This window comes from Muntiacus reevesi, chromosome 9, assembly GCF_963930625.1.
Source record: "Muntiacus reevesi chromosome 9, mMunRee1.1, whole genome shotgun sequence".
Lineage (NCBI taxonomy): Eukaryota > Metazoa > Chordata > Mammalia > Artiodactyla > Cervidae > Muntiacus > Muntiacus reevesi.
Genome location: NC_089257.1, coordinates 8901844 through 8973932, shown reverse-complemented (window position 1 = coordinate 8973932; position 72089 = coordinate 8901844). Strand labels below are relative to the sequence as shown.

The following is a 72089-nucleotide window of genomic DNA, read 5'->3' as shown; positions in this document are numbered from 1 at the left end:
TGTCGAACTTTTTTGTGACCCCATGGACTGTAGCCTACCAGACTCTCCTGTCCATGCGATTTTCCAGGTAAGGGTACTGGAATGGGTTGCCATTTCCTTCTCCAGGGGATCTTTTCAACCCAGGGATCAAACCCAGCTCTCCCCCATTGCAGGCAGATGCTTTAGCGTCTGAGCCACCAGAGAAACCAATTCAAGCTTTCATATAACATGAATAAGAGTAGTTAACCACACATATTTCAAAGTGTAGGAAGAGCTTACTCCAATTAAGTTTCCAAGAACCGAATTAAGAAATTCACTCCATTTTCAGGGCACCCTCTCTGCTCCACTACAGACCTTGCTGTTCTGTCTGACCCAGTGTTTCCAGGAAGGAGCTGTGTGAATTATGGCTACATGAAGTGTTCCCTTCTCCATAAACTCTTTACATCCCATCATCACTTGTGATAGAAGGCAATGATAAATCTCAGTGAAGTATAGTTTATGTGTTTTATTCAAGCGTCACATAATTCACCTTCTAAGTAAATGAGAGTTGAAGGTATGAAAAGTACACTCTGTTGGAAGTCATCTGTTTGGTTGTAAGAAAAGAGGTAAGTTTCTCAATCTGTCTGAAATATTTTCTTCTGTGCTGTGCTTAGCCTCTCAGTCGTGTCTGACTCTGTGACCCCATGGACTGTGGACCACCAGGATCCTCTGACCATGGGATTCTCCAGGTAAGAGTATTGGAGTGGGTTGCCATGCCCTCCTCCAGGAGATCTTCCCAACCCAGGTACTGAACCCAGGTCTCCTGCACTGCAGGTGAATTCTTTACCATCTGAGCCCTAAACACTGATCTCTTGGAATCTGTACTCAGTGTATCTTCTAACAAATGCTAGAGCTCCTGGGGAGTGTTTCTCCCAATGAAGAATATGGTGGTTCGGGCTTCCTAGGCCTTCCTGGTCTAAGCACACAGCTGAACTACCTCCCAAAGGCATCTCTGCCCACAGAGGATGCAACACACTGAGTCAAGGCCAGCTTGGCAGAAGTTTCTATCTTGGGGAGCACCTGGCTCAAAGTTTATGGCCAGGGGTGATGTTTCTGGGACAGAGTATGAAATTGGGCTTCACTTTCTACACACCTGGGTTTTCAAGATCCTTGACAATCCTTGCTATGACACACAGCAACAATCTCTCTTTAATTGGGGTAAGTGAAGGCGTGGTTGTTCAGGAAGAAAGAAGCTGAACTGTGGGATGAACGTTCAGATTAAACGACTTTCTCTAAGATGTTTCTCTCCTCCCCGCTCTATGTCTTTCTATATCCCATCCCCGACTCTTCTTTCCCTGGTACCTGCTCACTCCTCTCTCCTGTTCTGACTACATGAGCCTTCTTCTTTCCTCCTCTTCACTGTTATCCAGTTAGATCTTTATTTTCTTTTGCTTTGATATCAGCCTCAGCATGCAGTTTAATGAACTTGGTTTTGGAGCCAGGACAGAAATTTAAGATATCAATTATCATCCTTCTCTCATTACTCATGATTTCTCTTTTCTAAGATGCTATTTACATGATGATTAGGATTTGATATTTTATATGACATGTAGGGTGAATGCTGAGAGAGAGGCTACGTAGTAACATCCCTTTCTAGTTCTAGCCTAACTGCCTTAATTAAAACACTCTGTATCACAGGTCATGCTTTGTAAATAGAAATGGATGAATCACATGGCCAGTTACCTCGCAAAAAAAAAAAAAAAGTGTAGGTCAAATGAAATAACACAAGCAAAAACTTGTTTGAAAGACAAGATTATGGAACAAGAATATTTTATCCTGAATTATCTTATTCAATCAGATATATATATATATATATATATATATATATATATATATATATATATGGAACATAGGAGATAGAGGCAGATGTTTGTTTAATATAGAAAGAATGGAAGAATTTTGGTACCCAATATATTTGAATTAGTTAACATTTGAGTAGGTAAAAGGAACATTTAAGGGTCAAGGAAGTAAAAAGGCCTTCTGTCACCATGATGCCCTCCCAAGTCAAAGAGGCAGGGCAATCCAGAGAAGCTAGGAGGTAATGGCTGAATTCAGTAATGAAGTCCTCAGGGAGTATTGGTTTGGCCTGATGCACACACCTTGTCAATGATGCTTCCTGTTTTTATGTCTCCAAATCTTCTCTTCGCTTACTTAAAATAAAATAGAATTGCTTGAACTGGATTTCATGGTTGTCTGTTACCTACCCAAAACTTATCTCTTAAAACGTTTGGATTTAGTGAGAGTGCAGTTTTTAATGAAGGGGGCATCTGTTTTTCCTGACTTAATGCATGTTCCCGTTCTAAAAGTGTTTAGTCACTCCTCTATGCTAACTGTTCCTCTTTTCACAGCAAAGGGCTCCCTCTTTTTTGTTTTTATCCCCTGCTGGAAACCTAATGTATTAAAAGTAAATGATCATTGATTTACTTTCTTTTTTAAATAGTCATCAGAGAAAATTGAAACACCCAATCAGAGTTTGTAATTATTGTGATATTTCTAATTTCTCACAGTGAACTAATATTGTTTTAGCTCAACTTCAAGGAAAACCTAATTGTATTTAGATGTGTAACTTTACTAGAGTTAAATAGTTTGACTTATTGATATTAATATATTTATCTTACTTAGGAAAACCCTTTATACACTTTTTGAATATTTAGTTTTCAGAGAACCTTGTTGGAAATTGCAATTTAATTCAATTAAAGCCATAATTTCACTTATTCCCCATGTTTAAACCTTTAACGACCAATCAATTTATTTTCTAGGATCTTTCTGATATGGAAAGATCATATCACAGAGTTTTGTGTAGTTTTCAATGATTGAGAATCTTACATAGAGAAATGGTATCCCTCCAACGTCATTGTGAGGAGGTGGAAGACATCTTTTCATGCCCTGTAAATTGACTCCAGATATGATGAGTAGGTTCTCAGTACACATTTGATGACTGAGCTGATGGTGTTACTGAATCACTAGAGAACTGATGACTAATCAGAAAGAGGAAGTACATCAAAATTCACGTTAAAATTTGTTTCATTTGACATTAAATTTTAAAGGCCTGATTGACTAAAATGGAAACAGGAGTGTAAAATTGACAGTTTATTGCAAAATGTTGAAAAAAAGAGCTCAAAACTTAAAGATATAAAAAAATTAGACAAAGTGTACAAAATTCAAAACAAATGAAATAGAAGAAATTAAAATATACAAAAATGTTATACTGTATTGCTAATCAAAATATATATTTCATAATGCTAATTATGTTAACTAAGCAAATATAATAGTGCTTCAAGTTAAATTTTATTTATAATTTGTGTCATATTGTTATAGTTTTAGAAACAATGGAAAATGATCTAATTTGTATATAAAATATTTCACATATATATTTGTGTGTATATACATACATATATATCTGAAAACCCAGCAGAATGTGTAAGGAACTAATTTTTATTTCTGGTTTACGGGCTCCCCTGGTGTCTCAGATGGTAAAAATCATGCCTGCAATGCAAAGACCTGGGTTTGATCCCTGGGTCGGAAAGATACCCTGGAGAAGGGAGGGGCAGCCCACTCCAGTATTCTTGCCTGGAGTATCCCACGGACAAAGGAACCTGGTGGGGTTCATGGGGTCACAAAGACTCTGGCAGGACTAGCGAGTAACACTACCGTAGGATTGGTTAAGTATGAACTTTTGAAGGTTCCTTTTCTCACCCTGTAATACACTGAAAGCTCCAGAAACTTTGTTATGCAGATGTATCCATACACTAATTAAATTTCTAATAAATATTGAATCAACCAAATTGAAAGATTATTTGAGAATAGTGCCAATAATTACGGGCTTCCCTGGTGGCTCAGTGGTAGAATATGCTTGCAATGCAGGAGATGTGGGCTCGATTCCTGGGTCAGAAAGATCCCCTGGAGAAGGAAATGGCCACCCATTCCAGTATTCTTACCTGGAAAATCCCATGGACAAAGGTGCCTCGTGGGCTACAGTCCATGTGATCATAAGAGGTGGACGTTGACTTAAAATAGTGATATTTATATTATGAATCTCCTGGGCATATATTTGATGAAACTATTAAAATAAGCACAAGCTATATGAGAAGAGTTTATTAAGAATATTTTAATTAAATGAAAATTTGGAAAAACAAAGAAAAATTGGTAGAATTTATATTTCAAGATTTTTAAGATTTTGATATGTTAATTTTGGGCCCCCCTGGTGGCTCAGCTGGTAAAGAATCTGCCTGCAATGAAGGAGGCCTGGGCTGATATCTGGGTTGGGAAGATCCCCTGGAGGAAGGAATGGTAAGACACGCCGGTATTCTTGCCTGGAGAACACTATGGACAGAGGAGCCTGGTGGAGTCCACGGTGTTACAAAGAGTCAAGCATGACTGAGTGACTAGCATCATGTTTATTTATAACTGCTAAGTAGATAATTACGCTACAAATACAGTTTAACTACACAGCAAAGGCTTTTAAATTAAAACAGAAAATCAGAAAATATAATAACATGATTGAAATTATATAGATATATGCATATAAGGAAAAGTAAAGGAGAGCAAGGAGGTGTATTTTTATGTTGAATTTCTGAAATACATTTTTAAACTTACATTAAAGTGATAAAAATGGAAAGAATGCAATCTTCTAGATGACATTGGTAGGAGAATCAGATATGAAGGAGGATAGTACGCAGGTTACAGAAAAATAGGAAGTGAAATAACAGGTTGGAGCCACAGAATTTGAAATTTACTAGCATGCATCTAATGAATGTAATGGTTTATATCAAATGTATAGCAATTTCAAAATTATTGCTAGCCTAAATGATTTGTTCAAATATCTCATGTACCCTAACCGGCAATGAAGGTAAAGTTACAGCTGCAATGAACCTAAAGATGGAAAAATAAGTTTTTTCTTAAGTATAACCCAACAAAGATACTGAAGAGATCAGGAACAATGGGTACAAGCTGTTGTTCAAATAAACAAATGTATTCACTCAGGAGAGAATCTCCAAATGTATTATTTCTAAATTATATAAGGATATTATTATCAGTAATTGATGTGCATACATGTTATATGCACATATATGTATCACATGCATATGCTTAATAATGTATCTGTTAGATTCTCTATCATATAAAGAAAGAGCCTTAAGACATTAAAATGATCTTATCAAGATCATAAAGCAAATTCACTAGTTCTCAGACCATGGCAGAGTGCCCTCAACCACTTGAGGGCTTTTTGCCCTACAAATAAATCTTGGCAACCCGTAAGAAGACCTTGAATCAATGCCAATGTTTAAAGCATGTCAACATTAAAAAAAATAATCCTGAGTGAGTATAGTCTATGAAAACTTTGAGAAACACTAAATTATATGTTTGATGAAATTAGAACTCTAAAAGTTGCAATTCTGGATGCAAATAAACTGCTATTGCCAAGTCATCATTTCTCCAACTCTGTTTTTGCCGATGAACCACTTTTCAGCTGTGTCTGTTCTATATTCACCATAACCATGGAGGAGAAGAGCAGTGTGAACGAGTTCATTCTGCTTGGGTTAACACAGGATCTTCTAAAGGAGAAAGTAGTATCTGTTACCTTCTTATTTCTATACCTTGGGACTCTGTTGGCAAACTCCCTAATTGTGATGACCGTATGACATAGCCAGACACTTCAGAGCCCCATGTACTTCTTCCTTTTCTACTTATCCTTTGCTGATGCCTGTCCTTCAACAACCACTGCCCATAGGCTAATTGTAGATTCTGTATCTGAGAAGAAAGCCATCTCCTACAATGAGCGCATGACCCAGATGTTTGCATTTCACTTCTTTGGGTGCATGGGAATCTTGGTACTTGTCCTCATGTCCTTTGATTGCTATGTGGCCATTTGTAAGCCCCTGCGGTTCACAACCATCATGAGCCAGCCTGTCTGTGGCCACTGGTGAGACTGGCCTGGATGGGGTCTTGTACCCATTCTTCAGCACAGGTTCTCTTGGTTTTGAGATTACCCTTCTGTGGCCCCAATGCCACTGATCACTATTTCTGTGATATGCAACCTTTGTTGAAACTTGCCTGTGTGGATACTTAAGTCATCAGCCTACTCATAGTGTTTAACAGTGGGGCCATGTGCATGGTGAGTTTCATATGCTGCTAATCTCCTATGTTTTCATTCTACATTCTCTGAATAACTGTAGCACAGAAGGAAGGAGGAGAGCCCTTTCCACATGTACCTCCCACGTTATTGTTATTGCCTTATTCTTTGTACCATGTATATACATATATGCTCACCCTCTAACTGTATGTCCAGTGGACAAGATGGTGGCTGCATTTTACACTATTTTGATACCTTTACTCAACCCTCTGATTTACACTCTGAGGAATGCAGAAGTCAAACAGGCCATGAGAAAGTTATGGTGCAACAAAGTCTGACTCAAGATGACAAAGAGCAGAAGATGCCAACTGCTAATTCTGTCAGAGTTTAAGTATAATTGGACTAATGGAAAAGGAAAATATTCATTCTATTGTGGACAGTATAAATGTGTTCCAGTGGGACATTTAGGGGAATAGGCAGAATGAGCACCTGGCAAAATCTGTATTATTTTAACCAATGTCTCAGGAGACAACATCAGGTTCCATCATCTTTGTGGGGGCACAAGCCCATTCCTCATGTCTGCTGTCTGCTTTGATGTTTCCGCTTGTGAACCACATCCTGTTCTCTCTGTAGGTTTAGCTTCTGGTTTTGTACACTATTATTTTTTTCTTCTTATCCAAGTTTAATATTTTGCCCCTGATCTCTATCATCCATTTTGTTGGTAAATCAGGTCTGGGAGTACTATGTCTGTATCATATACTTTCTGGCTCAAGAGTCAATAGTATAACATCACTCCTGGAAACCTATGCCCCCCAAGGAGCATAAATATCAACCAGTCAATCCTCTCTATTTGGGGCTTGTCTCCCCTTTGTAAAACTCTGAAAAATTAGCTTTTTCTTTGCCTGTGTATGTATAGGGAAATAATGCATCACTTCCTATTCAAATCAGGTAATTCTATTTATAACAAAGATATTCACTGCATTGATACATAATTTCTCTGTATATACATTAATATGTTTTGTTCATCATGTTGATTATTATTTACATATTTCTTAGCTTTTTATACATATCTGTTTTTGTAGTTTCAGTTCATGGGCACTTTCCTAATCTTTGGTTACTTCTGAATGGATGACCACTTTATAAAGCTGTTAGAGTTATATTATAAAAACTAAGATTTCACAGATGAGATCATACATATGAAAAAGGCAATAATTGACAAATAAAATAGAAATAATGTCATAATGTGTGTGTGCATGCTCAGTCGCTCAGTCGTATCTGACTGTTTTGAGACCCCACAGACTGTACCCTGCCAGGGTCTTCTGTCCTTGTGATTTTCCAGGCAAGAATATTGGAATGAGTTGCCATTTCCTTATTTAGGAGATGCTCTTGACCCAGTGATGAAACCTGCATTTCTTGCATCTCCTGCATTGGCAGGCAGATTCTGTGCCACCTGGGAAGCTCATATTTTTCATGTATCTCACTAAATTTGCATTCTTGTTTGAGTACTGTTAACTAATGAACATCAACAGTAGGAGTCAGCCCACAAGGAAAAAGACATTGAGTCTATCTCTGAGAATAAATATAATCAAGACTATTTTGCTATAGTTGAAACTCCAATACTTGCGACACCTGATGTGAAGAACTAACTCATTGGAAAAGACCTTGATGCTGGGAAAGATTGAAGGCAGGAGATGAAGGGGACAACAAAGGATGAGATGGTTGGGTGGCATCACTGACTCAATGGACATGAATTTGAGCAAGCTCTGGGAGTTGGTGACGGACAGGAAGACTGGCGTGCTGCAATCCATGGGGTCACAAAGAGTCGGATATGACTGAGCGACTGCACTGACTGATTTCTCTATAGATCTGAAAATTGGACTGTAAACTGTGGCAGATGAACTCAGATGATGCCACTTTGAGATGTTTTGCATTAGCGTGTCTCTTTGGGAATCTCAGCACTCATGGACCTTCAGACTCTGACAATCAAAGTGTGGAAGATCTGATTATATTCTCTTCTGTTAACAACTTTTTATGGTTAAAGATAGTAACTGATCTTCTTGCTGTGATCATTTCTAAGGATCTTTGCAAGCCTGTTTTCTGTCTCTCAATTATTCTTCCTCTGGATATATTCATAGCTTATCCCCTCAGTACTTTTGATTTATTATTAAAATGTATCCTCTCAATAATGACTTTTCAGACTACTTCATAAAATTGCAACACCCACCCAGTAACCTTCTGTATCTCCTATTCCTCCATCTCTGCTTAGTTTTTCTCCTTAGCACTTATCATTCTCTAACCTGTCATAGAGTTTATTCATTTTATTTGCTGGTTATTATGGTAGGAATTTGTGTCTTAAAAATAATATTACATCTTCAGTGCCTAGACTAGCACCTGGCATAGTGGAAATGGTCAAATACCTGTTGAGCTAGTAAATAAATAATTGTAGAAACATATATAAACCACCAGAGGCTAGAGAGTGGCATGGAATGGACTGTCTATCTTACTTCAGAAGGAGCCATATTATAATACCAAATAATAAAGAGCAGAAGGATAAATAAAGAATATAATTATGAAGAGAAGACACACAGAAAGCCATAATCTGGTCCTTTGACTAGAAGAACAAAATTAATATTCTCCTGTCATGTGGTGGCATTTACATGAGTGTATATATTTGTCATAAGTTATTTACTGTATGTTTAAAATGGTGCAGTCTATTATATGTAAATCATACTTTAAGAAGTTCATTTAAATATAAAATTATGTAAAAACATTTTTCTTTCCATTTTTCTCTTCTCCCTTCCTTTATCTGGTGACTGATTTCAAAATGCTATAGGGGTTATAGAAATTTAAAGTAGTAGTTTTCATCGTCATTAGTTATGTTTCACTGGTATCGTCAGGATTTATATAATAATTAATATATTTAACAGTTACAGTTTCTAAAATATGAAACTAGGAGAAGTTAAGAAACTTGCTTAAAGCCACAGAAACATAAGTCATGAAGCTAGAATTCTATTAGATCAGATCTATCTGAACCTTTATCTACACTCAGAGCTGCTTCTGTCATTGGGAAAGATTTGACTTAAAGGACAGTCTTTGGTAACTTTTTGCAGTCTATACCTCCATGTGACTTTGAAAGTGTGTTTTTCCCTTGGAGTAGGTACATGAGTGGAGCTCTTGGCAACTGAAATGGAAGGTGTCCCCTTCATTAGGACAGAGTGGGAGGAGAGGAGGGCTCTCTGGGCAGAATCTCCCATTTGACAATCTTGTCTGGGATTAATTAGCCTCATGGTTTGCTTTGATTCTGGATTAACTGAGCTAAATAGCTCATTTAGCAAGTCTTTCAGGGTTGGGTGGGAAGGGTGAAGACATTTTACCTTCAAAGCCTCGGCAAAGAACTTTTCATTAAGTCCTTATAAATATCTGTTGGAGGAAGAGGACATGTTTAATTTACATGCTCTGCCAGGGAATGATTTGGGGTTATTGGATCTGGCTATTTAGAGATAGTTTTATCATAGACTGGTGGGAATATTTCCTGTTTATTCTAGAAATTTATAAGAGCAGAGTAAGCAACTTTCTGCCAGTATTACAGACCCTTCTGAAGAGTCTAACTCAGGCCTTCGAGGAAGGGTTGGTATCTATGGATTATCTTCTCTCCCCATAGGTCCTGGGATGGGAAGCAGAGTGGATCTATTTGGAGTACAATGTACGTGTTGCAAATACTGAGCATGATTCATCTTCATAGCAAATCAGAATTGAAGGAGCAAGAGCTCATAGCTCTATCCTTTTTTTTATTTCCACAAAGGAAAAAGGTAAGTTTTCAAGCCTAACTGAACAATTTCCTTCTTCTTGCCTCCCGTTCAAGACTGGCTTTTAGGTCAGCTGCCTCTACCCAGTTCTGTCTCCTGAGAAACCTCAAGTTCAGGAAACACATTTCTCTTGGAGATGACAGGACTCTGATATTTGGGGGAGCCTCTTCTTTCATTGGTCTCTGCTAATGCAACACTGGCTCAGGCCCAATTCTTATCCAAAAAGGGGGGATACTGAAGGGAGCAGAGGCACAGCATTCTATGCCTACACATTTCTCATTTACAAAGCATAGGGGTAGGAGAAGGATAAGGGCACGGATGAATGATGTGCAGTGGGCATGCAGTGATACAGGTGATGTTGTGATACTTGTTGTCCTAATTATTACACTAACATTTTCTACCCAGGATACACCATCACCCCTACTTACAGCCCCAAATTGCATTCTTCTTCTGGGATTGGAGTAAGGGATAATATGAGGACTGGAGAAGAGAAAGATCAACTCTCTAGTGAAACCCTGGGATAAACTACTTTTTATCCCTAACATGGGTCTTTGCTCACCCTTGTCTAGTGAGATTTGCCCTGTTTCATCCCCTGATTCTTCTTCTTTTTCTGGCTCTTTCCCACAATCAAATTTTCCCCTTTTGCTCTGATTTCTCCCACCATTCTCTGATCTCTCTATCCCTTACTCCTTACTACTATTTTTCAGATATACATCTAAAATGCTGATCGCTTTGCTTGACCCATCTGGAAGTTTGCACTCATTTACTAGTCAGGACATGCACTGAACATGTCAGAGGTTTACTTCTTTACCTGCTTAGGATTTTCTGGCTTTATGCTGGCTCCTCCTGGATGGCTGGAGACTGATATTTTATGTAACTGTGTGGAGCAGAGTGTTAGCAAGAATTGCCATGGAGCACAAATGCTTCAGTTCCAGTCCAGGTTTCTCTCTGACTATTCTCTGCTAAATCCTGCCTCCCAGCTTAACCTGATGTAAACAAAATAGAATAGTGCCTCTGTGGGACCGTCTCTAGGTCCATCCACATCTCTGCAAATGGCACAGTTTTGATCCTTTTATGGCTGAGTAATATTCTACTGTGTATATGTGCCACATCTTATTTATCCATTCCTCTGTCGATGGAGGTTGCTTCCGTGTCCTGACTACGGTAAAAAGTGCCGTAATACACATTGGGGTGCATATATCTTTTGGAACTATGGTCTTCTCATATAGCAGAAAATAATGCAACTTTGTAAACCAAATCTGCTCCAATAAAAATTTTAAAAAATCAACACATGAACTTGCCTTATGAGATGGCAAAATCAAATGAACAAAAAATATTAAAGCAAATCTGAAAGGATTGCATAATTCAGTAAATATGCACACACACACACACATACATGCACACGCAAACATGCCCTTTAAAATGAATAGCCATTAGCAAGCACATGATTTGACAGAGCCAGGCTGGGCTGCTGCATGTAGAAGCAGAAGCACTGAGTTAGAGGACTCTGAGAGCCACAGCGAGTATCTCAGTCATTGTTCTTGAAAACCATAGTAATCACTTTACTGCATTTATGAGGTGTCATGTCTTTAAAATGTTCATGTTTCCTTTTCTTTCTTTTTCCCTTTGGCCTTGTCTAATGGCATGCAGGATCTTAGTTCCCTGACCAGGGACTGAACCTGTGCCTCCTGCACCGGGAGCATGGAGTCTTAACCACTAGATGACCATTTGTTAAACTGATGTTTATGAAATATCAGCCTGACTTAATGGTATGTAGGAGCTAATAATTCTTACAATCAAAACACACAGAGAGATCTCACTCAAAGTGCTCCTTTTCATCCACTAAATTTTTGTGTGAGACATTTTATTTAGAATTGAATGAAAATTAAGTACTCTGTGAAAAGACTTAATATGTTCCATGTTTTAGAAATATAAAAATGATCACGTTTTAGGGCAGTGAACATATTCTCTATAATATTATAGTAATAGATACACATCATCGCACATTTATTCAAATCCATAGAATGTCCACCACCAAGAGTGAGCCCCATGGTAAACATGGACTTCAGGTGACTGCAGTGTGTCCATGTAGCTTCGGCAGTATAACAAACGCACCGCTCTGGTGGGATAGTCGATAATGGGGTGGAGGTTATATATGTGTTGGGGCAGGAACTCTATGGGAAATCTCTGAACCTTTCTCTTAATTTTATTGTGAAACTAAAACTGCTATAAAAAATAAAGCCTTAAAATGATAGCAATGACAGCACACGATCCTGTTAAATACAAAAAGATATATTTAATTTTGTTGTTTTGCATGAGACTAATCAAAAAGGAGCATTTAAGATCCCTCTCTAAGAAGTGAAAGTCACTCAGTCACGTCCGACTCTGTGCAACCCATGGGCTACACAGTCCATGGAATTTTCCAGGCCAGAATACTGGACTGGGTAGCTATTCCCTTCTCCAGGGAAGGAAGTAAGAAATTCAAAGTCACCAACGAATCATATCTGGGGTCACTGAGGGTCCAGACTTTATTTCGTTGGGACCACAGAAGATCAACTTGTATGCCTCCCACTCAGTTTCTTAGTGTAGGGAATAGAAAGACATATCCCCCCTGGAAGCTGCATATCTTCAAGAAGGTAGACATTTCATTGCAGATGAGCTTACACTCCAATTGGATTTTTTTTTTAATGACAATTTTGTTAAACAACTTAGTTATTTCTGTTCTTAGGTAATGAATAAATCATAATAAAAGCTGTTCACATCTTTTTAGGCCTCTACATTTTATATATTCCTAAAAAAACATATTCAAACAATACACTCTTGTTTTCATGACCTTTGGCAAGATAGAAAACCTAGTTTTCGAAGCTTTTCTACTATGACTTTGTTGTTGTTCAGGCGCTATGTCATGTCTGACTCTTTGCCACTCCATGGACTTCAGCATATCAGGCTTCTCTTCCCTCCATGATCTCCTGGACTTTGTTCAAATTCATGTCCATTAAGTCAGTGATACTATCTAACCATCTCGATCTCTGCCACCCTCTTCTCTTTTTGCCTTCAGTATTTCCCAGAATCAGAGTAATCCAACTAAACTAGAAGTTTTGGTTTGATTTTCTTTTTATTTGCTTGATAAAGCATTTGCCTTATCATGTCCATTTGGAGAAGGCAATGGCAACCCACTCCAGTACTCTTGCCTGGAAAATCCCATGGACAGAGGAACCTGGTAGGCTACAGTTCACGGGTCATGAAGAGCTGGACACGACTAAGCAACTTCACTTTCACTTTTCACTTTCAAGTATTGGAGAAGGGAACAGCAGCCCACTCCAGGGTTCTTGCCTGGAGAATCCCAGGGACAGGGGAGCCTGGTGGGCTGCCGTCTATGGGGTCGCACAGAGTCGGACACGACTGAAGCGACTTGGCGGCAGCAGAATCATGTCCACTAAAATATTGCTTTCCTCCTTCCGTCCAAAGCCCTCACTCCTCTGAATTTTATCTCTGGATTCTAGACTTTTTCACATCCAAGGGCCTATGTTCCTTCTACTTTTCTCTTATCAGGGGCCCATATTACTGAATGTGTTGGGTACTTTTGTTTATTTATATTTAAGTACATATTAAAATTTCTGAAAACATCATTCCTAACTTCTGGTCACCATGAGAAAACTGGTGTGATACACAGTGCTGATATGATTTCAGCTACTTAGAAAGGGAACTTACTATTTAAAACAGTTGTGCAGTTGTTTTATAGGTAAATAAAAATTTGGAGTTGGTATCTTTGAAAAATGAAAAATCCCTCTTGGAAAGCTAACACTCATAATCATAGAAGTAACCACTGCACCTGAAGGTACCACATACCTGCATCTTCCATATGTTTTGCACATACTGAATTATCCAACCTTCATAGCAATCTTGAAAGGTAGATTGCTTTATCACATATTTTCACAGCTGGAGAAAATGAAATGCATAGAATCAAGGAATCTGTTAAATATTACACCCTCATAGGCAGCAGGTGGAGTGTGAATCTAGGCAGTGTGACCTTAGATTCTATGCTAACTCAACTCTCAGACCTGATTTAAAACCTGACTTTCTTCAGTTAAAGTTCATCTCTTTAAAAAATCTTGAATTTTTCACTGACCAATGTACTCTTTAGTAATTTGTACTTTTCACTCTGCACATGGTTTCTACTCTTAAAACACCAACGGTATGATGACTTACATAATTAGTGATCTTATCTCCAAGTACCTTAAAACTCATATTAAACTTTTAGGAACAGGGAGGATGTTTTCCACATTCCTCACAATAACTCCAAACAATTGCAATTCAGTATTTAAAGTGAAAGATCATTATGCAATTGTGGAAGGTGAGTGGATACTGCATTACTATTTTAAAGTTTTTTCAAAATATAGACTACATTAAAATGGGAAAATTGACAGCTTGTATTTTATAAAAAGAACAAGGTCTCAGAAGAAGAAAAGAAGCAAAGTCACAAAAGGGCAAGTAGCAGAGACTGAGACTTACATAGTTCTTGCTTAACATGAGCCACGTGCTTCTTCATTTTAACTGTGTAGCAACCATGACTACCTCTAGTAAGCTAGTGACTAGTTTACTAGCAAATAGTAAATAGTGAACCTGGGATTTGAACCCAGACAAACTGACTCCATCAACCGTATTCTTTACTAAGAAATATCATTTTGCTAGATTAATGTTGATTGTAAATAAAATACCAAAATTACAAAATATAAGACAACAAAAGATAAAAGATACTCAGGACCATATGTTTTCATAAAGATGTCGTAAAAAATAAAATGTGGCTTGTAATATAATTTAATATACATGTAATAAAAATACATTTTTGCTAACCAAGTGAGATAATACAATAAGCTTTATTTACTTTGCTTGTATGTGCATTAATTTTTCTGCAATATTCTAAAGCTTTATATATCATTATATCATTAAGTCAATAATTAAACTATGGAAATTATTGTGAAATTTCACATATTAATGTGAAAATTGTTATAATAATTCTAAGTGAAAGTCAGAAACTACAATGATGATTTCATTCAAACTATATATGATATTAACAAATATCTGAAATAGAAAAATTGTATTACTGTATATTGGAATTGCAGGATTTTTTTCAAACAATATTTTTAGCAAAATACTCCGGAAAATTTAGAGTAAAGAGAGACATGTGTAAGTAAGATCATATATTAGATTATACACATATTGGAAATTAACAAGTCAAATCCATAGGCAGAAAGGCTTAGTACTTTAATGGGGTAAGCTCAGGAGTATAGTCAAGAGGGTAATTAGTAGTTTCCCAAATTATAGAAATCTTAGTGTATTATCCACGCATTTGTTATATTATGACCATCAGTGAAGCTGACATCTAGAACACAAGAAGCAGAGGTAAAAATTGTCAAAGCATACTTCAACCAAGACTCCAGTGGAGTCAGGTATAATAGACACAAAAATGAACCAAACTAAGAATGGCTTCTTCAGCAGGGCATTAATAGTATTAGCATTAATATTGAAATAGTGCTATTTAGATTTTAAAGAACATAGAAAAGATATATAATGCCTGGAATATACCTGTGTATATTGATGTCTATGTGGGTACAAAATCGGCTTTAAATTTTCAGGAAAACTCAGAATAAGATACGGCAAGTGTTTGCACCCCATTTCTTGTCAGAAGGCTAAATTTCAAAGTGTTGAAGTCATTTGTCCAAGGAAAGTACTAGTTCTGGAGTTTGTGATCTTGGTTGGAATAAAAAATTTTAAAGGTCATTCATTCTGTATTCTCAAAATGCAAAAACTTTGATCCAAGGCTACTAACTTCTGAATCATAGATAGATCTGGGTGAGAATAGGACATGTGTAGATTTCCAGAGATTCATATGGGATTAAAGGCATGTGGAACAAACAGAGCATGCAGCAGAAACTAGGACTTCAGAATTCAGTCCACTTATCTTCCCAAGATGTCGTTCTTTTCTTCTTTCTGCAGATTAAACCTTTGTCACCTAGATCTCGTCTACAGTCATGACCATGTCAGTGAATAAGAGTGTGACTGAATTCATTCTCTTTGGCTTGACACAGGATGCGGAAAAGCAGAAAGTGATATTTGGAGTCTTCTTGATCCTATACCTTGCAACACTGTTGGCGAACTTTCTTATTGTAGTGACTATTAAGACAAGCAGGACACTTGGGAGTCCCATGTATTTCTTCCTGTTCTATCTGTCCTTTGCTGATGCCTGCTTCTCCACAACCACAGCCCCCAGGTTAATTGTGGATGTCCTTTCTCAGGAGAAAACCATTTCCTACAATGAGTGCATGACCCAGGTCTTTGCCGCCCATTTCTTTGGATGCATGGAGATCTTTGTGCTCATCCTCATGGCCTTTGATCGCTACATAGCGATCTGCAAACCCTTGCGATATACAACCATCATGAGCCGGCACCTCTGTGGTGGACTGGTGATTCTAGCCTGGGTGGGATCTTGTATTCACTCGTCAGCACAGATTTTCCTGGTTTTGAGGTTGCCCTTCTGTGGTCCTAATGTGATTGACCACTATTTCTGTGATTTGCAGCCCTTGTTGAAACTTGCCTGCATGGACACTTCTGTGATAAATTTGCTTGCTGTTTTTAACAGTGGGGCCATATGTATGGTGAGTTTCATAATCCTATTTATTTCCTATGTTGTCATATTACACTCCCTGAGAAACCACAGTGCAGAAGGAAGGCGAAAAGCCCTTTCTACATGCACCTCCCACTTCACTGTGGTTGTCATATTTTTTGGCCCATGTATATTCATATACACACGCCCACCAACAACATTTCCAATAGACAAGATGGTGGCTGTGTTTTATACAATTGGGACACCCTTACTTAACCCGCTGATCTATACACTACGGAATGAAGAAGTGAAAAATGCCATGAAAATGTTATGGTGTAGCAAAGCATGACTTCACTTGATAAGTGTATATAGAGGAATCCTTGTGTATATTTCCTTAAAGATTTAGTTCTGGTTTATGGACAGAAGAGATAGCATATTTTTGTCCAGAAGCAAGAGTAGAGAAATACAAGGATATAAGGACAGAGATACACAGTATCCTCATTCTGAGAGGCTTACATTAGAAAATAAAACCCATAACAATTTTGAACAACCTCTGATGACTCTTACTTTAATTCTATCAACATCAGACAATATTCACATGATAATTTAGTTTCTTGCACAAATGTTTCTTCAGAGAGAAGTGGACTGACAGAATGTGTGTGTGTGTGTGTGTGTGTGTGTATGTGTGCACATTGATTCTTTTTCTAGATTTTATTTTAGTTCTTATGAAGGTGGTCATAAGAGCTTATCCACAGGGGACTGGTACTCTACAGAATCACAGTTTCTGTCTTGACAACCTAACGGTTAGAGAAGATTCTCTGAGAAAATGTTAGTCTGGAAATCAGTGCCTGAATCCACCTCACTAGTGTATCTACACTGATGACCCTCAAACTCCTATAAAAGCTGGAACTATCAGTGAAAACTGAGACCATCCCTGAAAAACCTCTTAAAATATCGTGAATAGTTAAGAAGATGAAGGGTCTTATGTTTGGCTCAATAGGAAACAACAGCCAGTCAATCAATTGCCCTTCAGAGTCTTCCATATTGCTCTTCATAAAGGAGAGGGAAGAGGAAATAAGAGTTTGGCAGCAAGAATGTGCAGAAGGGAGGGTAAAGGGCAGGAGGGAGGACAGAAAGGTAGGACAGGTGAAAGGAAGTGGTCATTTTACCCAAGTAGGAGAGAAGGCGCTCCATCTTCCTTATGCTTTGAGAATCACTTTTGGGAATATGAACATTTGCAGGAAATAATGAAGTTTCAGGCTCTTCCCATACCATTAAGTTTTCTTTTGTGTACAGGAAAGAAGCATTTTTGTTCTTTTGCTTCACCATAACATCTGAAAACTCAAGTTTCAGGATTCTGGGAAGAACCTGAAATTGAAAGCTTAGCACTTCTCAAAATTGGATCTTTTATTTTATATAAGGTTATTAAAAAATGTGTATTTGAAGATAGCTTAATATATAAATAATGTTCACTCACCACTCCCACTACCACAACTACTATATAATCTCATGATTAAGTACTGTCATGCTATTTTCGAACCTGAGCTTATAATTCCAATTCAAATTGGCACCAAGAGTATTATTTTGTGATATTTAAGTATCATTTAATACTCAAGTACTTAAGTATGGCTTTACGGGAAGCATTTCTGTCAAGTGAAGACAAAATGTTAGTATGTTGCACCTAAGATCCCCAAAGCTCTAATATAAAAAGTAGTGACAGGAAAAAAAATATTTAAGAACAAAAATGACATCTATCAGATCCTTTAATACCATATTAACAAGTTGTAAACTTGCTATACGCTCCCTCCAAATAAACCCCCCCATTTTTCTACTTCTATGTCTGGAGTTCTGCTTCTAAAGCATTTCTGTTTGATCCTATGCTGTGCTATGCTTAGTTACCCAGTCACGTCTGACTCTGTGCCTGAACTCCAGGCTCCTCGGTCCATGGGGATTTTCTAAGCAAGAATACTGGAGAGGGTGGCCATGCCCTCCTCCAGGGGACCTCCCCAAGGATTGAAGCCAGGACCCCTGCACTGCAGGCTGATTCTTTACCAGCTGAGCCCCTAGGGAAGCCCAAGAAGACTGGAGTGGGTAGCCTATTCCTTCTCCAGGGGATCTTCCCAACCCAGGAATTGAACTTGGGTCTCCTGTATTTCAGGTGGATTCTTTACCATATGAGCCACCAGGAAAGTCCAAGAATACTGGAGTGGGTAGCCTATTCCTTCTCCAGGGGATTTTCCCAACCCAGGAATTGAACTGGAGTCTCCTTCATTGCAGGCAGATTCCTTACCAGCTGAGCTACCAGGGACACCCCTGGTCTTAATAAGTTTACATTAAGTGTGACTGGTTCTTTGTTGTTGTTGTTGTTGTTGTAGTTGTTACTGGTTCTTAAGTTGTTATTGTCCAATCACTCAGTCCTGTCTGACTCTTTGTAACCCCATGTCAGGCTCCCTCATCCTTTACTATCTTCCAGAGTTCTCTCTAACTCATGTCCATTGAGTTGATGATGACATTCAACCATCTCATCTTCTGTCACCCCCTTCTCCTCCTGCCCTCAAATTTTCCCAGCATCAGGGTGTTTTCCGATGAGTCAGCTTCTTGCATCAGGTGGTCAAAGTATTGGAGCTTTAGCTTCAGCATCAGTCCTTCCAATGAATATTCAAGACTGATTTAGGATTGATCGGTTTGATCTCTTTGCCATCTCAGGAACGCTCAAGAGTTTTTCCAACACCACAATTCAAAAGTATCAAGTTTTCGGCACTCAATCTTTAAGGTACAGCTCTCATATCCAAACATGACTACAGATAAACCCTAGCTTTGACTACACAGACCTTTGTCATCAGAGTGACATCTCTGATTTTTAATATGCTCTCTAGATTTGTCATAGCTTTCTTTCCAAGGAACAAGCATCTTTTAATTTCATGGCTGCAGTCACCATCTGCAGCGATTTTGGAGCCTAAGGAAGTAAAGTCTGTCACTGTTTCCATTGTTTCTCCATCTATTTTCCGTGAAGTGATGGGATCAGATGCCATGATCTTCTTTTTTTCAACGTTGAGTTTTAAGAGAGCTTTTTCACGCTCCTCTTTCACTTTCAACAAGAGGCTCTTTAGTTCCTCTTTACTTCTCCCATTAGGGTGGTGCCATCTTAAGTAAACAAGACATAATCCAAATATAACTTTCATTCTTTTTTCTTGTTGTTTATTCAAATTTTATATACTGGGAAAATTATTTACCCATGGTTGAATAAAAACTCAGAGGTATCAGCATTGTATACATGATCTGAGTCTCTCATACATTTTTGATCCTGCTTCTGGCCTCTCTCTGCCTGGATCACTATGTTTCATTCACTCTGTTATTTTACATTTCCTCAAAAACACCATGATATTTCTTGAATTAGAGTGTTGTCGCTCTAGAATCTTCATCTCATTAATCCTTACATGACTGTTTCCTTCTGGCCATTTCTGTAACTACTCAGCTCATTGGTATTAAAATATTAATATAGCTCATATCTTTTTTCTAATGTAATATCAATATAATTCCAGTCAGTTTAAAAGATGCATGCTAATAGAATCCTTTTCTGACTGCCCAACATGAAGTACTTTCCATGAAATAATCACATCCTGCCATTTCCTTTCACTCTATTATAATGTTCACTTTCTGTCTTTTTGTTTCAGTTACTTTTAATTTTAGTGTTTGCTTCTTTTTATGCCTCAACCATCTGAATTGGGCTATTTGAAAAATATAGGCTCTTGTGTTTTATATTCATCCAACAGATATTTATTGAAAAATGAATACATGGGAAGGATAAATAAAAACCCCTTCTGGGCTTCCTTAGTATCTCAGTGGTAAAGAATCCACCTACCAATGCAGGAGGCATGGGTTCCATCTCTGATCTGCAAAGGTCACACGTGACAGAGAGCAACCAAGCCCGGGTACCACAACTATTGAACCTGTGCTCTAGAGCCTATGAACTGAATCTGCTGAAGCCCACAAGCTCTAGACCTCATGCTCTGCAACAAAAGAAGTCCCCACAGTGAGAAGCCCACACATAGGAACTAGTGAGTAGCCCCTGCTTGCTGCTACTAGAGAGAAACCCATGAGACAACGAAGACCCAGGACAAAAAAAAAAAAAAAAAAAAAATCCCTTCCTGGAGACGTGTCCAGTCTAGACCGGCATGGAATGTAATAAAAGTCAGAGGATAGTTATACAAAATAAACTTGCTTTTGGTCATTGTTACTAAGAAAATGAAAACATTGACATAGAGGTTAATGGTGAGCGTATAAGAACCACTGAATAGAGTCACAGAGGAAGGCTCTCTAAGGTAACGACCCTTCATCTAGTACCAGAGTTGGAGAGAAGTAGTCACCTCAGTAGGGTGAAGGCTTGTTTTGAGAGAGAAGCAAAATCTTTCACGAATCGTGAAGAGAAGTGAAGTGAAATCCCTCAGTTGTGTTGGACTCTTTGTAACCCCATGGACTGTAGCCTACCATGCTCCTCTGTCCATGGGATTTTCCAGGCAAGAGTACTGGAGTGGGTTGCCATTTTCTTCTCCAGGGGATCTTCCCGACCTAGGGATCGAACCCAGGTCTCCCACATTGTAGGCAGACGCTTTACTGACTGAGCCGCCAGGGAAGTTCTGAGGGCAAATGACCAATCTCAGGGTGTCTGATGCACACCAAGGGGCTGGGTGAGGCACTCAAGATGTGATTAGAGATTTAGAGGGAAGATTAACCAGGAAATTCTAGTAGAAGGCAAGGAGATTCCAAGTAACCGATAAACAATAAATAAAATGGTTCATTGAGATTTTAAAATGTGTACACTGCACTTCCAAAAGTCACTAAGAATGAGTCCTAGAAAAACATCTAAATTTTATGCCAGATTGGGTTTTAAAAAGTTCATTTTTTCCACAAAAAAATAAGCTATCAGAAAACGTTCCAATCTAGAAGTGGTTCTGCTGAGAAAGGGCTGCGTTTCCTCATCACTGATAAAGAAGCGCTTGATGGTTTGTTATCCAGATTTGTAATAGAACTATCTAACTCCAATTGGAATTATGTTAATGAAAATGAATTAAAAATAAAAATAATAAAAATAGGAATAATAGCAAGAAATTTTATAATTTTGCGTGGAATGAACTTTTCCATCAATTCTGCTGTCTCATGTTATTTCTTTTAAAATAATTGCATTTATTTGCATTTTGATTTAACCTGTTGAGATATTTTCTGGGACATTATGTAATTATAATTTAAAAATAAGTAGGAAAAATGAAAAAAGCTATGAAGGCAATAGGAAGCTAAAGAAGAACAGAAAGCAGAAAGGTATCATAATCCTTAAACTGCAAACACTATCAATGAAAATCAGATTTATATTTTTAAGAAATCTCTCTGGTTGTTAGTGGAGAATGGATAGTTTTGCTTCCCCACATTTCTGAAAGAACAGAGTTCTCTTTAATGGAAACACATGATATTCTGAGCATGACAGTCACTTGCCAACCAAACTCCCCTGTTTCATCCACAGTTTTCTCATGGCATTTTTCACCTCCATAATCCTCGGGGTGTAGATCAAGGGATTTAACATGGGTGTGATGATGGAATCAAACTCAGCCTTCACCTTGTCTATGGGGTAGGTGACGTCAGGACCAACATACAAAAACATCCAAGGCACAAAGCATGTGATGACCACAGTGAGGTGGAGCCACAGGTGGAGAGGGCTTTACACCGTCCTTCAGAGCTGCAGGGCTTCAGGGAGCAGAGGGTGACCACATAGGAAGTGATGAGGGTGAGGAAGATGGCCACACACATCACCCGGCTGTTGAGGATGACTAAGAGGCCTGGGATGGGGGTGTCTATGCAGGCCAGTTTCAACAGTGGGAAGAAATCACATAAAAAGTGGTCTGTTGTATTGGGATCACAGAAGGGTATTTGACACATGAAGAGAAGCTGCACTGCGGCATGGAAAAATCCCCCACCCAGGCCCCTCCCAGCAACAGGCAGCACATCCGAGGCCTCATGATGGGCACATGGTGAAGAGGCTTACAGATGGCTACGGAGCGGTCACAGGCCATCGCGGTGAGGAGGAGGATGCCCACTCCACCGAAGAAGTGCTCAGCGAAGAGCTGGGCCATGCAGCCTTCCAGGGAGATGGCAGTGCTCTCAGAGCGGGAGTCCACAGTGAACTTGAGGGCAACGACGGAAGAGTAGGTGACATCCAAAAGGGACAAGGAGGTAAGGAAAAATACATGGGTGACCTCAGACTCTGACTTGTAACCATGGTTACCACAATGAGGAGGTTTCCCAAAACGGTGGAGACAGACATGATTAGAAACACGACAGAGGGTATTTTCCGCAGCTCTGGATACTGCGTAATGCCCAAAAGAAGGAATTCCGTCACATTGCTTTGATTTCCCATGTGTCAGCTGCTGATATGAGCTACAGCTAAGAGTTAGAAGACCTGAAAAAGCAGCACCTGATTTATAACCAGTGATTATTTGACTTCAAGTATTTCCAGGATCTCAGGGAACTTATGGGTTTTTTGTTTGTCTGTTGTGTTTTCTGTGTCTTTTTTTTTTTCCCATTTATTCATTATCCAGCATTTGGCTCTTAATAACCTGCTAAATAAAGAGCTTAAAAGAGAGCTACTTCATTAATGTTATGTTCTTCTTAGGCTTTTTATTTTTCCTTCTCTTTTAAAACAGTGTTTCCATGTGAAATACATTTCTCCCTTTTACTCTTATTATTCATTGTCAGCATCTACCTTCTCCAGGCACTAGAATAATGCCATACTGACTCTATTTTACAAATGAGAGAACTGATTCTCACAGACTTGAGGCAACATAGCCAAGGTTGTACAGCAAGTGAGCGGTGAAGCCAGAATGTGGACCATATTTTCTGACTCCAGAATCAGTGCCCTCAAACATCAATATTTCTCCTCTGGTCATTGCATTGTGATTTTATAATTTACCAATTATGGTACTAAGTATATTACAATATACCATACAACCCTGCTTTATCTTCAAATAAATATGAAGTAGCTTCTTCTTTCTGTGCTCTTCTCAAATGTTATGATGATTCTTCAGTAATTCAGTGCCTTACTTATATATATTAAGTTAATGAAATACATCTAAAACTACAATTTCTGAATAATATATTGCTCATTAATGAAGATCACAAAGCATGATGATCTAGCAAAGACCCAGGTCACAATATAATCCACTCAAACCTGAGTCAGTCCTAGTCATTCCTTTCAGTTTTCTCTGTTCCCTAAGTGGAGTTAAGGATTCTACAATACAATAGTGACATTCAATAATTAGTTTTTAGGCTAATTTTTAGAAATGCCAAAATATATTGAACTTGCAGGCCATGAGGTTAGAGTTTCCCTGGGATAACATCAAAATGACCAAAAGTCAACTCCAGAAGACTTCAAATCTAATCAAAAGCCATTCGAATCTGAGGGCACACTTCTCTATGGATTTTTATGACCCAGTTGGGGGAAGGAGTTCTCATCACATGTTCCCAGAAGGCTGGGTCACCACAAAATGTTTCTCAGTTCTGGTTCAGATGATCACCCATGTTGAGTTAACTTTACCGCACACCGCTGATATTACAGTGGTCTCCCTACATACTCAAATGGGCCAGCATCCCTCTCCAACACCACACAGCAAGAATGGAAAATTTGGCAACTGTCAGTTCTTCAGTCACATTTCAGTAGCTGGGAACACCAGGCTAATTTCTGGTACAGAATGTCCTGGTGAGAAACAATGCAGAAAGATCATTCTCAAAATATTTGTAGGCACCAGATGTAGTACTGAGAGCATCTGCCACCCTCAGTTCGTTCCAAGAAGAACTTATTATCCTTCCCTGTTAAAGGCCATGCATTTTTAACCTGATCTATCCTATATCCTAAGTTTTCTTTCTCCTCTTCCTGCCCAATTCTGGTAGTTATTTTCCAATATCTCATTAGAAGAATTCACAGACACCCCTTCCAATGATCATCATTATATAAAAATCTCCAAACCAAACAAAAAGCAAATTTTTAGAGATAAATGTCATATATTTTAAAGGATTTTCTGTGTGTGTGTGCGTGTTTATGAAGAACCCGGAGATATTGAATAAAGAGATATTGTCTCCGAGTCACACCTAAAATATTCACCAATATTGAGAGTAAATGTTCTCTTAGGGTTTCCTGGGAGCATAGTGATAAAGAATCTGCCTGCTTATGAAGGAGACAAGAGACCTGGTTGTGATCCCTGGGTCAGGAGAACCCCTGAGGTAGGACATGGCAGCTCACTCTAGGATTTTTGCCTGAAGAATTCCATGGACAGAGGAGTCTGGAGGACTGGAGTCCATGGGGGCAAAGAGTCGGACATGCCTGACAGACTGAGCACACATATGTGTTTATAACAATAAATCTGAATCCTGTGACTGGGTTGTGGACGCATCATTATGGAGATTGTACGTGGCAGTAAATTATGCTGTCATGTCCCAGAGGGGCAGAGAGGTCACAAATGACACTAATGTAGGCATTTAGCTCTTCTACCTTTCAAATGCTGAATTTTAAGGTGATAGATAATTTTGGCTGAAGACCAAGCATGAAACTGAAGTTCATAAAGTCCCTATTTAACAATCTTTTGAAAGATACTCAAATATGAGAAATAATTGGCTACACATTGAAGAGGCACCCTTAGGTGCCATGTATGTAGACAAAGAACACTTCACAAAGGGACACCATGTCTTGAACGTGAAGACGGCTCTGGGCCCATGCCCTGAGTGACAGGAAGTGGGAGAAGAGTGATCTTATGAAGATGTGCTGCGTGAAAGCAGAGAGTTGGCATGAGCTTACAGATGGGGAGAAAGGAAAGGGGCCTTGGTCTCCATCCCTGACTGCGCAGGGCGCTAGAGACAGAGGCACCATTCAAGGTGGCTGATGTAATGTCTTCAGAGAACCTTTTATTATGTTGGGGGAATTGCAGCCTGCTACGGGAGCCATTTTCAGTAGCTTGATAGTAAAATTCAGCTCTAAAGCTTTTTTCCAAGAAACCACTGTTGCTAAAAGAAGTTGTCATTGGAGAGTTGATAAACCAAAGTGTCCATTAGTGTGGATAAAGTTTTGGCACCCAGTGTTCTGGATAATTAAAGCACTGCATCATCCATGGACACCGAGGGACTGCATTGGAAGGGGGCAGTGACCACGGTTTGCCGTAACCTCAGAGAATGCACTTTTCCTGACCTGCTTCATGAGCCAAAGGCAGGAGCTGGAGCCCCAAGGCATCTCTAAGTAAGGCGGATCTAAAGAATATGTCATAGTCCTTGCCTCAGTGTAGCTCATGACTCCAAGCAATTACACTCTAGAGAAACACCTGGCATTTTCATATAGAAGTCTCTACATCAGGGAGTAAATACATTGGATTAAATGTAATAATGGCTTTTATTTTTTTTAGAGCAGTTTTAGGTTCACAGTTTAGTTGAAAGGATCATACAGGTTTCTCATGTACCCCTACCCCTACACATATGTAGTATCTCCCATTATCAACTTCTCCTAGAGTTCATTTGTTCCAAATTTATTACAAATGATGAACTTACATTGACACATATTAACCCAAAGTCCGTAGTTTACCTTAGGGTTCTCTCCTGTTTTTGTATATTTCATGAATTTGGAGAAAAGTATAATGATATGCATCCATCATTATATCAATAGTGTCATAAAGAGTGTTTGCACTGCCTTAAAGATCCTGTACACTTCACCTATTCACCTCCCGCCCACCGACTCATGTTGAATTTCTGATTCTTGTGATAGAATAAAGGTAATCTATCTTTCTGAGTTCTTCACTCAGTGTACGGAATCTGTCATAGGTTAAAGTCCTTGCAGACAGTGCCTGCCATTATATGGTAGCAGGTACTGGGTTTACTTAGGACTCAACGTCCTGGAAGTTAATCTATTTATAGAGCTCTTTAACAAATCGATGGGAAAGTAAATATGATACATCTCCTCATTTAAACAACAGAATATATTATTCTACTTGGTTAGGGTTTTGAACCCAGGCCATAATCAGTTGAACAAAGAACTATGATATCATGCAACACTCTAATAAAGATCTTCATTATAATGCCTCTTCTCCTAAATTCTAAATGTGGCCTTTAACCGAGTTATGTATGCAGGAGTATGGAAATACTTTATTAATATTTTCCATATTGATAGAAACATCATAAACCTCTAATCTAATTGTATAGATCACATAGTTTAATAATATTTAATAAATAAGAATAAGTCTTTCTGCCTCAAAGAAATTTTCTTTCCTTCACAGCACTCTGGTCCACGTTAGTGTTGAAAAAATTGCCTTACAAATGATAAGGAAAAAGAGGTTAAGAATTGACATTTGTAAACTTTCATTAAAAGCTATGAACTCAGGTTGTTTTGAGGATTATAATTTTATCCATGTTCTTAATTGAAGCAACGACAACAAAAGAGAACATACTTTTGTTTAATTCTTTGCTAATCTTGTGAAAGTCTTCGTCTCTGTTCACAAATACTCTATTTGTCTTCTTTTTTGGCACATAACTAGATTACATCTCCTTACTCCTTATTGAAATTTATGATATTATTTTGTAAATCTGAATACTGGCACATCCTGCAACCTATCAATTACACTCCTCGGAAACATATTTTTATGTTCATAATTACTGTTCATAGTAGTCAAATATCTATTGACTGGATATTGAATAAACACATTCTGAAATAATCTCATAATGGAGTGTGATATAGCCATGGAAATGAATTTACAGCTAAATTCAACAACCAAAATGAAATACAGTAGTGTTGGATGAAAAAAATAAAAGTAATTCCAAGAATTCTGCATATAGGATGTTAAGTTCTATAAAATTCAAAGCCAGGGAAAATATATATAGATAAAAATATTTTATTTTTAGGACAATTTAAAATATTTGTTACTTTTAAGAAGAGGTGGACAGCAGATAGGGAAGTGTTTAAAATGTTTAATTATGGGTAATATTTTAGTTCTTGAGATGGTAGTAAGTTTACTAGAATTCATTTTATTATTTACATAAATTCCAAAAAGCAGTATGGAGTAAGAAATGGCAACCCACTCTAGTATTCTTGCTTGGAAAATTCTGTGGACAGAAGAGTCTGGCAGGCTACAGTCCACAGAGGTTGCAAAGAATCAGACATGTCTGAGTAGACACACCTGAGCAAGTGTACATGCACAAAAAAGCAATAATATAAAATGAATAAATGAAAGATGGTAAAAATTTTTTGGAAATGGGTGAATTCTACAGCTGAAAATTTATAATAAAAATGGGTATCTTCTATTGGTTGGATCTGCTTCCTTTTTTGTTCACTTCATTTTTAATTAGGCTGTCTCCATTATGGTAAAATTAGGCAGGATTTCCCAGTCTACATTTTTGGCAATTCTATTAGGAAAAAAAAGTGACTTTTCTCAATAGTGAAGAAAAATTATTTTATAAGATGTTTTCCTTAATAAGTGTCTCTTTATTAGTTATCAAAACAAATGGAAATGAATTAGAAAAAGATAAGATTTCTGCTCAGTGTTCGTATACATTTTAATCCTCAGACTACTTGTTGCAAATCTGTGGTTTCTTGGTGAAGGAAAGCTCTAGCACACAAAATAAAATCTTGTTTCAAGAACCCTGGTGCCTTCCCTAGATTGTAATTACAGGTAGTTTACAAGGGATAGCGAATAAGAACAAAGGGGCGCCCTAGAGCACTGGGTGGAGCAGAGTAGCTCCTTTGTGAGTCGCTGTTTTTGTTTTGTTTTTTTTTAACTAAAGTCAGTGTTGTTTCCTTCCTCTCCTCTATCCCTGCCATCCATTTGAATTTTCTTCTTTTTCTCTGGTAACTTCGGTCAGCCCGAGGCACCTAATGCCTTCAAACCCTTTTCCATACTTGGTTCCTGAGTATAAGGAGGGTAATTTCTATTGGCTAAGTGGACAAACCAAAAGTTAAACCTATTACAACATTGGGGATGTTTGTCATGAACAAAGGAAGGGAAACTTTAGGGAATACTACTCTCTGTGATGCTAATACCTAACGTCATTTTGTCTTAAAATATCCCCTTTAGAATGCAGAAGGGTTTATTTTTTCTCAGCATTCGATGAGAAGGCTGTTTTGAAAAAAGGATGAAAAGCTTTGACACTAATTTAGAGGGTTCTAACAGGTAAGAGATTACTTACTTGATTGCACTGAGAAAGGCATCACGCAGAATAATTTAACAAATTTAAACAATGTATTTCCATATGGCTTTTTCCCTTGAAGAAGGAAATAGAAACTAATACAGGTAATAACTGTGACATAAGCTTCTTGGAGAATGCCAGCCACTCCACATCCAAGAGACAGCTTTAAATAGAATGCTGTATATCACAGATTAAAAGTATTACTCTTTGCATGTTTCTAAAATGATGTTTTAAGAATATAACTTGTAGTTGATATGCATCTGGATTTATTTTGAAACAGCGAATAACTATACCTGATGGAAGATTCAGAGGAAACATAACAAAATGAAAGTTAATAATTGCATAATGAAGGTGAAGGGTAATGTGCCATATATGTGGGGGGAAATTTCCATCTTTCTCTAATTTAGGCTTTTGAGGGATAAAGAACCTTGGGTAGATCTGTTCACCTTCCCACAGAGAAAGGTACATTTTTCATAGAAATTAAATGAATATAGAGATTTTCCTAAAGATAGAGGTGAAAGAGAAACAAATCAGAGAGGGTGGTATAGTTTAAGAGAGTCCCAAGGAAACCAAAGTTTTCACTGTGGCTTCTGTAATAAAACAGAATTGTCAGCTAGAAGGGCTTCTCTGGGGGCTCAGACGGTAAAGAATCTGCCTGCAATGTGGGAGACGGAGGTTCGATTCCTGGTTTGGGAAGACCCCTCGGAGAAAGCATGGCAACTTACTACAATTTCCTGTCTGGAGAATCCCGTGGACAGAGGAGCCTGGCGGGCTGCAGTGCACGGGGGCGCAAAGAGTCGGACACAACTGAACGATTAAGCACACACAACCCTGTCAGGTAGAAGGATCAACATGAAACCTCGTGTTTCACTCTCTTTTGTTCATCACATTTTCTGTGTGATTTTCTTTCAGCTCATCTCTTTTAGCGCCCAGCTCAAAATGCTATCTCTTTATTAATATTTCGGGAAATTTAGCTGTTCTAAAATTGGCCAAACTTGTTTGAAGAGTTAAAGTACAGTAGTTAGTAGAAGGGCTGTTTTATCAGTGCAGTTTTGTCACTTGATTATTACAATTCATTTTTGTGTCAGATACCTTTGAGGATCTGATTTAAGATGTCAACACTCCTGGGAAAAGTCAACATATGGTCATACAGAAAAACATATAGAAAAATACTCATTGATGCTAGAAGGATAGGAAAAATATCAAGGCTTTCCTTGCATTCTTGAAGGGTCAAGGATTCATGTAAAAAGTGTAGAAAACTCACAATGATCATCTTAGGCATGCCAAAGTCCTAAAATCTTCCATGGCCAAGTGGTCCTGTTCTGAGTACAACATGTTTTACTCCGGGTTGTGGAGCTGATTAAATTATTTAAAATTTATGCAATTTTGTTTTTTCAAATATATAAGTTGGAAGCACATTTATCTGTTTACCATACCATACATACTATACAGATGGCAACAGTAAATTAATAATATGAATGTGTTTTTAATCAGAATAGTACTAAAACAATCAGATGATTATTACAAGAAGTAACTAAGAAGGTTCACTTAAAAACACTTATTAAGCATGTACAACAGCGTTGAAATATGTATATTATCTATAGTGAAACATATCACCAGCCCAGGTTGGATGCATGAGACAAGTGCTTGGGCCTGGTGCACTGGCAAGACTCAGAAGGATTGGGTAGAGAGGGAAGTGGGAGGGGGGATCGGGATGGGGAATACATGTAAATCCATGGCTGATCCACGTCAGTGTATGACAAAACCCACTACAATATTGTAAAGCAATTAGCCTCCAACTAATAAAAATAAATAAAAAAATTTAAAAAAAAACCTTATTAAGCATGTACATTGTGCAAGGCATCAGGTTTGGATTTGGGGACAGCAAAATCCTAAAGGCTTCAAAAACTCTACATCTATGAAAGAAGCTAAAGGAAGCTCAGACAATTTTGATTTTAAGTATAATATGTGATAGTATAAGATAAGCTGTAAAAGAAACTCTTAGAGAACTGGAGAATTTCCTTCATCTCAAAGCCATTGCTGATGGCTTTCAGAAGAGATTATTTTTCTTTTTTTAATTAGTTTATTTTTTTAATTGAAGGATAATTGCTTTACAAAATTGTGTTGTTTTCTGTCAAACCTCAACATGAATCAGCCATAGGTGCTCTTGGGAGTTGGGTCCTGAGTTTTGAGACAGCATAACTAGAAATAAAATTACAATTAAGGAAGGAAGGAGACTACTGAAGACACTATTGAGTGAATATTTGATAAAAACTCACAATTATTTGCAAGTTAATGATTAATCATGTGTATTTATGGACTTTCCTGGTGGCTCAGATGGTAAAGAATCTGCCTGCAAGGCAGGAGACCTGGATTTGATCATTAGGTTGGGAAGATCCTCCAGAGAAGGGTATGACAACCCACTGCAATATTCTTGACTGGAAAATTCCATGGACAGAGGCGCCAGTCCATGGACTTGCAAAGCGTCAGCCATGACTGAGTGACTAACACACACACACATGTAATTATAATGCTAAAAAGCACATGTATTTATGATTCTTAATTTATCTTACAAGTGTATGTCCTAATGTATAAATAAAATTGTTCTAGAAACAGACAATTTAAAGAGATTGATAAGATACAAAACAAAAGCCATATACTCAAAAGAGTGGCCACAATCACAGGCCATATTTTCAAGTACAAATCCTTCATGATGGATCACTCATCCAGATGCATAAGGAAAGGATGAGTTTATTGCACTGACCGAAATCCCAAGACACAGTTCCTTGACCATTTAAGATCTTTGTCAAAGATTGCACGGTCTAAAGAGACTATTTTCTAAAATACCAGAAATATTAAATAACTTTGACATTTTACAGCAGGGATTTTTATTTGCAGGAAGATAATATGTGATTCAACTACTTTGAGGAGAAGAAAATCTATTGAGGGGGAGAAAAGCAATAAACAGGAATCATTGTATGTTTGGTTCATAAGTTTGTGTTTTGCTGGCTCACAGCTTTCACGATGATGCGCTGAAGATACGGGTGGGACTGAGGAAGGATACAGTGGGGGACGTTTTCCAAATTATATTTAAATCTGTCACACTCAGTTTATATATTTGCCTGCAAATGGTGTTCTTTTCAGCATCATATTAACAATAAAAACCTATAGGAAAGATTCTGTTCTATGAAGTGAAGTCAGTGATAATATTTCTTTCCACACATGAAAAAATACTAACTTTTCATTGAAGGAAATGATGTTTCAAAGTTGAATAATCATTGATTTTGCAAAGACAGAAAGCAATTTGATTACAGGCAGTTACTGACTATCTGCTGCTCCTCTTGACTAAAATTATATGTTCCTCTCTCTCTTCTGAATATTTGTTCTTTTACAATAATGTGGAGATTCCGGGTACCCAGATAAACCAAATTATACTGGGGATTACAACCATGATTAGACCCGAAGAGAGCTACCTGCTGACATCTCTTCAAAGGACCTCAGTTCTAAAATGCTTAAGCAAAGCTCTTAAAGCTTAAACATATAAACTATTGAGTGAACACCCCTTGTAATTTACAAGTAAGTTCTGGAACTTTGCATGTTTTGAAGGGAGTTTCCAGAAATGAGAAAAAGAAAAGAGGGATTGCAAATATTTGTGATATTATCAACCATTGAAGAACATTCACTTCTCTCCATTAGTGTATGTCAAGTAGTGAATATCATAAAGTTGTTTAAAAGTAAGGACGTTATAATTGAAAGTGCTTTATCTTTCTCTTTTCAGGCTGCCACATATGGAAGGGAATGCACAGTGAAGTGGATCATATTATAGACATTTCTATAAGTAAGTATAAAAAGCATTATATGTGTGTGTGTGTATATATATATATATATATATATATATATATATATATATATATATATATACCATTGATATATGGAGACATATTTAGGGGATGGGACTGGGCTGTAATTTTTGCATTTACGTTATGAACTTCCATAAGCTGTAAAATATATCCAAAATGCCAGCTGATACACTCTCCAAACATGCTTCCTCCCCCCACCCCAATTAAATGAACATGGAAAGTAATTAAGTTAATAAAATGGAACTGTATTTCTTAACTTAATATTCATTGAGCAAAATTAATGAGAATCATGTAAAATTAACAAACAGTTGCATTTGAAGAGTGCTACAGAAAAGTCTACTTTTCACAATCTTATATAGGACTCATAATGACCCCATGAATTTGTCATTACAAATTAAGTGTTGAGGTGACTTGTTAAGAAACCACAACTAAACTGTCTATGATGAAGAATATTTATCTCACTTAAAATATTCCTAAAAATCACACATTACATCACAAATTAATTCTTTTCTATTTATTGCAGATTAAGCATTTAGCACTCACACCTTCCCCTCACTGATGAAATCATGCAACTGAATAATAATGTGACTGAGTTTATTCTGCTTGGGTTGACACAAGATCCTGTTAGGAAGAAAATAGTGTTTGCCACTTTCTTGATGTTCTATTTGGGGACCTTGTTGGGGAACTTTCTGATTATTGTTACCATCAAGACCAGCAGGGCACTTGGGAGTCCAATGTATTTCTTCCTTTTCCATTTATCTTTATCTGATACCTGCTTCTCTACATGCATAGCTCCTAGGATGATTGCTGATGCCCTTTTGAAGAATGCCACTACCTCATTCAGTGAGTGCATGATCCAAGTCTTTACATTCCATTTCTTTGGCTGCCTGGAGATCTTCATCCTTGTCCTCATGGCTGTTGACCGCTATGTGGCCATCTCTAAGCCTCTACACTACACGACCATCATGACTCATCGAGTCTGTGGTGTGCTAATGTCCCTGGCCTGGTTGGGGTCCTGCGTGCATTCATCAGCTCAGATTTTTCTAGTCTTGAGTCTGCCTTTCTGCGGACCCAATGTAATTGATCACTACTTCTGTGACTTGCAGCCTTTGTTGAAACTTGCCTGCACAGACACCTATGTAACCAACTTCCTCTTGGTGTCCAACAGCGGGGCCATCTGTACAGTGAGTTTTCTCATGCTGGTGTTATCCTATGTCATCATCTTGCACTGTCTGAGAAACCACAGTGCTGAAGGGAGGAAAAAAGCCCTCTCCACCTGCATCTCCTACATCATCGTGGTCATCTTGTTCTTTGGTCCTTGCATATATACTCGCCCTGCAACCACCTTCTCCATGGATAAGATGATAGCTGTGTTTTATACACTTGCAACACCTTTGATCAACCCTCTGATTTATACTCTGAGGAATATAGAAGTGAAAAATACCATGTGGAAATTATGGAGCAAGAAGTTGGTCTCAGATGACAAAAGATGAATGGAAGTTTCAAAGTTTTCTTCAGAGTTTGGATTGATCTTAAAGAAGCCCATAGACAATAATATCCTCTTATTGTGGAGTTAATATAACCCTAACTCAGAGCGTGAAGATGACTTCCTTTAATAAAATAGGCAATGTGACCACACGTGCTAGTTAGCATTGAGTCAAATATTTGTAGAAGTGGCAGCATCAGATACACACAGTCATATAAGATCATGGTCTTAGCTATTCACTGCTATCTCTGCCTCTCTTGTCTGTCTAATATCACTGTGGTTTTGATCTACTCTTTTCCTCCCTTGTGTTGACTTCTGGATTCCTCTGTTTAACATTACACTCTATGCTTTTATCTACAGCCTGACATATTTTTGTCTCAAAGAGTTTATTTCTTAGATACTGTGATCAACTGTCTGATCATGGACCTTCAACTTGGTTGTTCTTACTAACTTCTGCAAAAATCATGAGGCTCAAATAATAATAGTATGTACATATTATAAAGACAAAATATTTAATCTAGGAAACCTGTCTTCTTTTTCTTGGGTTACAGTTAAAATCTTTTTTTTTTTTTTTTTTTTTTTTTTGTATATTTGCCTAAATGTTCTAGAAAAGTGACAGAACATTATGAGAAAATTCACCCTTTTGTAGTATTTTTTCCTAAGGGAGGTTCTGACTGTTGGGGCTTACCTCATATTAACATTCTTTGTGTAAAAGCAACAACAAAAGCTTTTTGCTATTAAAATGATTCCTTCTATTTTGAGGGATCTATTAAGTTTTCTCTTGAATCATACCAATTATAACAGTATGTTTAAATATTAGTTTATTATGATTATAGCATAAAAGCTGAAAATTAAGGAAGATGTATTTATGGAGCTTTAAAGAAATCTGGTGCACTGGGAAGACCCAGAGGGATGGGATGGGGAGGGAGGTGGGAGGGGTTCAGGATGGGGAACACATGTGAATCCATGGCTGATTCATGTCAATGTATGGCAAAAACCACTACAATATTGTAAAGTAATTAGCCCCCAACTAATAAAAATAAATGGAAAAAAAAAAAAAAGAAATGTGTACATATAGTCAATAGTAGGGAATTTATAAATAAGTGTTAATTGAATAAAGAGCATTCTAATCCAGGGGAGGGTATTTACGCTTTGAAACATAGTTATACCACATATATGAATTGTTTTAGTGAGTTTTAAAACAATATAGAAAGTAGAGTAACTTAAGAAAGACTAAGATATTTGGATGAAAATTAAATGTATCCAGTGTAGATAGATATCATCTTTCACCATTCATTATCACTGAAGTCTCTAATTACATGGCCATTAAGAAATTTTATGATTTGTCTGATTTCTTATTTGCATTTTTATTCATACAGAAAATTCAATATGAGTATTTTTGTTTATTTGGAGCTTCTATTTCTATTTACAAGTTAATAATTTTATTATGAGCACAAAATTTGTTTTACTTTCATTGTACCCAGAAGTTTATATTCTCTATCTTGAGAAAAAGATCAGTGTGGAAATGGAAACTTGTGAATTCTTCAATGAGCTCTAGACCCTTTCTATACATATTCTTTTTTTTTTTAGAATCTGAGAATTTCAAGGCTTAATCCTTCAGTTTTTATTAATCACATCTGCTACAGTAAATAAGTCATCTGTGCTATGACACAGATGCTAGCTAGTTTGGTGTTGCAGAATTCTCTTAGCTTTTGCTTGTCATTAAAGCTTTTGATTTCTCTGTCAAATCTAAGATCCTTGCTGGGCAAAGTAATGTTGTTTGTAGAATTTTCTCTTTCATCACTTTAAATAGATCTTATCACTCCCTTCTGGCCTGCAGAGTTTCTGCTGAAAAATCAGCTGATAGCCTTATGGGGGTTTCTTGTACACTGTTTTTTTGCTTTTCCCTTTCAGTTTTAATATTTTTTCTTTGCGTTTGCTTTTTATTACTTTGACTAATATTTTTTTGGTGTGTTTCTCCTACGGTTTATCCTGTCTGGGAGGAACTGTCAGAGCTTCCTAGACTTGAGTGGCCATTTCCTTTCCCACATTAAAGAAGTTTTCAAGTATCATCTTTTCAAATATCTTCCAGGCTCTTTCTTTTTTCCTTCTTCTTCCTGAAAACCTTAAAATTTGAATGTTAGTGTGTTTACTGTTATCTCAGAGTTCTCTGAGATTGTCTTCAATTTTTTTTTCATTTTGTGTTTATACTGCTCCTCAGAAGTCATTTCCACCATTCTATCTTCCAGCTCAGTTATTCCTTTTTTAAGCCTCAGTTATTTTGCTATTGATTCTTTTCATTTCAGTTATTGTGCCATTCATCTCCACGTTTTCCTTAGTCCTTCTATGTTTTTATTTAACATTTCTTGTATTTTCTCAATCTTTGTTTGCACTCTGTTTTTGTTTTTTTTTTTTTTTTTGGTTTGTTTGTTTTTTTAATAATTTTGGATCATTTTTACTGTACTTACTCTAAATTTTTTTCTCATGTAGTTTAAAAAATATAAGAATATATTTTCTCTTTATATATTTGGTTTTGTAGGTTTTTACCTTGCTTCTTTGTCTGTAATATATTTTTTTTCCTTGCCTCTTTTTTTTTTTTCCACCTTTTTTTGATTGGGACTGTGTTCCTGTCTTACTGATTATTTGGCCCAAGGTTTCCAGCACTGGGGTTTGCAGAGAGTTGAGTAGAGCCAGGTCTTGGTGTTGAAATGTGGACCTCCAGGAGACCTCACTCGAGTTAATATTCTCCAGTCACTCAGAGGTTCCTCCCATCTGCTTGGGTGTCGACATCCCCCCCACTGTCATCTAGGTTCCCTACGGTGGGGAGATGCAGACTCTGCATTCTCCTTGGCTCCACCTCAATAAGTCGATTACCTTTTGCTATTGTTATCACTGTATGTCTTCTCTAATAAACTTTATGTGCGGGTGAGATGTGTGTATTCTGTATACTGCGGTACCCTTAGCAGCAGTTATAATGCTTGTATCATTTGGAAACATCAATATATATTTATTGACTAGATGAGTGACTTTTGAAATACATAAATAACTTGAAAAAGTTGCGTGTTTCAGGTATACTAAGTTGCCCTTCTAAATGATCAAACCCACAGAAGCAGTGGGACATGAAGATGTCACAGAATTTACCCTCCTGGGGCTCTTTACTGATGAGAATGAGGAAGTTGCCGGCTTCGTGCTGTTTTTACTTTGCTCTATTGCGATCCTCTCAGGGAATCTGCTCATTCTTCTCACCATCAGGGGCAGGCGCCTCGGTGAACAGTCCACGTACTTTTTCTCAGCTATTTGTCCATGATGGGGGTCTGCTCCACCTCCATGGTGGCACCCAAATTGATCACTGACTTGCTGGCCCAGCAGAAGGCCATCCCCTACACCAGCTGCATGGCCCAGATGTTCTGTGCCCACTTCTTTGGAGCCACTGAGCTCTTCATCTTGGTGGCCATGGCCTATGACCGCTATGCCGCCATCTGCAGACCTCTTCACTGCATGGTCATCATAAACAGACAGGTGTGCTCTGTCCTTGTGATGGCTTCTGCTGTGGGAGCCTTTAGCCATTCTCATGCAAGTATTATCACTGGACTTCCTTCCTGTGGGCCCAATCAAATAGACCACTATTTCTGATATGCATTCCCTTTGCTGAAGCTGGCCTGCATGGACACTAGACTGCGGGTGACTGCAATCATTACCACCACAGGGGGTTGTCCATTTTGACCTTTGTTGCCTTGGTGATTTCTTACATCATCATCCTGGCTACCCTGAGGACTGGCTCATCGGAGGCCCCACAAAGCCCTCCGCACCTGTGGTTCACACATCACTGTGGTCTTCATGTTCTTCTTGCCCCTCATCTTCACCTATGTCCCCACGGCTGATTCTGTCCGGAACGACAAGGCCTTTGCCCTGTTTTACACCATGATTGCCCCCATGTTCAACCCTCTCATCTCCACCCTGAGAAACGCAGACATGAAGAATGCCATGAGGAAAGTGTGGGGCCGAGATAAACACTCTGCGGGAAAATGAACATCTGGCTGTCCTGCCCTTTGCAGGATCTATTTTGTCCACACAATCATTAATGTTGACAAGTGCAAAGATACGGAAGGAGCGTGTGCTGTCATTCAGAGCTGCAACCCTGAAGAGTGAAGCCCCCTCAGCCACCCTCCCTCTGTCACTTGACTGAGACTGCCCACAAGGGGAGTGGATCAGATGCGCTTCGGGTCCTTTCCAGCTCTGAATTCGGGAACGTTCTGTCCTTTGTATTCCCTGACATGACGAGTGCATTTCAGAACTTTTTTCAGGGAAAGTTGTGAGGACAGCATGGTTGTCTTTTCTGACCTTTTTCAGAAAACAGATAATCTTGGGTGAGACTTCTCTCATAGAGCTTTCTTAACACACTTCCTTTTTTTTTTTTTTTTCTTTTGAGGTTTCCACTGCAATAATTTCAAAAAAAACAATGCCAAAGGTTTTACAAGTGTTGTATAATTTTTTTTACATTAACAAATCCTGCATCTAAAACAATGTATTGAATATAATTATCCTACTTAGACTATACTTACAGAAATTGTAAGTAAAACTTAGTACCTTATTGCAGGTAATTAAAAGTCTTGAAAAATGAGCAATTCTTCTCATTTTTATAAATGCATTTCTATGACCATATTTTCACTTTATTTAAACAACCTTCATGAGTATATAAAACTGATGTTTCTTCTAAATGTCCAACATGGAATATCTCCCATTCTGTGAAATGTCATGAACTTAAGAAGTATATAGCTGAAGAAATGGATGCTCCTGGGATGCATTTTGTTAGTCCTCACTCTCATCATGCTAATAATGTATTTTGATGGTGTCTTCCATTAGTCAAACTAGGTAAATCTGTCTCATTTTCCCTCAGACAGGTTTTCATTCTACGGAGAAATAAAAGTGATTAGACTAACAAATGTGTATAGCCAGCTGCCAACTAGGGCTTAAACTAAAATCTTTTTTGGTATATTCAGGTGTTTCCTTAATTTAGACAAGAATCTTGGATCTTCAGGAATTTTGAAGAGAATTCTGAGGTCAGGATTCTGATCTCAGACATCTCTTAAATGTCTAAGTGACTTAGTGAAGTCGCTTGGTCGTGTCTGACTCTTTGTGACCCGGGTTGCATGCCCTCCTCCAGAGGATCTTCCCAACTCAGGGAGTGAACTCAGATCTCCCGCATTGCAGGTGGATTCTTAACCGTTTGAGCCACCAGCTACACAGTAGGACCTTGACTGTCCATGCGTTTGACTCTTGGAATGCACATGACTGGTTCTCTTTGTCCTATGTCATCTCAGGTTTTCCTGAAAGCTACTTTAGTTTCCCTCCCAGCCTTCAGAAAACTGGATGAAGACAGAGCAGAGTTTTCTGAAATTCCTTGTCTACAGCCTTTGTGAGCCCCCAAATGAATACTATCTGAGGCAAGATAAGATAAATTTGGAAAGTAAACAACCAGAGGAACAGGGACATTACCCTGGACAGTGGCTTGACAGTCTTTGCTTTGGATATATTTACAAACACCTTTGGGAATATAATTACTTAGAGCTTTCAAAGACATTCATTTTTGCTTAATTGCTTAGTTTATATTCTGTCCTTCCCAACCACATTTTCTTCAGGCATAGGTATAAAAGAGATGATACCCAGGACCTAACTGTGATTTCCTGAGGGATAAAGATACACTTCTTTCATTACTGATAATTTTAGTGAATATTTTAATCCTGCTTCCCTTGTAAACCTGTGGAAAACTTAGGATGTATTGATTTTCCAAAATATTTTACAGATATGTTTGAATTACAGGTTTTTATTCTCTGTATTTAACTTCAGATTTTTTATACAAGGAACAAATTGACAGAGTAAGTATCTGGGGGAGGAATTTTCTAGATGCATCCTAGAACTAACCTGACAGCCACTCAGGTCTGATGTCTGTGGCTCTGGTTTGGGTACTGTCCCACAGCCATGTGCTAGCTTGATTCAATGCTGTATGCTTGTTTGATATAGTTTCTTTCTAAAAGCTATTACTTCTCTTGTAATGTGATAATTTAATTACTATACTAATGTCACAGCATATTTAATTTTAATCATGTATCATTAAAAGGAAAATTCTGTTTAATAACGGAATTAAAGCATTCTCGAGTTGGCAATGCATTTCATTGCGCCTCATCACCTACGTGTGTGCATTTTCCCTTGTTACTTTTAAGACAAGACCAAATTTCAGCTTGAATATCCATAAATATGAGTAATTCTCCATTTAAAGCATCTGCCATTTTAACATAGACTAGTTTCATCTAGATCAATAAAAAGAAGTTTGTAATATGCAATGTTTTAATAAAGCAAGAGAAAATTTAAGTATATTCTGGGGAATGTAAGTTAAATATGAGAGGGCCTGTTCTTATGCTGACAGCATAATGAACAGCAAAAATATTTTCAAAATGAAGAAATATGGTAATTTTGGAGAATTTTTTTCATGATGCCAGGAAAATCAGACAATTAATATGGGTTAAAATTGCCTTAAATTAACCAACCAAAATTTCAAAAATAATTGAAAGTTTTTCATCGCCATATTGTTGAAATTGATGCTTATGTGATTGCACTTGTTAAAATTATGTGGGATTTTTTTCTTTTTGTTAAACTTTTATGTAGGCGTGACAGTTTCTTTGACAGCTAAACGACTTACTCAAACAAAAATGAGTGTTAAAAAGAAGTGTGTTATGAACCATATATATCACTGGGTATTTTATATTCTTCATCAAATTTCTGAATTAGGTAATAATATCTTAATTCTAAGATACATGCGATGAGACTTTCAGACATATTAAACCATTAGCCTGAGAATCACACTGGTTAGTTAATTTAGCACTCCTCAACTTTCCCAGAACTTTGCTGTTGTTACTTGAACCATCTGTTTACTGGTTGCCTGGTATTCTTTATTTCATCCATTGTGTCTTCAGATTTTGTATAGATTTCCTTACTATGTCATGTTCAAAATGTTGTTTTATGACAATATTTTCTCCTCACCTGACTTTTCACATTTCCTTTTACCTCTGTTAACACCATTTGTTATATTATAATAACTCAAAATATAGGATATTGTTTTAATCTATTATTGATTAAATGTGTTTCTTTTAAATACATAATATTTTTTACAAGCTCAAATGCTCAGAAAGACACACTGGATGTTCATTAACCTGGTATTTGCATGTTGCTTTCTGCTCAGATGAGGATTCTGAATTGAGATTTCATTATTTTCATTGCTGCCTTTGTGATACTTTCTTCCCCATTCATCTCAACTCCTGTTTAACCTCAGATTAAAAAAGAGTCAGGGTTTTGTCTGTTCTCATTTTAGTGAATTACTTTCCAATTCTTAGGAATTATTTTGACTCTATCTAGGTCTCTTCTAAAGTCAGAGATTCAGGTTAATGAAGTTATCTTTCTCTAATTTATTTATTTATTTTTGTCTACTTATATAATACATTTCTTTAAATCAATTTTATATAAATGCTTTTATTTGACATATCAATATTATTACACCTCACAAACAAAAAAATCTATGTATCAATTGCAATTATGTAGAAGACATTATTCTACAATGTCTGCAACTCCTCAAAAAAAGCCTTTTAAAATGCACTGCAACTCCTTCAAAAAAACCTTTTAAATACTTTGAATTAATGCTAATTGATGAACACTGTGTGACTGATACTTTGTTCTGGTAGTTACAGAAAAACAGGTTGGAAGCTTTATAGTGAGAGTGAAAACAAAATAGGATAATGAGAAAATTTAACCTCTGTGATACTGCAGTTTAGAATAATAGTTTAAAATAGAAATGGTGTCATACAGGTCATTTAAAATGCTATCTGTTAACTATTTGCCATCTAAAATCATCATCGAGGCTATAAATACCATTAATAATAATTTTGTGAAGCCCTCGACTCGACAGTTTTTAAATATGAAAATCATGCACTTGCTATAAAAACATTCATTCTCTGCTTGCTTTTTTTCTTTTAAATAGACATTTGGGGGCCTGGATATGACTGTCAAACACTAAAAGTGTGCTAGCTTCTGCAAACCCACTGTGGACCAAAAATTCCTCATCAGTGTTTAAATTGCATCTAGAAGTGAACTTGTTCTATCTTGCACTTATTTTACACTGATTAAATAGTGTCTTAAGATTATCTCTTAGTTACAAAAGATGAAAATCTATAAACATTTCATTAATTCTTTACTGCAACACATGCCACTGAGGGATAACTGGACCAAAAGTTGCTATAACATCTTTTTTATTAACACTTGATTTTTTTTGTATGAAGTTTCCAGCAACAAACATTTGAGCAACTTCACAACATTTATTGTTCTTTACCAATATCCAAAACAAACTTCAATATCAGTATGTATCTTTTAATTGTCTTAACACATGAAATATATATATGAGAAATGAATAAATTTGTAGATTTTTGCAATTTAAATCATAGTGCATAAATAAAATATAAATTATAATGTAAATCTTAATGTATATTTCTCAAAAATTCTTTGCCTTTTGATGTACAACAATCACATTGATATACCATGACCCATTAACTACATTTGATCACAGAGTATGTGTACACGCTGACTTGTGTCCAACTCTGTGAGATGCTATGGGCTGTTGCCTTCCAGGCTCCTCTGTCCATGGGATTTTCCAGGCAAGAATACGGGAGTGGCTGCCATTCCCTCTTCTAGGGGATCTTCCCGACCCAGTGATCAAACTAGTGTCTCCTGCTTTGAGGCAGATTCTTTACCACTTGAGCCATCACAGAAACCTTAGGATGCCTTATTTAAGTTAATGTTCAGCAGTTCAAGCTGGGATTTTAAATAAATTTGTGTTTCTTTGGGATTCATCCCAGATAATTCAGGGAATTTGGTTAGAAAATTTTAAAAAAAGGAAAGTTGCCTTCATGTATGGCCACAAGAATTGGCAAAAAACCCTACAATATTGTAAAGTAATTAGCCTCCAACTAATAAGAAAAAATGGAAAAAGGATAAAAAAAAATGAATTGAAAAATATACAAAAGAATATTTTCTTGCCTTGGGACAATTTGCCCTCTTTGTTTTGTAAAATATTTTATTAACAACAATTAACATTTTTATTTTCAAATAGTGTTTAAACATTTAAAACCTTTACAAGTAATTGAGTAAATCAAAATCATTTTCATTATAAATTGTTTTGCAATAGATTTATAAAGTAAGTTAGATTAAACACATTTACTAAATCAAAAATTAATATTAAGGTTTTATTCATGTAAATGTATTATTGGTAAAGTTTATACTATTGTGCTCATATTCACCCAAGCATATGTCTTCTTTTTTTCAGAAACATAAGTCATTTGTGTATAACCTACACTAAACTCAAAAGGAAAACCAGAGAAACATATCAGAATTCATTCTTCTAGGACTTTCATATGACCAGACCATACAAATATTTTGCTTTGTGTTTTTCTTATTCTGTTATCTTGTCTTGTTGGTAGGAAACCTTCTGATCCTCTTCTCCATTCAATGCAGTCCTCTTTTGAACCAACCAATGTACTATTTCCTCAGCCACTTATCCCTCATAGACATCTGCTATACCTCCAGCGTGACACCCAAATTAATTGGAGATCTGCTAGTAGAGAGAAAGACTATTTCCTATGGTGATTGCATGCTACAGGTTCTTATCATGCACTTCTTTGGAGGTACTGAGATCTTTATTCTTACTGCCATGGCTTTTGACCGCTATGTTGCCATCTGCAAGCCTCTCCACTATGTGATTATCATGAACAGAACAAGATGCAATCTTCTCCTCTTAGCTGCCTGGGCTGGTGGAGCCGTCCATTCCTTTCCTCAATTTTTGATGGCAACCGACTTGCCTTTCTGTGGTCCTAATGAAATTGATCACTATTTCTGTGATATTTTTCCATTGCTAAAAATTGCATGTACTGACACCTACATCACTGGTGTGCTTGTGATTGCCTTTTCAGGAATGGTTGCCTTAGTTACATTTGCTGTCTTGTTTGTTTCTTATGGCGTTATATTATTCACTTTAAAAAATCGTTCAGCTGAAGGAAGGCACAAAGCCCTCTCTACCTGTGGGTCTCATATCACTGTGGTCATCTTATTTTTTGTACCTGCTATCTTCATCTATCTTAGACCTTCCACTACTTTCCCTGAGGATAAGGTATTTGCATTATTTTACACCATCATTGCCCCCATGTTCAATCCCTTAATCTATACTCTAAGAAATGCAGAGATGAAAAATACTTTGAAAAAATTTAGTATCAAGCTTTGTTTTCAAAGGAAGCACACCTTTAAGGAACAATTTGTGCAGCAAAGAGATATTTAGAGTAGCAACTATTTTAATGTGGTTCCTGTGAGTCAACTCTCTTGGTGCCCTACAGAAAGTAATAATAATAATACAAAGATAGAATCAATAATTCAGATCACTGTAAACAAAGTTACTTGCTTTTCATCTAATAACATACTTTTAATACCATTTCCAATATTAATTAAGGAGTTGTATAATAAAATTATTTACCTAAATTGATAAGTAAGTGGCTTGTCATTGTATCCAGAATCAAAGCTCACTCCTGTTAAAATGAAAAGTGCAAGTCGCTCAGTTGTGTCTGACTCTTTGCGACCCCATGGACTATACAATCCATAGAATTCTCCAGGCCGGAATACTAAGTGGGTAACCTTTCCCTTCTCCAGGGGATCTTCCCAACCCATGAATCAAACCGGGGTCTCCTGCATTACAGGCAGATTCTTTACCAACTGAGCTGTTAAAATGAAGGGGGAAAAAATACCAAGACAAAACAAAATGAAAAGTAGTAAAAAGACAAATTGTGGCCTATAAACAGATTAACACACACACACACACACACACACACACGAAGAAAGCAGTTTTACTGCACATGGATTTTTTTAGCAGCTTTACTCATGATTACCAAATCTTGGAAGCAACCAAGATGTCCCTCAATAGGACATAAATAGATAAATAAGTTGTAGTACTTCCAAACAGTGGAATACTATTCAGAGTTAAAAACAAATGAGCGATTAAACTGTGAAAACTCATTCAGGAAACTTGAATGCATATTACCAAATGAAAGAAACCAGGCTGAAAGGACTACCTGCTATATAATTTCACGTATATGACATTCTGAAAAGGCAAAACTATGGAGAGAGAAAAAGTATAAATGAATGTAAAGGATTAGGGAAGGGAGAAGGATGAATAGGTGGAGCACCAAGGATATTTAAGGCAGTGAGATTCTTCTGCTTGTTTCTATAATTTTGAATCTTATCAATGTATAAGTCAAAACCCTCAAAATATACAGTACTTAGAGTGAACCCTAATGTAAACTATAAATTTGGAGTGAAAATGATGCTTTTGAACTGTGGTGTTGGAGAAGACTCTTGAGAGTCCCTTGGACTGCAAGGAGATCCAACCAGTCCATCCTGAAGGAGGTCCGTCCTGGGTGTTCACTGGAAGGACTGATGCTGAAGCTGAAACTCCAGTACTTTGGCCACCTCATATGAAGAGTTGACTCATTGGAAAAGACCCTGATGCTGGGAGAGATTGGCGGCAGGAGGAGAAGGGGGCGACAGAGGATGAGATGACTGGATGGCATCATCGACTCAATGGGCATGAGTTTGAGTAAACTCTGGGAGTTGGTGATGGAGAGGGAGGCCTGGCATGCTGCGATTCATGGGGTCACAAAGAGTCGGACACGACTGAGTGACTGAACTGAACTGAACAATGCATCATTGTAGGTTCCTTTGATTTTAACAAGTGTATCCCTCTGAGGGGGAGAGTGTCCCGTTGTGGCGACAGGGGGTATATGGGATCTTTGTACTTTAATCTCAGTTTAGTCATGAACCTAAAACCTCTCTAAAATTAAAGTTTTACTGATTAGCAAATACATTGTGGTACAATACTTAAAGGAAGTCTTATAACTAAGTGAAGAAGAGACTCTCAGAAAGATTTTCTTAAATTAAGGGGAAAAAAACCCACACTTTTCCCTTTTTATGAAAAGATCTTTTGTGCAAGTTTAATAGTTTTTAAAACTAAGATAATTTAAGATGATCTGAAATATCACTGAAAATATCATAATAGAGAAGGAACTGGATAATGGGATTTTGTGAAAAGAAATGCAGTTAAAATAACGGAAGAGTTTTAGAATATATAAATGCAAGAGTTATTATCATTAGGAGGCACTGTACAAAGAAGATTAAAGAGCAGAAAACAGCAAAAAGGGAGATAAAATTAAGTGGAGCTGTTTTAGCAAAGAGGAATGATTGTGCCTTCAGTAATCACCTAATTGTTCATTATCTTTGCCTGGTGGGATGGCATGGATCTTCATTGCTGAAAATTCTTGGTCATTAGTAATCGTAAATGGATTGGGTAGTTGCAGTTTTTTATTGATCTTAATCATCAGATATGATAACTCAGGAGGGGCCCTTTGGGAGCTACTCTATTCCAGACATACTTTTCTTCTCTTCTTTAAGGAGGAGTCCAATTCTCCTTAGCAGTCAGGATCACACTACCTTACATTTCTGCTTGTTGATTCAGAAGCATGAGGAGCCCAAAGTGATCAGGCAGGAGTCTTAACTGTCAGATCAATATAGCATTGCTGTGTCTCCTGGGGAATCATTTCTGCCTTTGGCAACAAGATCTTTAAGCAGACGAAACCTAAGTTAATGGCAATAGAAAGCACAGATTTTGCTAATAGATTTCTAAAGGCAGTAGCGAGTGGTATCACTCCAATTTTTACACTGTGGCATGTGGCACACATATATATTTTTTTTAATATATCTAAAAAAGTATGTAAAGATACCTATGCCTTTCATTTTCTTGTTGCTTATCTTCCAACCATGTTCCTTCAAGTCTCTTGATCATCTGAACCAACCATTGATTAAAATCATGAATCAGTATACAGTACACATGTGGGTATTTTTCCTTCCAAGCAAAGTAAAAAACCATGTACACTGCTTGAAGTTTTATCGATTGAGAGGGGTTACCTTCCTTCTGACCTTTAGGGATTTCCCAGAATGGGGCTGTAGCACTGCAACTTTCCACTGTTGAGTTTATGGTGCCATGGTAAAGAATGGGAATTTGCTATGACTCATGGAACTCAAGCAGGGGCTCTGTGACAATCTAGAAGGGTGGGATGGGGAGGGAGATGGGAGGGAGGTTCTGGAAGTGGGGGAACATGGGTCCGCCTATGACTGATTCTTGTTGATGTTTGACAGAAAACAACAAAATTCTGTAAAGCAATTTTCCTTCAGTTAAAAAAATAAATCAATTAAAATATGATTAACCAAGAAAAGAAAGAATCTACCTGCCAATGCAGGAGATGCAAAAGACAACGGTTTGATCCCTGGCTTAGGAAGATCTCCTGGAGTAGGAAATGGCAACCCATTCCAGTTTTCTTGAATATTCCACTGACAGAGGAACCTGGTGTGCTGCAGTCCTTGGGGCCAAAGTCAGACATGACTGACTGACTGAACACACACACGTACCAGCTTAGCCCGATTACATATACTATGCTTCCATTGATGAAATTAATGACTAATGAACTATTACTGGGTATACCCAAGCAATATGTCCTTGGTGGGTCAGGCAACAAGTTCATGATGAGCAACCCAGGTTGCCTAGTAACTTGGTGGCCCATGGTTTAGTGTTCAGTCTCTGTTAAGCAACCAAGAGCTATTTCTCAAAATGAGAGTAGGTCTCTGAAAAGGATCACAAGATTGTGCTCCATGATCCTAAGTGCCTGCACGGCAGCTCACATGTGGAGGCCTGCCAAAGGCTCCCACAGCCCTATCTCCACTGACACATCAAGGACCGTGGATCTACTGGATCGTTTGTCCCTAGTGGCTGAGAAGCTTGAATGACAATCTAACCTGTGGAGAGCTGTTTCTTTTCTGGGCCTCACTCAGGACCAGCAGCTCTTTGAGCTCCTTTATAAATGGGTCATTGAAATGCACCCACACAAAAAATGTGCTTTCTCTAAAGAACGTTGAGGTCCACTGAGCATGGTGCATTTTCTTTGTTTATGGGAGGGGACAGAGGGAACAAGTTAACTTTCACGTTAAAAGGAATACCTTGATATGCCCCATACCAATGTGCCTATAAATGATCATTGAGTTTGGTACTCTGAATTTTATTTGGATTTATTCTAACATCTGACACAGAAATGTCTTACAAAAAATCTAAAGCAATTGTTGCTTCTTGATCAGAAGATGCAGTCAGCATAAAACCAATGAATGTAATGGATCAACAAAGTGGATTATGGTACAATGAACAACAGTAAGAATCTGTTGGTTGTTCTTTGTCTATTTCAACTTTAGATCTGAGAAAATAACCACATGGGTTCAGTCCCTGCGACCTGAGCTAAGATTCCATAATCAACTAGACGGTACCATACACATGCTAAATTGCTCAATCGTGTCTGACTCTTTGCAACCCCATGAACTGTAGCCTCCCAGGCTTCCGTTTCCAGGGGATTCTCCAGGCAAGAATACTGGAGTGAGTTGCCATGCCCTTCTCCAGGGGATCTTCCCCAACCAGGGAAGACAACATTCTAGGTGTTTGTTATTCTGCTTGCTGTAAATACTTATATTTATTCATTTGATATTTATTATAAACCATACATCATGGTACTTGTAGAAATAATTTATATCAAGTAAGTAAATGTCTGAAGGGTATGACAGTTAATTTAAAAAATCGAAATTTCTATTTTACTTCTAAATATTCTTTGATTTGAATCATTACTCTTTGTGATGGATCATAAACATTAGAAGATCACATGGACAATGCAAAAGGATTCTGAATGCTAAAGGGAAATTTGGACACATCATGTGATATTCATTACTTACCCTTTAGAGATTGAATGCCCTGTTGCTTTTACGAGGGCTTCCCTCGTAGCTCAGCTGGTAAAGAATTTGCCTGCAATGCAGGAGACCCCAGTTCTATTTCTGGGTTGGGAAGATTCACTGGAGAAGGAATAGTCTATCCACTCCAGTATTCTAGGACTTTGCTGGTGGCTCATCTGATAAAGAATCCACTGCAATGTGGGAGACCTGGGTGTGATCCCTGGGTTTGGAAGATACCCTGGGGAAGGGACTAGTTACTGCAGTTACATATCACAGTGATAAGTCAATGTCTAATAATCTACTATGATGTATATAAATAGGCATAATTATTAATAAAATTATTAGTATTTAGTTATATGTAGTAACCTATTATATAATAGTACACATACTAGGGCTTCTCAGGTGGTGCTAGTGATGAAGAATCTGCCTGCAAATGCAGAAGACACAAAAATGCAGTTTCGATACCTGGGTCAGGAAGATCCCTTGAGGAGGGAATGGTAACCCACTCCAGAATTCTTGCCTGGATAAATTCCATGGGTAGGGGAGCCTAGTGGGTTGCAGTCCATGGAATCACGGGGTTGTACATGACTAGGAACACACACACATACATATCAATATGATAATATGTTATATAACTAATTGTATATGCAATTATATAATATTACTATACATGTAATATAACTGATCATATAATAATAGCATATACTATATTAATAATATGTAATATTATTATGCAATAATATATAACATGTAATATAACACACATAGATATATGTGTGTGTGTGTTTGTTTATATATATGTATATATATATATATATATATATATACATATATATAGAGTCTGAAACAGTCCCAGTCCCTTTGAATGGTAACTAGGTTACCCTTCTGTCATTGCTTTCTGACAGCTAACCGCATGATTTGAGAGATCAGCTATATTCTGTTTATTAGTTCTTTGATATTTTCATTTCTATTTAGTTTCTCACTTGTTAATGGGGAAAATAGCAGTGCCTACCTCTATGGATTGTTACTGAGATTATTAATAAGAAAGAATATACTTTATGGCTTTTGTTTTTACTAGAATAAACATTTTGAATCCATATAAAGTGATGAATTCAGTGATATCAAGTCCCAATTTGGTAAAATTTTTTGCATATTCAAAGAATGGTCCTGGGTTTGGCTTTTCCCATTTTTTTGCACCAATTTCTACTCCCCTCTTACAGAATCTAAGTTTGATAATTTTGTTGTTGTTCTTTATTTCACTAGGTATTCTTTGCAGAGATTATCAGCAATGTCCTTTTGACAGTTACCTCTGTTTAATCAATTTTGAGTTCTGGCCACATTTATATTTCACCTGAAATAGCTTTCCTACTAAACCATTTCCAAATGGCAGTTTTCAACTGGGCATTCCTCAAGGTATAGATTAAAGGATTTAACATGGGGGTTATCATCGTGTAGAATACAGCAACTGATTTATCAACAGGCAACATAACTGCAGGTCTCATGTATACAAATATGCAGGGCACAAAGAATATGGCAACGGCTGTCATGTGGGAGACACAAGTGGAGAGGGCTTTGTGTCTGGCCTCCAAGCTTTTGGTCCTCAGGGAGCGCAGAATGACCACATAGGAGCCAGCCAAGAGAAGGAAGTTCAGCAGACAGAGGACACCGCTGTTGGCAGCGACAAAGAGCCCTAGAGTGTGAGTGTCAGTGCAGGCAAGTTTGAGCAAAGGGGTCAGGTCACACATGAAGTGATCTATGACATTAGGGCCGCAGAAGGGCAACCTGAAGATGAAGAGGATCTGGATTAGTCCGTGAAGAAAGCCTCCCATCCATGCCACTCCCACTAGCAACCAGCATAACCTTCGATTCATGATGGCTGGATAGTGCAGGGGCTTGCAGATGGCCACATAGTGGTCATAGGCCATCACAGTGAGCAGGATAATATCAATACCTGCGAGGAAATGTTCCCAAAAGATTTGATTTGTGCATCCTTTGAAAGTACTGGTTTTCTTTTCATAGAGTGAATCTATGACCAGTTTAGGGGTATCAGCACAGGAATAGCAGGCATCAATAAAAGAGAGATGAGCCAGAAAGAAGTACATTGGGGACCCCAGTAATGAGCTGGTAGTGATGGCGACCATGGTGAATACATTTCCTGCCATAGAGATGATGTAGACAACCAAAAACACAACAAATATGATTTTCTGCATCTTTGGATTCTGTGTGAGTCCCAGTAGAATAAACTCTGTCACATTGTTCCTGTTTTCCATGTTTTTCGTGCTCTTGTTGATCACAGTACCTTAAAAAGTCACTTTTTTAAAAACAGAGTCTTGAATTTATTGTTTTTCATCTAGTAAATAGCGACTGCCTAGATTCTATAGATATCTAAATTCTAATAAGATTTTTTAAGATGGAAGATATTCTGATATCTTAAAGATTTTTCAATTATGAATGCATGAGGATTTGAGTGTAAATGTTAGAATTTAAGTGTAAGAATAGGAGCACATGAGTGTAGGCATGAAGGCGAATTTGAGAAAGAGTGAATTTTGCATATTACTCTTGTAAAGATGTTTTTTTCTGACTGGGACCAAGTGGACTTGGATGAGGTTCAGTAAGGAGATGGAGAACAAAGTGTTATGTGCAACAGAGTAATTAAGCATTCCCATTAAGTATTATGGGGCATCCATAATAGGAAAGGAATGAACACAGGGGACTCTGGATACTGTGATAGAATTGAAAAGCCATGTTGCCTAAATTCAATAGCTTAACCGTAGCTAACAGTGATTGATTGCTATGTGTATCACATGGTAGTAACCTGTACATGGTATTATTTCATCCATTTTCATAAGGTAAAGGATATCAGAGACTAATGCTAATAGTAAGACTAATAATGATAACAACAAAATCTAATTACAGCAAAATCTAATCACTAGCAACAATAAAACTAGTTTTAAAATCATGATGAACACTTACTGTGCTCTAAATGTTTTTTCAGACATTTGATTATTTAATTATCACTGCAGACCTCTGAAATGATTCCTACTATCATTTTTATACTTATTTTTCACACTGGTGAGGAGAAGCTTAGAGAAAGCAAGGATCTTGGCAAAAGTCAAGCAACTAATAGAGAGCAGATCTAAGACCAGTTCAGATTCTACTTCTTTTTGTTTCCTCCAAATTCTTAAACACTGTTCTATCTTGTTAGGTTAAAATAAACCATGCTGATCTAATAAAGACTTTTATATATTATCACAATGATTATAATTAATGCTACTCCAGAGGCAAGTGTCTATGCGGCAATGTCATTGAAGAAATACAAATATGCATATACATACACAGACTCAGACACACACACGCAGTAAGACTTACTGAAGTTCTTCATTGTGAATAACCATGTGGTACTACTTTCACTGAAGGCCCATTTTAGTTTTGTCTCTTCCTCACCCCTATTTCCTTTCTCCACAATTTCCCTACAAAGCATTACCCACAGACTCTTCTGCAAAATGTTAAATGATGATTCCAGCAGTTAAACACTGATTTGAGAATCAGAAAACAAACAAATAAAGAAACAAACAGATAAGGATCTTGTGTTTCTCCACTCGCAGCTACTTGATTCTGGGGTGTATTTCTTGGCAACTTACATCCTAGTTTCCTCTAGTATCAAATGAGGACGATAATGTCCACCTCACAGGCGGTTATGAGAACTGATTGAGGAAACATATATGAATATCTCCACCACACAGCAGAGGGCATACAGAGGACCTTCACTTATTTTTATGACTGTCTATGCACCTAGGAAACAGAAAGAATTGGTATTTTGATCAATAGTACAAATATATATTTAGCCATGAAATAAACTGAGGAACAATCATCTGGAATTTTATTTTTAAAAAAACCACAGAGACTCACATTATCCATAATGATTGATTACAGGAAGAGTTCTTCCTATTCATGTCTGGATTAAACAAATGATGATTTACATCCTTTAGTATCTACATTGCTAAATGTAAAAGTCTTGAGTGTGAAGTGTGTTTCAAATTTGTTTTCATTCTCATGATTATTCTTAATTATTAAAAGATATGTCTCTTGGCAAAAGAAGAGCATCTGGTGTTAGAGAATTGAGTCCTACAAATTTCTTAATCTCTATGAGCCTCAATTATTTCTTCATCTGCTAAATTAGGTTAATTATATTCATTAACTCTCTTTAGAGGAATGGGGTGAAGATTAAATGCTCTATTACCCTATTTGAAATGCGATGAAACATAGTCATTACTATATATGGAAACTAACAATCTTTAATAAGAATCAACACTATTGAAGAACTTACCTTCAGATTTTCTATGATGTTAGTGATATTTGGGGGTATTCAGAACTAATCCCATTTGCAAACAGACCTTCTCTTGGGATAAACAGCTTTCAGTACAAAAACTATGACACACTCAGAATGATAATTTTCATACAATTCAGTACCACATCAACAGTGGATAAGTAGGTCATTTTATAAGGCTTAAATCTTCACTTATAGCCTAAAGCATCAAAAAGCTTTCAGAGAAAACCTAGAACTTCACTTCGTAATGGATTCAGCTGGAACACTATGGAGAGATGTTCTTCCATAGATGGCTCTCATCTCACGGACAGGAGGCATAATGTGTGGTGGAAACACACCAAAGGATTCATTTCACCCTTGGCGAATCTTGCTCTGTAGATGTGAACAAGCTAAGGAAACATTGTTGCCTGCAATGCATGGATATTTAAAGAGTTTTCCACTAAGATTCAAGTACTTTGTCTTATAGATTCTTTTTCTCTCCAAGGAGTTAATTATCTTCCTTGATGGAAAGGCTGGTCTGAAGAGACATATTTGAAAAACACCCATTCTTGAGTAGGGACTTGCATCCCTGCCCATGCAACGTAAGCATGTGGATTCCCTTCCTCTATCAGAACCGAGTTTCTGTGTGAAGAGCAGCAATGGCATAATTCTAGTGTGGGATCTGCAATGAAGTTAATTTCTACACTCATGTCAGAGAGAGAACTTCTCTCTTCTTTTCAACATTAAACCTTTTCTGGAAACCTAGTATTGATTTGGCTTCCCAGGAAGAGCTAGTGTTAAAAAATCTGGCTGTCAATGCATGAGAAATGAGTCACAGACTGCAGTGCAGGCATAAAATTGAAGGAAGCCACGTCAAAGTACTTGAATTCAAAGTCTGTTTCATACATTAGAGGGTTCCATGGGCTTCCCATGGGGGCACAGAGGTAAAGAATCCACCTGCCAGTGTAGGAGACACAGGAGACATGGGTTTGATTCTTGAGTTGGAAGATCCCAAGGAAGAGGAAATGGCAACCCACTCCAGAATTCCTGAAAAATTCATGGACGGAGGAGGCTGGTGGTCTTTAGTGCATGGAGTTGCAAAGAGGCAGACAGGACTGAGCTACTGAGCACACACACAGAGGACCGTGGAAGTGACTCAGACGGTGAAGAGCCTACCTGCCATGCGGGGGACCCAGGTTCAGTTCCTGGGTTGGGAAGATCCCGGGGAGAAGGGAATGGCTTCCCACTGCAGTATTCTGTCCTGGAGAATTCCATGGACAGAGGAACCTGGGCGTCCCAGGTGAGTCGGGGCACAGAATTCACCTGCCAGTGCAGGAGATGAAGGTTCAACCCCTGGCGGGTAGGGAAGATCTCCCGGAGGAGAAAAGGGCGACTACTCCAGCGTTCTTGCTTGGGAAAGCTCATGGACAGAGCAGCCTGGCGGACACAGTCCACGGCGAGCAAGAGTTCAGCCCTTAGCAACAACGGCAACCAGGGCAATAAATTGTGAAAGGACTTCTCCCGTCTGGTTCAGTAACGCATCCGTACCCTCAGCTTCCTTTTCTCTCTCTTGCTGAGAGTGTTCAAGTTCTATTCTCCTACATTCTAGTGACGCAGTACAGTCACCGTGCTTGCAACTGCAGTCATCCTCAGCTGCGTTGTATCTTCAAGACTTTTCATCTTGTCCCTGAAGGTTTGTAGAGCTTAATCAACCTATTTCTATTTCCTCAAGCCCTAGCCCCTAGCACACACTTTTCTATTTTCTGTTTGTATGCGGTGACTATTTCTATTTTTAAAATTTATTTTGAATTGAAGGATACTTGCTTTACAATATGGGTTTGATTTCCGCCATACACAGACATGAATCAGCCATAGGTGTACATGCGTTCCTCCCTCCCACGTTCACCCTTTCCCAGCCCTTTAGGTTGTCACGGAGCCCCAGTCTGAGTCCCCTGAGCCAAAGGCAAACCCCACTGACCCTGTTCTACATGCGGTGGCGTCTGTGTTTGCAGGCTGCTCTCTCCAACCCTCTCACCCTCTCCCTCCTCCCCACCCCCGCTTTCATCCATAAGTCTGTTCTCGTGTCTGTCTCCATTGCGGCTCTGCACAGAGGTTCATCGGTACCATCTTTCCAGATTCCATGTATGTACGTGTTCATATGCAATGTTTGTTTTTCTCTTTTTCACTTCTATCTGCTTAGCTCTAGTTTCATCCACCTCCTTAGAATTGACTTAGATACGTCCCTTTTCATTACTGAGTATTGTTCCACTGCGTGTATGTACCACGACTTCTTTATCCATTCATCTGTGAGTTGACTATTTTCTGCTATTGTTTTGGTTTTTATTCAGATTCCACATTAACTCATAGTTAAAGCTGATGACTCAAAATTTATAAAGCTTAACGCTTGTTCCCTAAAGATTTCTTTATGTCTTACTTAAGCAATAACAATATGTTTAACATTCTCTTAGATTTATATTTAATATTGTTAACAATACAGGACTGACATATTTAGTGAACATTTATAATTATAAAGTGCATTCACTGAGTGAAATAAAGCTATTATTGGTAAATATATATGATGGCTATTATTAAAATTTATAAATTTTAGATTTTTTTTAAAAAATCCACTTTATGATGAAAATAATAGACTTACTAAATTGTCATGTTTATACTGCTTGTTTAACCCTCACAGCAAGCCTATAATATAGGAATTATTTTCATTTTCAATCTACACACAAAAATGAGGCCCAGCATTCCATCTCTTTTCCTTGAAATTAAAGGACCATAAGATGATAGAGACAGGATTTAGATTCACAGAGTCTGAGTTCAAAGCTCATGCTCTTAATCATAGCGTTCTACTACTCATCTCTAAGCTAGAATAAAAACAGTTCATGACCACGTCTTCAGTTCCTGGCTTTTCCTGTATTTCAGGTCATGTTGAAGATGTGTGAATTAAGGGATAAAGTGGATTAGAGGCTTTTATTTTTTACAGAGAATACATATGGATCTGGTTTAAAGCCTTGCTTCTGGTACTTCTTAGAGCAAACTCAAGGGTATGTTCACTTCTCTGAACTTCAGATTTTCTGTTTGTAATATTTTCAATAGGCATATAGAACTTTGTAATATTTTTTGAGACATAGGAAGAAAACAAAAAAGCACTGGATATATACAGGTATTCTACTTCTTCCTGAGAGAAGAGAAAGGATGCTTAGAGGTCACAGTTTCTCTTTTCTCTGACTCACTTTTGAGGGCAGGTGAATATTCAAAATCATGCATTGCGTGTATATTATGTTCTAAAAATTGTTTAAGAATTGCATTATTTCCAAATTTTAACTACAAATACTTTTGAAACACATAAAAAATCCTAAATGTTCTTTCCTTGTATAACTTCTTATTGTATTTTCTTAACTTTATTTTTCACCTGCATGTTAATTGATTTTATTTTCTTCTTTATCTGTTTAACTTCATCATTCTTTCATCTAAAATACAAATAACCATGACAACCTATACAGCGTCTGTATGTATATATGTGTGTGCTGGTTTTATACAGGAGTAATTAGATGTTTTTATGATTAAATCGTTATTGTTTTTTATAATATATATTTTTAATTTTTATAATATGCTTTAGAAATATTTTTTATAATACATGGCCCTCCTTATGCATGATATGCAGTCAGTCAATTTTGTATTGACTTGGAAATTTAAAAAAAAATGAGAAAAAGAAAATTCATATTATTTTACTGAATTTATTTCAAAATAAACAGGAGAACAAGGTTAGAATTGGTAAGTTTGGTCCATGTAAGAATGAGAAGCTTTGGCATTCATCTTACTTGTGAACTAGAAAAAGGAGCAGCTCATAACCCTTTATGAGAGAATATATCATTCTCACATAAACACATACTCTCATATGTCTGTACAGTCAAATCATGTCTCAATAAATAATCAAGCAAGGCCCTCCGTTCATCTTTCGCTTTCTGAGGTAATTTTGACACGCCATTCCTTTCTCATGGCATGTTTCACTTCTGCATTCCTCAGTGTGGAGATGAGCGGATTGAGGAAGGGGTTTCCAATCATGTAAAATACCGTCACCATCTTGTCCGTGGGAAACGTGGTCGGGGGATGGGAATAGATAAATATACAAGGCCCCAAAAATAAGACAACTACAATGATGTGGGAAGGGCAAGTGGAGAGAGCTTTTTTCCTCCCTTCTGCCCTGTGGTTTCCTAGTGAATGCCGGATAACAATATATGAGATTATCAGAATAATAGAACTGCATGTGCAAATGAACCCACTATTAAACGCCACCAGTGGGTTCATCACATGAAGATCCATGCAGGCAAGTTTCAACAAGGCTACATATCACAGCAATAGTGATCAATCAAGTTGGATCCACAGAAGGGCAATCTCAAGGCCAGGATAATCTGAGCCATAGAATGTATAAAAGATACTGTCCATGCAAGAACAATCAAGATGATGCAGGTTTTCCAGCATATGATGGTTGGATAATGCAAAGGCTTGCAAATGACTGCATAGCAATCAGTGGCCATGAGGACAGGACAAAGATCTCCATGGAGCCAAAAAAATGCAGTGCAAAGACGTGAGCCAGGCACTCATTGTATGATATGATTTCTTTGCAGACAGAGCATCTACAATTAATCTGGGAGCCATGGAAGTTGAAAAGCAGGTATCAACCAAGGACAAATAAAATAGGAAGTACATGGGACTCCCAAGTGTCCGGCTAGACTTGATGGTAACGATAATAAGTAAATTCCCCACCACGGTTCCAAAATAGAAAATGAGGAAGATTGCAAACACCATTTTCTGTCTCAGGATCCTCTGTCCATTCTAACAGTATGAAGTCAGTTACACTGTTATTTTGCAGCATTGTTTCAGTTGATGAGAGGAAAACACTGGTTAGAAAAAAATTCTGCAAAGGAGAACAGGAAAGGTACTTATGAACAGAAGAGTCAGAGTCCAAATAGTGTGGGACTGCCACTATTCAGTGGGCACTCATTTGTCTGCTCTGTGTTACTTTTATCTGAATGAAAAGGAATGTATAATACTTTATTTCCTTGATTGCATGTGAAAATAATAATACAAGAAATAGGAAAACAATGAAAAATAAATTATTCTTCAGACGTAATAAGTACACACACAGGATAGAGGGTGAGACAGAGAGAAAGAAACAAGAAACATAAAATTTTAGTGATGAATACACAGTAATTTGGTCCAGACCATCATGTCACCTATTTTAATAGGTTTCTTTTGACTAAGTTTCCTTTTTATTCTATGTCTCAAACATTTCGAGTTGTTTACAGTTTTAAAGTCAGTTCCTATTATTAACATGTAAAATCTTTAATTTATATGCTGTCCACTTCATTATTTTTTTGTCTTTCAATATGCTTTCTTAAGACATAGAGTCTCAGTGAACCTAACATGAAGGAAAAATATAAGTAGGACATTTCCCATAAATCAGAACACTGTTTCAATTTTCAGGTTTAAAATCAAACATCAGGAATTTATAAAAGGAACCCAAGAAGCTCCAAGTCATACCTGAAACATTTCATTAGCATTTTTGTGATGTATATCTTAAAAGTCCTGTACTCTCATCTTAAGTAAGAGAATATGGAAATTTAAAAGCAATTCTTATTTATCGTATCTACCTAAATGCCAAACACTAGACAAATTGGTTTATGTCCCCTATATTAGGGCTTCCTGGGTAGCTCAATGGTAAAAAAAATCTGCCTGCCAATTCAGGAGATGCAGGAGAAGCGGGTTTAATCCCTGTGTTGGGAAGATCCCCTGGAGAAGGGAATGGCCCACTCCAGTATTCCTGCCTGGAAAATTCCGTGGACAGAAGAGCCTGGTGAGTTGCAGATCGTGGGTCACAGAGTAGGACACGACTAAGGGAAGGAGCATGCATTCGCACCTTTATTTTATTCGAATAGAAGGTAAGAGCAAATTGCACATGTCAAACTGGAAAAGTATGTTTACTGCTTATATGCCAGAAAGATCATAGTTTTCAAATATAAATGGATTTCACTTTAAAGCTTAAAATATGGCAAAATAAATCATAGGCAAAATAATCCATTTTAAAAGAGACTTTTCTCCTTATTACATATAATTAGGGGCTTCCCTGGTGGCTCAGATGTTAAAGAATCTGCCTTCAATGCAGGAGACCAGTGTTTAATCCCTTTGTCGGGAAGATCCTCTGGAGAAGGGAATGGCTCCCAACTCCAGTATTCTTGCCTGGGAAATCCCATGGACAGAGGAGTCTGATGGGCCACAGTCCATGGGGTCACAAAAATCAGGTAATTAACCACATGAAAGTGTGCTCATTTGTATTCACTAGTTAATCCATTCAAATTTAATGTCCATTTAGATGATATTTTCATCTATCATTTTTATGAAGTGTCCTTTGTGGTGCAAGTCTGTTGACATAGAGTGCTGATGAGTTGTGGGTGTTAGTCAGCCTCACTTTTGTAAGAGTGTAATTGGGCACAATCTCCTAAGAGGTAATTTTCACCATCTATAATATTACAACTGCACATAGACATGGATCTAGTAATTTGATTCACTTCAGATACTCTTGCTCCCAAGGACAATAGCTATCATTGCAACATTTTCTAAGGCAGCAAATGATAAAAAATGACTTAAAACACATCTGAAAGGAGTTTAATGAATAAGGATGCTTACAGTAATACCATCCATTGATAGAGCCATTCATAAAAACAAAGCAGATATATAAGCAATGCCATCTAAAGTCTGTTTTAAAGTGAAAAGAGGATAGAATTGTATGCTAGAATGATGTCAATTAAAAATAGGATGATACATATTACATGCACATACTCATATATTAATAATGTATATTTAGGAGGATGTCAACAAGAGCATAGATTTGTATTCTCCGTGTGAGGAAACATTTGCTGGCATCAGTTACATGAGCCATGTTTAATTTTTAAGATGTATTCTTTGGTAAATTTGAAATACATCATTATCATGTGTTGTACTAAACAATATTTCTTTTAACCAGATTTATTCTAGAAAACATGATACTTCAATTATCATAGTTAGGTATTATTTCTTATTGTGATGTTGAAAAAATTTATTCTATAAATCTCTATTGAACGCCCAAGACTCTGAACCTTCTCACAAAAACCAAATTTATTCAGAAAAAAAAATTACTATTGTTAGAAACCGCATCTTAATAGGTGGGTTATTATCAACAATTGCACATCCTTGAGCCATAACCATTGTCTTCCGATTTAGACATAGGGACACTGATATTTTGGAGAGAATATAAGACTTGAGAGCATGAGTAAGATGCTGAGGCAAGAACAGAGGTAGTTACAGAACGAAAAGCTTTGTAATCACATCGGACAGCAGCAGCTACATTTAACTAAAGGTGTACTTGTCTAATTAGGTGTTTTCCAAGTATAATTTTGTCAAGACTTCAACAATCAAATCAAAAATTGGTTGCTGTTTATATCTATGAAGAATATTATATAAATATTCCTCATCTATATTTACACATGTATACATATATATATATATACATCAATAATTGATAGACACATGTGAATCATTCACATAACACACTTATATCTGTATAACTATGTAGACATATAGATATACATATATTAAAATTGCATGTATACAAATGGCACTAGTTGGAAGGAAGCAACAAGGATCAGAGTTTTCACCCATAAACTACTGAATGAGAACCCCTAACAAACAGTAGGCGCTTGACCAATGTCTGTTGAATGAATGGAAGCTTTAAGGGAATCTTCTGTGATTACAGTTTAGCGTGTTTCTCACTTCACTATGCACAGATGCCATTGAGGAAAAGGGAAGTCTGCATTCTAATGCATCCACCGTGAACTATCATATCTATGGAATATATCCTGAAACTCACAAGAAGATATTATTTCTATTTGTTGATCTCCCGCATCCTCAGTTCCAGGACTCCTACCAAGCAGGGCTCATTTTCATCAGAAGTTGCTATGCAAGTCCTTTAGTTCTATCATCTGACTTTAGAGTGCAAATACACCTAGAAATGTTCTAAGCTTTCTATTTTTCCACAGCTGGGCTGTATGTGTTAGACACTCACAGTGTCGTTAATCAGATTCCCTTTCCCCAAGTGTCATATAAAATGTTACTCTTCACTAAAAGTCATATTAGCTGTGTAAGAGTTCATACAGAGGCTAGGATGTTCAGTTGCCCTCTTTTCAGCCCAAGGAAAATTTGAACACCCTTTACTCAGCTGAGAATAAAACAAGTAATCCTAAACTTCTGTTTATCTGGAACCAGGGATTCTTTGATCTCATGAGGAGACTTATGTCCTCACCTGCATATCAGAAGACAGACATGGTCTTACATTTGATCTTTAATCCATTTTGAGTTTATTTTTGTGTATGGTGTTAGAAAGTGTTCTAGTTTCATTCTTTTACAAGTGGTTGACCAGTTTTCCCAGCACCACTTGTTAAAGAGGTTGTCTTTTTTCCATTGAACATCCTTGCCTCCTTTGTCCAAGATAAGGTGTCCATAGGTTCGTGGATTTATCTCTGGGCTTTCTATTCTGTTCCACTGATATATATTTCTGTCTTTGTGCCAGTACCATACTGTCTTGATGACTGTAGCTTTGTAGTAGAGTCTGAAGTCAGGCAGGTTTATTCCTCCAGTTCCATTCTTCTTTCTCAAGATTACTTTGGCTATTCGAGGTTTTTTGTATTTCCATACGAATTGTGAAATTATTTGTTCTAGTTCTGTGAAAAATACCATTGGTAGCTTGATAGGGATTGCATTGAATCTATAGATTGCTTTGGGTAGAATAGCCATTTTGACAATATTGGTTCTTCCAGTCCATGAACACGGTATGTTTCTCCATCTGTTTGTGTCCTCTTTGATTTCTTTCATCAATGTTTTATAGTTTTCTATGTATAGGTCTTTCGTTTCTTTAGGTAGATATACTCCTAAGTATTTTATTCTTTTTATTGCAATGGTGAATGGTATTGTTTACATAATTTCTCTTTTTGTTTTCTCATTGTTAGTGTATAGGAATGCAAGGGATTTCTGTGTGTTAATTTTATATCCTGCAACTTTACTATATTCATTGATGAGCTCTAGTAATTTTCTGGAAGAGTCTTTAGGGTTTTCTATGTAGAGGATCATGTCATCTGCAAACAAAGAGAGCTTCAATTCTTCTTTTCCTATCTGGATTCCTTTTATGTCTTTTTCTGCTCTGATTGCTGTGGCCAAAACTTCCAACACTATGTTGAATAGTAGTGGTGAGAGTGGGCATCCTCATCTTGTTCCTGATTTCAGAGGAAATGCTTTCAATTTTTCACCATTGAGGGTGATGCTTCCTGTGGGTTTGTCATATATAGCTTTTATTATGTTGAGGTATGTTCCTTCTATTCCTGCTTTCTGGAGAGTTTTAATCATAAATGAGTGTTGAATTTTGTCAAAGACTTTCTCTGCATCGATTGAGATAATCATATGGTTTTTATCTTCCAATTTGTTAATGTGGTATATTACATGATTGATTTGCAGATATTAAAGAATCCTTGCATTCCTGGGATAAAGCCCACTTGGTCATGGTGTATGATTTTTTTAATATGTTGTTGGATTCTGTTTGCTAGAATTTTGTTAAGGATTTTTGCATCTATGTTCATCAGTGATATTGGCCTGTAGTTTTCTTTTTTTGTGGCATCTTTGTCTGGTTTTGGAATTAGGGTGATGGTGGCCTCATAGAATGAGTTTGGAAGTTTACCTTCATCTGCAATTTTCTGGAAGAGTTTGAGTAAGATAGGTGTTAGCTCTTCTCTAAATTTTTGGTAGAATTCAGCTGTGAAGCCATCTGGTCTTGGGATTTTGTTTGCTGGAAGATTTCTGATTACAGTTTCAATTTCCTTGCTTGTGATGGTTCTGTTAAGATCTTCTATTTCTTCCTGGTTCAGTTTTGGAAAGTTATACTTTTCTAAGAATTTGTCCATTTCATCCAAGTTGTCCATTTTATTGGCATAGAGTTGCTGGTAGTAGTCTCTTATGATCCTTTGTATTTCAGTGTTGTCTGTTGTGATCTCTCCATTTTCATTTCTAATTTTATTAATTTGGTTCTTCTCTCTTTGTTTCTTAATGAGTCTTGCTAATGGTTTTTCAATGTTGTTTATTTATTCAAAAAACCAGCTTTCAGCTTTGTTGATTTTTGCTATGATCTCTTTAGTTTCTTTTGCATTTATTTCTGCCCTAATTTTTAAGATTTCTTTCCTTCTGCTAACCCTGGGGTTCTTCATTTCTTCCTTCTCTGATTGCTTTAGGTATAGAGTTAGGTTTTTTATTTGGCTTTTTTCTTGTTTCTTGATGTAAGTCTGTAATGCTATGAACCTTCCCCTTAGCACAGCATAGGCAAGACACTCTCCGACATAAATCACAGCAAGATCTTCTATGACCCACCTCCCAGAATATTGGAAATAAAAGCAAAACTAAACAAATGGGACCTAATGAAACTTAAAAGCTTTTGCACAACAAAGGAAACTATAAGTAAGGTGAAAAGACAGCCCTCAGATTGGGAGAAAATAATAGCAAATGAGTAAACAGACAAAGGATTAATCTCAAAAATATACAAGCAACTCCTGAAGCTCAATTCCAGAAAAATAAATGACCCAATCAAAAAATGGGCCAAAGAACTAAACAGACATTTCTCCAAAGAAGACATACAGATGGCTAACAAACACATGAAAAGATGCTCAACATCACTCATTATCAGAGAAATGCAAATCAAAACCACAATGAGGTACCATTACACCCCAGTCAAGATGGCTGCTACCCAAAAATCTACAAGCAATAAATGCTAGAGAGGGTGTGGAGAAAAGGGAACCCTCTTACACTGTTGGTGGCAATGCAAACTAGTACAGCCACTATGGAAAACAGAGTGGAGATTCCTTAAAAAACTGGAAATAGAACTGCCATATGACCCAGCAATACCACTTCTGGGCATACACACTGAGGAATCCAGATCTGAAAGAGACACATGTACCCCAATGTTCATCGCAGCACTGTTTATAATAGCCAGGGCATGGAAGCAGCCTAGCAAATGCCCAGTGCTAGGAAAAAGGTCAGCAAGAAAACAAAGAACATAAAACTGAGGTATACCTGAAAGTACAAAATAAATATCTGCGAGTCATAATGATGCAAATAACTGAATAAATAACTAAATCATTATGGGAAAATAGAAGAATTCCAAATAATTTATATAGATATTCTGCCCTCAAATTCTCCACCACGTCAGTGTGAGCTGTGCACACACTTAGTGACTTCTTTCCAAAGAACACAGTGTGGAATGAGGGAAAACAGTAAATTTATGGGGGAGGGTCGGGTCGGTGGGAGCAATTATGACAGACGGTGCCTCAGGTAGGTGGTCAGAATTACGAGCCCAGTGATAAATTACACAGAGTACTTACGCACTGATATAGTATGATGAAAATAGCACTTTATCTCTGTGGTTGGTTCTCCAATGACCTATAACCTTGGTCTAATTGTGAGTAAAATATCAGACAAACCCCAGGGAGAGTTTTAAGGCAAAGTGTCTAACTAGTCCTCTTCAAAGCTATCAAGGTCTAGGTCATTCAAGAAAAGTCAGAGAAATCACTGCTGTCTGTAGGAGCTGGAAAAAACAAAAAGTGAATATAATGTGGTTGCTTGGATCACATTCTGGAGGAGAAGCAATGGCATTAGTAAAAAAGGAGTCAAATGAAAGTATGGATTTTAGTGAAAATATGTGATATGGTCATTACTTAGCTGTGACATATGTACTGTAATAATATAATCTGATAAAGGGGAAATTGAATGTGAGGTGTATGAAAACTGTATGTTTATACAAAACTACCTATAATGATGAGTTCCTCTAGTGTCTCAGACAGTAATGAATCTGCCTGCAATGTGGGAGACTTGGGTTTGATCCCTGGGTTGGGAAGATCCTCTAAAGAATGGAATGACTACCCACTCCAGTTTTCTGGCCTGGAAAATTCCATGGACTATACATTCAATAGGTTCGCAAAGAGTCAGACACAATTCAGTGACTTCCACTTCCCTTCACCTGTAAATATAAGCCTATTAGAGAAGATAAAGTTTATGAGAAATGAATAACTTATTTAACACATCCTCACAATTTACCTGTGTTGTACCATGAGTCATACACTTGCTCCTTTTTAAATGTTGAATAATATCCTATTTACTGCGTACCACATATTGTTTATTTATTCATGAAGAAATGGATACTTTGGTTACTTAAACATCTGATTCTTTTGAATAATACTATAAAGAACATGGTTTTACAAATTTGGAATAAAAGCTCCTTTCAACTTATTTGCCCATTTATTAATTGGGTTGTTATTAGTCACTGATTTGTAAAAATTCCTTATATATTCTGGATATGAACTCCTTATCAGATATGTCTTTGTTCCCTTCCATTTTGTGGGTTGCCTTTTCCCTCTGTTGATTACATCCTTTGATACATAGAAGTTTTAAATTATGATACAGTCCTATTTACCTACATTTTCTTCTTGTGCCTTTGTTTTTGGTGACATTAATAAAAAAAAAAATCATTGCCTACTTTAATGGTCTGAATCTTTTCCGCTCTATTTTTCTAAATATTTCAAGATTTTAGCTCTTGTGTTAAGGTTTTTGATCCATTTGAGTATATTTTGATATGATGTAAGCTAAGGATCTACCTGCATTTTTTTGCACATAGACATCTAGTTTTGCCAAGAAAATTTGTTGAAAACCTCTTTTGCATTTGGATGATGTTTACAAACTTATAAAAAATGATTTAACCATTCGTGTGATGGTATATTGCTGGCTCTCTTTTCTACTGCTCTATATGTCTGTCTTTATGCCAGTACCACACTGTTCTGATTATTGTGGCTTTACAGTAAGTTTTAAGATCAGGAAGTGTGAGATATCCAAATTTTCCTCACTTTTCTTGCACCAATTTCTTCTCCCTTTGCAGAATCTCTGAGGTATACTGGCTATCTATTTTTCTTTTATCTTGTAGATATTCTTTGATGGAAACATCAGTAATGCACTTTTGACATTTGCATCAATGGAATCCATGGTGGGCTCCATGCATCTTTTCTTTTTTATCACTTTTCTATTACACATCCCTAATGGTATTTTTCATATGGGCATTTCTCAAGGTATAGATGAAGGGCGTTAACATGGAAGTTACTAAAATGCAGAATATAACAACTGCTTTATCAATAGGTAAAGTAACTGGTGGTCTCAGGTACACAAATGTGCAGGGCACAAAGGATATGATAACAACTGTGATTTGGGAGACACAAATGGAGAGTGCCTAGCTCCTCGCCTCCAAACTGGTTCCTTAGGGAGTGCAGAATGACCACATAGGAGCCCATCAAGAGGAGGAAGTTTAACAGACAGAGGAATCCACTGTTGGCAACAACAAAGAACCCTAGAGCGTGAGTATCAGTGCAGGCAATGTCGAGCAAAGGGTTCAGATCACACAAAAAGTGGTCTATGACATTAGGGCCACAGAAGGGTAATCTGAGGATGAAGATCTGTATGATTCCATGAAGAAAATCTCAGACTTATGTCACTCCAATTAGCAGCCCACACACCTGCCAGTTCATGAGATTTGTATAGTGCAAGGGTTTGCAAATGGCCACATCATGATCATAGGCCATCTCGTAAGCAGGACGACTTCAGTACCTCCAAAGAAATGTCCCCCAAAGATTTGGATTAGGCATCCATTGAATAGGAAGGTTTCTTTTCACGGAGTGAATCTGTGATCAGTTTAGGAATATTCACAGAGGAATAGTAAGTATCAATAAAAGAGAGATAGGCCAGGAAAAAGTACATGGAAGAACTTGGTAATGGACTGACTATGGTGGTTGCCATGAGGAGCACGTTTCCTACGGCATTTCCTAGATGACAGAAAACAACAAATACAATTTATTTTCTGCATCTCTGGGTTCTGTGTGGGCTCCAGGGGAACAAACTCAGTCATGTTCCTATTCTCCATGTGTCTTATATTATGATTAATTAAATTACCTGAAAATATACTTTTTTATTAGCTCAACTGTGAGTTCACTAAGTCTCTACATGTAATAAAAAGATAAATGCCTTGACTCTATTGAGTTCCAAATTCTTTTCAATTTTTCTTTTGATATAGAAAAAAAGTTTCTGATCTCTTAAATCATCTCAGGGGCAGGAGTTAGACACATGAGGAACACTGTGAACACACAGACAGGAGTTTGTCTGAGCACACTTCATCATGTGAGATGCTCAGAATCTAATATGATTGAATAGATCTCACATATAGTTACCGTCAACCTGAAATGAAAGGTAGAAAATGGGTGTAAAGGCTATGAATGTAGAGCCAAGGGATTTTCCCTTTATTCTTAGGAAATTGGGAACCGTGCAAGGTAACAGAATATGAGAGGATAAGGATGAAGACAGATTTGAGAAAGAGTGAATGTGGATGTTATTCTAGGAACGACCTTTATCTGTATGAAGTGTACTGAGTTTAAGTAGGGGGATGGAGAACACAAAGGATCACTGGAATCAGACTATTTTTAATAATCGACATAATGTGTAACAGAGCATCAGTAATGGGAAAGTAATGAAAAGATACAGAAGCTACTGTAATACAATTGATATATTTTAAATATAATAACTTTATAATAACTAATAAATATACTTTTAATGCTTGCTGTATGTGTGGCATGATTGCAACCTATGTAAGTGGTATTATTTCATCCATAAAACAGATGACAAACAATCTTATTATATAGTACTAATAATATAGTAATAATATTAGCTAAAGCTAATTGTAAAGGAAAGATACTTTGTCATTTAGGCTTCATTAAAAACACATAAGGTGGTGAGAGCTTCTGGTGAACTGTGTCGGATTCGTGATCTCTGAAGAAGAAGATTGAGCTTCAGGACCAGGGACCAGGCTTGATCCCTAAAGAGCTTTCGTGTAGCAGAGTTTTATTAAAGTATGAAAAGAGACAGAGAGAGCTTCTGACATAGACGTCAGGAGTGGGACGGAGAGTGCCCCCCTCGCTAGTCTTAGAAAAGGGAGTCAGGTACTTTTTCAGTTGATTATTACAATAAATCCAAAGGATGTCTCAAGGTTGTAAAGATCTTACTAGACCCACTCCCACAATTTACATTTTAAGATGACAGGATTAGAACTAACAATAGAAAGATATTACCAGATCCACTCCCATAATATACATTACTCCCATAATATACATTTTAAGATAAGAAGATTCTTCAGAAATATCTTCTTAAGGAGAAACAAGCAAGATACATTGTTATATTGACTAAGATGTATAGAAAAAAGCATTTGTCCTTTTCTCCTTGAGAGCACCAGACCCCTTTCTGCTTCTTGGGGACCCCGGACTTCTTAACAACCTGCCTGGGAATGGCCGTCTCTGTAGTTACTACTATCAATTTTATACTTATTTTGCACATTAAGAAGTAGAGTGCCTACCTCAAATCAGGCAGCTAAAAAGGGCAGAGCTATGATTAGTTTAGATTATGCTTTTTTTTTTTTACTTCAATACTTAATTCATGCCCTGTGTCATTATTATCACGTCCATTGAGTCCGTGATCCTCTCTAAATGTCTCATTTCATTGACTATATTATAGCACAGTTTTCTGATCTGCTAAGGTAGAACACCAGGAAGGATAATTTAGGTACCAACAGGGAGCAGAGTTCTTTTTGAATGACCCAGTTTCTCTTTAATGAATAGCTATTTTTTTTATACATTCCATAATTTATTTAACTTATCCTCTTTTTTTTTCTTTTTTTCCCATTTATTTATATTAGTTGGAGGCTAATTACTTTACAGTATTGTAGTGGTTTTTGTCATACGTTGACATGAATCAGCCATGGATTTACATGAATAACTATTTTTATTCTTTCTTTCTTTTTTTTTTCACCTATTCTCTCTATCATTCATTTGTTTTATTCCTCCTTTTCCCTGGTAAGATTATTCAGTGTGAAGAAGCTAAGAATTCCAAATACTTGTTTATGTGTGATTAAAGGGCATGAGAAAAATTAACTTGTTTTCCTAATAAGCTAAATAGACACAAATGAAAGCTGTTTATTACATATGAGATGTTTCTGACTAGCATAGTGGGGAAAACTTTAGGGAGAATACTATGAAGCCAAAACCTTATGTCATTATTTCTTAAAATATTCCCCCTGGAATTCAGAGAAGAGTTTTTTTTTTCACTGCTCTGTGAACAGGTTGCTACCAAAAGGGATGGTCAGAATCGACACTTACTCACTGTCCTCTAGCAGGTAGGTGAAAAACATTTTCCATGTTTTACTCTAGTGGTGTAATTACAAAATTATCCATCACAAATTTCTAATATATTTCCATATCTATTTTGAATGCACTTTTTACCACAGAACTCTGCAAAAGAAAAAAATTTTTTAAAGATTTACTGTTAATATAGGAAATAAATGAACACAAATGAGAAAAAATGATGTTATGAACTCAATGAATCTTGACATGTTAAAACTCATTATTTTGGGTGGAGAGGGAGGTGGGAGGGGGGATCGGGATGGGGAATACGTGTAACTATAAGGCTGATTCATGTCAATGTATGAAAAAACCCACTGAAATGTTGTGAAGTGATTGGCCTCCAACTAATAAAATAATATTAAAAAAAAAAAAAACTCATTATTGTCATTAAATAATAGAGGAATGTATTTCATGTGTTACTGTTTTCATTACAAATTCTAGAGACAGCAGAGTGTGAGACAGTTCATACATAATGTTGATGTAAGGTAGTGTGACAAGATAAACCCTCACTAGGAGCTAGGAGTCCTAGAAATAAGACATAAGGTTCATAGAGACAGTGACCGTCACATAGCTTTGGGAGAATAGCAACTTCTCCATCTCCATGTGACAGCGTTGCACAGAGTATTGTATATCACAGTATAGAATCATTACTCCTTATATTCTCCCAAAATAGCATCATAAGTTTTTAATTGGCACTTTCCACATTTCAAAGATTTAATTTGAAAAGGTGAATACCTAATTCTCAGAAAACTTTTGAAAGAAACATGGCCATGAAGAGTCTGAAAAGTATAATTAAGGTGAAAGATAATGTGCCATTTATGTGGGAAGAGCACTGCTGAGAAATATTGGGTAGAAATATTTCCTTTAAATCAATATTTGTACCTGTCAGTATTCTTCCACATTTGGTCTTATTTACCCTGACCCCTCCACCAGGCACCAGTTCTATGTCTAATAAGATATGAAAAGAGAAGAAATATTAATTTATCGAATAATGAGCACCTTGAGGGCACTTTTTGACTCCAGACTGGCTGTTTTCTAAGGTGTCTGTGGGTCAGATAATCAGGAATCATGGGGACAGAGTGAGGAGCTCAACGAGGGTAAATTATATACTCTTTTACTTGGACTATTGAGTGATAAATAATCTTCAGACAATCTGTTAAACTTTTCACAAAGAATGGCAAGTTCTGCAAACAAATAAAGTGAGTGTAGAATTTCCTCTAAAGATGGACATCTAGGGCAACTGAGTCAGAGGGAAGTGGACAAAGAGCCTCCTTAAATTAAGCAATGCTTCTCCCTGTGGCCTCTGCCATAAGACAGCTCTTTAAGCATGGAAGAGTCTGCCTAATGCTAACTAGATAATGTTTCACCCTTATCCATTTTTCAGCTTCGCCTGCCTGCTTTTCTTTTAACTCTTCTCTTCTAGCTCCCATGTCAAAAGATTCTCTCCTTATTTTTAACAAATATAGTCATTTTAAATTTGTAACATCCATTTGAAGAGTAGAAGTGAAGACCATATCTATTGAAAACCTGCACTGCTTCTTTTTAAAAGTACATCTTCTGGCTTCTCCTTCTTTGCTTTCTTCTGAGACTCGCAAATTTTCAGATACTTGAACAATACAAACTCTCCTGGGAATAAAACCATGATTGGATCCTTTACCAACCATCTGATGACACACAGCCATCTCCCAAAATTACTCCAGATCTAAGATACTTAAGAAAAAAATACTAACTTTTGAGTAATAACCCACCATCCTTCATTTAATACCGTAACTTCAGGAATTCTGAGTATTCTAAATAGTGTTTTTAGATGTTGGAAAAAAAGATAAACTGGGATATATGAGATAATGGCATATTAAATAATGTTTGTTTCTGATTGTTAGTATTTGTCTCATACAAATTTCACATTCAAGATGATAACAGCAGATTATTTAAAGGGTATATTTCCTGTTCCATTGCTCAAGCTACAATAATTGGAATAAGTTTTCAAGGAAGAGGTAGAATGTATTAAATATATGTATACACATATATGATTGTATATCTCTATGTAAAGCAATGATGTGATACATAAGTGTTTATGTATGATGTTTTTAACAGAGTTAAAGGTGTAGTGTGACTTTATATCATGAACCTCCATAGGCAGTAATGTATATCCTAAATCCCAAGTGATATATCATGACAAATATGTACCATAAAATTTTTGATAATGACAAACAAATGAAAAAAATTACAAAGACATATTTCTTAATTATACATTCAACAAATTGGAAAATTTAATCAATAATGATATCAAACTTAGAAAGCCTTCTAAAAAGAAAATCTTTATAGGAAATTATTACTTTCAGAAGCTTATTTGAAACTCACAGTAAACCTTTGCAGTAACCATTAAAAATTATCACACAAAGTGTTAACATGAGTCATAAAGAAATCACAGGTACAATGGCCTCCAAAAGCAATATTTCATAATATCATGTAACATCCTATGAATTATTTCCTT

At 37.1% G+C, this 72089-nt stretch overlaps 4 protein-coding genes and 2 pseudogenes across 4 annotated transcripts; 4 read left to right on the top strand and 2 right to left on the bottom strand.

The window, feature by feature from the left end:
- The first annotated feature begins 15932 nt into the window (after positions 1 to 15932).
- Positions 15933 to 16847, top strand: LOC136175252 (olfactory receptor 4C11-like). The gene has a single exon (XM_065945572.1). It carries the CDS (start codon positions 15933 to 15935, stop codon positions 16845 to 16847), a length of 915 nt encoding a protein of 304 aa, XP_065801644.1.
- A 5130-nt stretch (positions 16848 to 21977) lies between these two features.
- On the bottom strand, positions 21978 to 22904 carry LOC136174225 (olfactory receptor 4C6-like; annotated as a pseudogene).
- Positions 22905 to 33125: 10221 nt separating this feature from the next.
- On the top strand, positions 33126 to 34052 carry LOC136174006 (olfactory receptor 4C16-like). Its single transcript, XM_065943783.1, has one exon. The coding sequence runs from the start codon at positions 33126 to 33128 to the stop codon at positions 34050 to 34052; it is 927 nt and encodes a 308-aa protein (XP_065799855.1).
- A 3084-nt stretch (positions 34053 to 37136) lies between these two features.
- On the top strand, positions 37137 to 38074 carry LOC136175502 (olfactory receptor 4P4-like; annotated as a pseudogene).
- A 52-nt stretch (positions 38075 to 38126) lies between these two features.
- On the top strand, positions 38127 to 44417 carry LOC136175501 (olfactory receptor 4P4-like). Its single transcript, XM_065945779.1, has 3 exons — positions 38127 to 38190; positions 40709 to 40797; positions 43455 to 44417. Exons 1-3 carry the CDS (start codon positions 38127 to 38129, stop codon positions 44415 to 44417), a joined length of 1116 nt encoding a protein of 371 aa, XP_065801851.1.
- A 5869-nt stretch (positions 44418 to 50286) lies between these two features.
- Positions 50287 to 51216, bottom strand: LOC136175500 (olfactory receptor 4C46-like). The gene has a single exon (XM_065945778.1). It carries the CDS (start codon positions 51214 to 51216, stop codon positions 50287 to 50289), a length of 930 nt encoding a protein of 309 aa, XP_065801850.1.
- Positions 51217 to 72089: the final 20873 nt, after the last annotated feature.

Excerpts from the sequence above, each read along its gene's own strand:
- LOC136175252 (XM_065945572.1), top strand. The coding sequence starts at position 15,933 with ATGTCAGTGAATAAGAGTGTGACTGAATTCATTCTCTTTGGCTTGACA.
- LOC136174006 (XM_065943783.1), top strand. The coding sequence starts at position 33,126 with ATGCAACTGAATAATAATGTGACTGAGTTTATTCTGCTTGGGTTGACA.
- LOC136175501 (XM_065945779.1), top strand. The coding sequence starts at position 38,127 with ATGTTGACAAGTGCAAAGATACGGAAGGAGCGTGTGCTGTCATTCAGA. Across the intron at positions 38,191-40,708 it reads CAGAGCTGCAACCCTGAAGA|GCGTGACAGTTTCTTTGACA; the intron begins GTGAAGCCCCCT and ends ACTTTTATGTAG. Across the intron at positions 40,798-43,454 it reads TGAACCATATATATCACTGG|GAAAACCAGAGAAACATATC; the intron begins GTATTTTATATT and ends TAAACTCAAAAG.
- LOC136175500 (XM_065945778.1), bottom strand. The coding sequence starts at position 51,216 with ATGGAAAACAGGAACAATGTGACAGAGTTTATTCTACTGGGACTCACA.